General features: G+C 31.0%; 7 protein-coding genes and 1 pseudogene across 8 annotated transcripts in view; 3 read left to right on the forward strand and 5 right to left on the reverse strand.

Moving 5' to 3' along the window:
- The window catches only part of LOC109803473 (tubulin alpha-5 chain), a 5,525-nt gene extending 4,015 nt beyond the window's left edge, over positions 1–1,510 (forward strand). Inside the window, exon 5 of the mRNA XM_020365066.3 lies at positions 1,043–1,510. Coding sequence (XP_020220655.1) covers positions 1,043–1,346 — 304 coding nt within the window. The 3' untranslated portion in view covers positions 1,347–1,510. The remainder of the gene's footprint in view (positions 1–1,042) is intronic.
- An 11,956-nt stretch (positions 1,511–13,466) lies between these two features.
- Positions 13,467–15,936, reverse strand: LOC109803147 (ethylene-responsive transcription factor ERN1). Its single transcript, XM_029272594.2, has one exon. It carries the CDS (start codon positions 15,838–15,840, stop codon positions 14,854–14,856), a length of 987 nt encoding a protein of 328 aa, XP_029128427.1. The 5' UTR covers positions 15,841–15,936; the 3' UTR covers positions 13,467–14,853.
- A 4,860-nt stretch (positions 15,937–20,796) lies between these two features.
- Positions 20,797–28,881, reverse strand: LOC109803900 (syntaxin-132). The gene is made up of 13 exons (XM_020365572.3): positions 28,655–28,881; positions 26,523–26,630; positions 26,352–26,408; positions 25,177–25,225; positions 24,665–24,753; positions 24,508–24,581; positions 23,715–23,757; positions 23,574–23,634; positions 23,430–23,455; positions 23,268–23,345; positions 22,927–23,007; positions 22,135–22,200; positions 20,797–21,214 (listed from the first exon to the last, which is right to left on the reverse strand). The coding sequence occupies exons 1-13, from the start codon at positions 28,670–28,672 to the stop codon at positions 21,041–21,043; spliced, it is 924 nt and encodes a 307-aa protein (XP_020221161.1). The 5' UTR covers positions 28,673–28,881; the 3' UTR covers positions 20,797–21,040.
- Positions 28,882–30,242: 1,361 nt separating this feature from the next.
- LOC145954191 (serine/threonine-protein phosphatase 7 long form homolog) lies at positions 30,243–31,634 on the reverse strand. Its single transcript, XM_083067973.1, has 6 exons — positions 31,542–31,634; positions 31,215–31,464; positions 30,985–31,155; positions 30,750–30,930; positions 30,574–30,664; positions 30,243–30,494 (listed from the first exon to the last, which is right to left on the reverse strand). The coding sequence occupies exons 1-6, from the start codon at positions 31,632–31,634 to the stop codon at positions 30,243–30,245; spliced, it is 1,038 nt and encodes a 345-aa protein (XP_082924099.1).
- Positions 31,635–31,761: 127 nt separating this feature from the next.
- On the forward strand, positions 31,762–33,301 carry LOC145954192 (uncharacterized). Its single transcript, XM_083067977.1, has 3 exons — positions 31,762–32,150; positions 32,220–32,368; positions 32,460–33,301. The coding sequence occupies exons 1-3, from the start codon at positions 31,762–31,764 to the stop codon at positions 33,299–33,301; spliced, it is 1,380 nt and encodes a 459-aa protein (XP_082924103.1).
- Positions 33,302–38,089: 4,788 nt separating this feature from the next.
- SKL1 (shikimate kinase like 1) lies at positions 38,090–42,301 on the reverse strand. The gene is made up of 10 exons (XM_020365581.3): positions 42,095–42,301; positions 41,961–41,998; positions 41,829–41,883; positions 40,446–40,518; positions 40,272–40,359; positions 39,630–39,712; positions 39,205–39,331; positions 39,021–39,099; positions 38,849–38,913; positions 38,090–38,274 (listed from the first exon to the last, which is right to left on the reverse strand). Exons 1-10 carry the CDS (start codon positions 42,258–42,260, stop codon positions 38,206–38,208), a joined length of 843 nt encoding a protein of 280 aa, XP_020221170.1. The 5' UTR covers positions 42,261–42,301; the 3' UTR covers positions 38,090–38,205.
- An 18,851-nt stretch (positions 42,302–61,152) lies between these two features.
- On the forward strand, positions 61,153–68,705 carry STIPL1 (GC-rich sequence DNA-binding factor-like protein with Tuftelin interacting domain-containing protein). Of its 2 annotated transcripts, XR_003804543.2 has the most exons (4): positions 61,153–61,403; positions 62,175–64,845; positions 67,762–67,816; positions 68,413–68,705. XR_003804543.2 is itself a non-coding variant. In XM_029272386.2 (3 exons), exon 2 carries the CDS (start codon positions 62,193–62,195, stop codon positions 64,803–64,805), a length of 2,613 nt encoding a protein of 870 aa, XP_029128219.1. In that variant the 5' UTR covers positions 61,153–61,403; positions 62,175–62,192; the 3' UTR covers positions 64,806–64,845; positions 67,762–67,964. The 2 variants fall into 2 exon arrangements, 1 of the variants encoding a protein (XP_029128219.1); XM_029272386.2 differs by lacking the exon at positions 68,413–68,705 and having other exon boundaries at positions 67,762–67,964.
- A 2,381-nt stretch (positions 68,706–71,086) lies between these two features.
- LOC109803744 (alpha-(1,4)-fucosyltransferase pseudogene) overlaps positions 71,087–72,089 on the reverse strand; it is a 7,109-nt pseudogene continuing 6,106 nt past the window's right edge.

Consider the following 72,089-nt stretch of genomic DNA (forward strand, 5'->3'; position numbering starts at 1 on the left):
TAGATACAAAATGATTATAATTACCAGGAAAATAAGCCTTGAACTATCAAAATTATACTTATTTGCATGACAATCTTAAGTGGTAAAGATTGTTGTTTGATGATTTAGAACAGTTTATGCAATGTTAAATCTTGTAATTTCTCTACTTGGATTATTGACTGAAAACTTTGTAAAAAAAAAATAAAATAGGAAGATTAGTCCCAATTTTGGGGATCTTTTTTTTTTTTTTTTTTTTTTCTTGAATACCTTGTTCATTAAGTGAGGTGCATGTTGGTGTGGGGCTCAGTTTGGTCCATGGCCATGGGTTGAATTATTTGCTGTGAAAAGATTGGTAGTAGAAACACTGATAAATTACAAACTAGTGCAGTAAAATAAGTTATTCTTTAAGTTCTTGTCCAATATAATTATTAGGTGCTGCTCACTCATGAGATTGAAAGACCTGAACTTACCCCTTGTTAAATCCTATGAAATGTTTGGCCTAGCTTTATTAAACTTAATAACTGTTTTAAATTTGAAGTTAAAAATAAGAGTTTTAAATTTAGGATAAATTATGCTGGTAATCTCGTTGTTGAACGAAATTTCATTTTTGATATATCCTTATTTTCTTTTACCTTAGACAAACTTCCTTAATTAAGATAACGCAATTTATACCTTATTCCCTTCCCGTTAACATAAACTTCTTCTAATTCCTAATGATTGATTAAAAACTTTTATTCACTGACCATAAAAAAGTTGTTCTTTGTTAAAAGTTCATTTCTTTTTTTAAAAGTGTCTAGGATCATATTTTTTAACATGCTCTTCTTAATATACTTTTTTTTAGTGGTTAAAATTTATTGAAGATCACAAAATTAGGAAAGAAAATCATTAAATAGAGAGAACGTGTATTCTAATAAATTTTATACAACCAGAGAGTGTGTTTAAAAGAGGTTACTAGAGAGTGTTCCTAAAATTTCTTTTTCTTAAAATTCTCTTTGACTTATCCTTTTAAAGAGAAGAGAAACTAAAAATGAATCAGTGGTTTTGATAATTAATTTTATTTCAGGTGCCCTACTGGTTTCAAGTGTGGTATCAACTACCAGGCTCCAACAGTGGTACCTGCAGGAGATCTTGCCAAGGTGTCAAGAGCAGTATGCATGATAAGCAACAACACAGCCGTGGCAGAGGTTTTCTCTCGCATTGACCACAAATTTGACCTCATGTTTACCAAAAGGGCATTTGTGCACTGGTATGTGAGTGAAGGCATGGAAGAAGGTGAATTCTCAGAAGCCAGGGAGGATCTTGCTGCCCTTGAAAAGGACTATGAAGAAGTTGGGGATGAAGGAGTAGATGAAGCTGGAAATTACTGAAAACTATTCCTCCTTCACTAGCTTCCTACATCTCCCCCCTATGTTTTGTGTTTGCCATGTATTGTTTGTTGTCCTTGTTCAATGTTTTTGTGTATGTTTGTGTTGTTTGGTGTGATATTGATCTTGTGATTGTTTCACGTTTAAGTGTTGAGAAAATTGTTTAATTCATGTACAATGTAGTGTAGTTGTCATGTCATTTTGAATTACTTGCTTGCTTTTTATGCAAAATCAATGGCTGAGAATGAAGGTTGTAAAAAGTCATTCTAAATGAAATTTGATATATCTTTTAGGGTAAAATATTTTTTTTTCTTCTCTCATTATATCTGGTTGTTGTTGGTCTAAGAAAAAAGTTTGATGAGTCACTTCAAAAATAAATTTAATTTGATTTTTTAGTTTCTTCAATTAACTTGAATCGTTAAGTAATGATGTGACAAAAACATTTATAATTATGTCATTTGTTAAGTGGACAATTTAGTTAGTGTGACAATTACATGGTAAAAGAGTACATTTTAAAAGTGTATGTACATGAAATATCAATTATTAATATTTTCGCCAATAGTTTATATCACAACAACACTTGCAAGAATCAAATAGCAAGAATGATATGGGCTATTCTTATGTAGTATGCTTCCATGTGGGGTGAGATCTTTTTGTACAAGTTGTCATTTTAAAATCTGGGTAACAACTTCAAGATAGTTCTCTCTGTTTCGTTAGGTTGCTAGCACATCTTATGTTTCAATTCAATGTCATATTTTTCTATTTATGTCATTTTCTATTGTCAATTTTTTTCCCGCAGTTTACTAAGATTATTTACTTTATTGTCTAAAGTGAGATGTTCACTCTAAAAAGTTAAATCCAAGAAAAAATGCTGATATTCCTAGACCATTGCTGAATTTTATAGAAGTTCGTTAATCTAGTTTAGCATGAAACAAGGCATGTTTTAGTTGTTGAACATCTTTCAGTGTGGTCAAAATTTTCTATTCCTCCATTCTGATAGGTACCCTTTCCGCAAAAATATACTCATTTTATTCTTTTTTATTTAATCCAACAACATAACTAATTACCTCATAAGTCACGAGGAATATATATATATATATATATATATATATATATATATATATATATATATATATATATATATATATGAGTGATTCTTTTATTCTAAGAGTAAATTTACTTAGATTTATTTTATTCAATAATTTATATTCTACATCAAATTTTAACGATCCAACCATTGAATTAAAAATTATTAATGCATAAATTAGATTAACAAAATTTCACAAAATTTAAAAATTATTTAATACTCTATTTTATTAATTTAAATTAATGGATAATCTTAAAAATGCTTTATATTTATTTATTTAATTTTAAGATGTATAAATGACTCTAGTGAGTGGTAGGAGGTGTGCAAAATTAAAATGGTAAAACAAACCAGTTTGGTCTATTTGGACCTGGCCTACCATCAACCCAACAAAAATGGGTAGAGTTGGGCTGACCTACCAATTAAAAACTGGACACTTTGGCTCATCCTACCTAAGGGTGAGTTGGCAAGTCGACAAGTTAGCCTACCAAAAAATTAAAGAAGAAAAGAAAAAAAAGGAAGAAAAAAAAAGAAAAAAAGGACAATTATTTATTTTATAAAATTAATTTAAATAGACAAATTTACTTAGGATGTAAAATATATTAATAATTTAGTGTAAATTTCATTTGAATATTAGTTTTTTTTTATCTACATTATTCATAAAAGCAATATGTCTTTTTGGTGTACACATTCTATTGATTGGTTTTACCTAGGGATGACAATAGGTAAGGTTTGGATTGGGTCCTATAGTACCTGATCTCATATCCATGTTTAAAAATAATACCCATACCTAGTCACATACCCGCGCTGGTAGCAATTTTAATCCTTATCCTCGCGCCCATTGGGTACTTGTATACCCATACCCGCACATGCATTTCACTTATGTATAAAGTAAATAAATCAATAAAAAGATAACATTTCATACAAACAAACATAATATTAATTTGTCAAGTCTTTAACATTATAAAAATCTAACACAATAATTCTTATAAATAAATATTACAAAACATTAAATTCTTATAAATAAACTTTAAAAAAATTTAACATAATAAAAGTTGTAATTAAACTTCCAATATCATGCTCTTGTATTAATAATATTCTCCAAGACATATGAAATTTTTTTTTCCAAAAAGTGAGTTTTTTTTACTCAAATAATATATTTTTAAAATAAATTTACCTAAATAGCAACGGTGCAAATTTATTTCCCCAACTAGCACCATTTACTATTTACATATATATTTTTTTTCGTTTTAGATCCAGGTAAACTGGGAGTTTTGCAACTGGAACGACCCGTTCTACATGTATCCTCGTCGTGTTTTTTTTGCAAATGGAACGGCCCGTTCTTAAACCAGAACGGGACGGGTCGTTCTAGAGTTGAGTTTTTTCACATAACCTCAATGTTGGAACGACTCGTTCTAAACTAGGGATTTTAGCCCTTTTTAGTAGTTTGGAACGGGTCGTTCTGCTTTTGGAACGACCCGTTCTGCCCAATTTTATGCACTATACTTTTTTTTTATCAATGTAACATGAATTTTAATGTTTAGCTTATAAACTATTATAATTATACATTATTTGGACATGTTTTCGTAGTGTGATGTGCAGGTTATCCAGATTTTTCATTATTAGCCACAATTTGACTCGTACAAGTTTCGAATCTATTAAGACAAGGTCCCATTATTATCATCTCGTGTTTTTAAGTTTAAGACACTATAGTTTCATACTTCAAAGGTGTTTCCTTTAAATCTAGCTTCAAACTTAACATTGCAGCGAACACAATTTACCCTTTCAACACAAATACAACGTAGTCTCAAAGAGTAACATCAAGTAATTAAATTTATTGAATATTAACATTATAAATATAACTAAATAAATTTATTAAAACTCATTATAACAATAAAATCAATGGTGACGGGAACTAAATCCATGACCAATATTTGGACATGTCTTCCTAGTGTGACCAGAGGTGTGACAATAGAAACAATTTTTTACACGATTATGTTGTTCTCTAATATCCATCTCTGTTCTAATCTTGCTGGACTTTGACCGACCCTTGGAAGTCCTCTTGAGTTCTGGATTTGGCCACATAGTTGGACCAGTATAAGTAGGTCAATAATCTTCATGTCGGAGCTCTCCAAACTGTCCTTCGTATACCTTTGCAACTTGTTGTAAGGTATATATGGGAGATATGTAGGTTTGATAATTGTGACGTGCATGTAAGCATGAAGCAAGTACATGCGAGCAAGTGATATGAACTTTCTAGAACTTGCCACAATCACACCACATTTCATCTAGCCTTACTGTAAATCTCCCAGCGGGTCGAACTTCTCTCGGATGTTGTGTTTCTTCCACTAGAAATCTAGTGCTTGATCTGTCAAAGGTAATAACTCTATGAGTATTTGCCTTGGACTGTTCATCTTGAATAGTTTTACTTGCAATTTCCGAGTAGACATGTCCAACATTAATCATTGCATCCACTTCCCTGCCTTTTTGAATGAAAAACTTGTTATAACGAGTGTATGTGGCCATTACCATGGAACAAATTGGCAGATTTCGTGTTTTCTTCAATACAGAATTAATAGACTCAGTTAGGTTTGTTGTCATGTGTCCCCAACATCGTCCATTGTCCCATGCTAGTGTCCATTTTTCCCTAGGAATGTTGTCTAACCATTGGTCTGCTTCAACATTAATATCTCTTACTATGTTGCAATAGTAAAAGAATCTAGGTTCAGTCATCCCATAGGTTGAAAAAAATAATAATTAAAAACTGAAAACTAATTATTAAATGTTTAAAAAAAGTAATGATAAAATTACCCATGTTGACGACATCCTTCTTCAGTGCTGCATTTTTGAATCATCGCATGAAGTTTTGTGCAATGTGTCGAATACAATAAACATGGACAAAATTATTTTTTGTCCAACCACTTCCATTTCTTGAGTATGCACTTCGAATAGCCTCATAACGATTAGAAATTAGGCACAACCCGTCTTGTGGTGTTACATACCGCCTTAAGTTCTTAAGAAAGAAAAAAAACATGCATCGCTAGTTTCACCTTCAACAACAGCAAATGCAATAGGAATTATGTTGTTGCGACCATCTTGCGCAACTACGACTAATAACGTACCTTTGTATTTGCCATATAAAAAGGTTCCATCAACTTGAACAATTGGTTTGCAGAAGGCAAAACCATCAATGCATGGTTTAAAGGTCCAAAATAACCTTTTGAATATAATATTCCCCTCTTCCCCAAAACGGGTCGTTCCAAAACCAGAACGGCCCGTTCCAAAACCAGAATGACCCGTTCTAAACTTCTAAAAAGGCCTAAAAACGTAGTTTAGAACGGCCAGTTCTAGTTTTAGAACGGCCCGTTCTAGGTGTCAGAACGGTCCATTCTGACTTTGGAACGAACCGTTTCAGATGCAAAATTAACGCATGCTCAAGTAGAACAACCCGTTTTGATTGCAGAATGGGTCGTTCCAAAACGCGAAAAAAAAGTGAACAGTAAATGATGCTAGTTGGGGACATAAATTTGCAAAGTTACTATTTGGGTAATTGTTTTTAAAAAAATGTATTATTTGAGTAAAAAATTCCCAAAAAGTAGTTAGATTAAATTTATAAATTAAATTATATACACTAAATTTCAAAAAACAAATATGTAGATATTTGATCTCGTCGTCGAAATCAACTTCTCTATAATTTTGCAAATGCTTGTCTTCCAATTCTATATATTGTTTTGGTCTAGTGATACCAATAGAAACCACATGACAAGAAAATGAATGATTAGATAATGTAAATTAATTAAAACCAACAATAAAAAATAAAACAATTTTTATTAAATAAAAAAAGTTTAATTATTTATTACCTTGTTACTTGTGTTTCAACCAACTTTATGCACACATAAGTCCTTTTAGAGTAAATTCATGGAGTCTAGAATGATGAAGATTAAAAAATCTACCTCTTGTACCAAATGCAAATTCTAAAGCTATGATTGAAATTGGGATTACCAAAACATCCTGGGTAATTTTTTGTAAAATTGGATACTTGATCCCATTTTTTTTCCACCATTCAAGAATGTTAAAAGTAGCACTCCTAGGAAAATAAATTTCTTCCAAGTAAAGTTCTATTTCAAACTTTGTTCGTGTTTCAATTGTATCATTCACAAATGAGTCATAATTATTAAAAATATTGCTAATATTTAAATTATCCAAGTTTGACTCATTGACATTTGTTTGTGAAGTTGAACTTTTCACTATTCCCTTAGATTTAGTTTTACACTCTTTAAACAATGAGTAACATAATTTATTGATATTATTAATTCCAATTAAAGATGAGCTACCATAAAGCTTAGAAAAAAAAAAGTACTCTAACAACTTCAACTTGTATATTAGATCTAAAATAATAGTAATATTATTATATTAATATATATATATATATAAATAAATAAATTATTATAAGTAATTATATATATAATTGTGAGGTGGGGTAGGTTGGGTACCATTGTACCTGTACCTACACCTGCACCCACTAAATTTTACGAGTTTATACCCGTCCAATACTCATCCCCATATAAATAGGTATTTACTCGCCTCACATGAAGATATTTTTGCAGGTGTTAGTAGGGTTCAAGTTCATTTTACCATTCCTAGTTTTACCCCTTGACTTCAAAAACACTTTTTTATCTCGTACACGTTCTTTCATTTAGTTTGTTGGAGAAAAAGATACACACTAGAAGGAGGATTAAATAGTGTATATCAAAATCTCGCTTTGTTTTTTTAGTGAAGTAGTAATAGCTTTAATAGATGAAGTACTGGAATTGAATCAGACGAAAAGGCACATATATTTTATACTAGTTCGTCTCAAACACATAGACTACGTCCAATTTTCAATCCAACCAAATTGAGTTTCACTATCTTTTTTAGGATACAAGTATTCTTTTACAAGTCACTTCTGGCTTAGACCCAAGTATTGTTTCTACAAACCTCTCCAGGCTAAACACTAAGTATTCTTTCTACAAGTCTCTCCAGGCTAAACACTTAGTATTTTTTTCTATAAACCTCTCCAGGTTAAACACCAATTATTCTTTCAACAAGTTTCTCTAGGCTCAAACCTAAGTATTCTTTTAAACAAGTCTTTTCAGGCTCAACCCTTACAAATAAATTTGACAAGAGTTACAAGGATAGCTTCATCTCTTCTCAACGCGATGCTATTAAGATACAACACAATAGACTACAAAGAACTATGTACAAGATTCATAATGAAGAGCTTCTTTGTAGTTCTTTAGCTTTGTTTTCAAAATGTTTGATTAGAGTAAACTGCTCAATGAATGTTGATCTTTTTTATGTATAACGCTTTTCTTCGTATATGTATTCTTTGTTCCCCTTCACATTGCTCATCTTGGTGTTTGAAGGCTTGATCCTTATATAGTAGCTTCAAAGAAGATAATTGTTACAACAACACCGAGTTTGAACATTTAAATTTTTTCATAAGTTGTTTCGTTTGTCTTCTTTATTGATCCTAGAGATTACCGTTGATGCATTTAATGCAAGCATTAAATGTCATTCAGTGAGGCGTGTATCTCTCAATTACTTATCATAATTTCCTTCATAGCAGAAGTAGTGTTAGAGCATAGTAGTTTGAGGTTGGAATATAGCAGTCCTTTTTAGTGTCTTATCCGTGATATCCAGGATTTTTCTCTTTTTATCCTAACACAAGGATTTGACATTTCCTTTATGCAAGCTTTCATTGTTTCTGAGGAAGGTTCTTCATTTGATCTATTAAGGAATAAGGTATTGATGCTTCTTAAAGAATATTCTGACTTTTTAATGAGAAATAAATGTATCATTAATACAGATCGTATACTTTGTCTAGTGTACTTCGTCTTACAGATGAAATATAATAACTGCTTTGTCTGTTGTAGTCTCCGAAAAAGTTTTGATTGTTATTATAAAAACTCATAGTTTCTTGATCATAGAAACTCATAGCTTCTTGAGGGATTCAAGATTGTCTTTTGATTATGCAAACTCCCTTTTTGATTTTACAATCTCCCCCTTTTGATGATGACAAACACATTAAAAAAGCTTTCTCTTAGTTTTGTCTTACTGAACATTTAATCTCTTAAAAATGTTCTATTTGAGAAGGATTTTTTAAGACGAAAACATTTTGTATAGACTTTTCAGACAAAAGACATTACACATTTAAGATGTTTGGGTGACTAATAAGCGATCATGACTAACTAAACTGCATTTCTTTATCGAGAAAAATTTTGTGCTTAGTCTTTTTTTTTAAAATAAGCTTTGCGTATATTATTCAGACTAAGATTAGCCTATATGTAATGCATAGGGGACTCCCCCTAAAAACATGTACGCAAAGAGCTTAGGCGAATTGTACACTACTGAGAATCATATAAAACACTTAAAGTAATGAATGGTTAGAAATAATCAAAGTAATTCAACTAAGAATCAAAGAAAAATATTCAAAGCAAATAAAAATAAAGTTAGAGAAATAAAAATTGAAATTAAAATAAAATTGAGCTCCCCTTGTGTCTTGTAATTTTCTTCTTGTTGAATTCTCCCCCTATGTCCATGTCCTTCTAAAGTCCTCCTAGTCCTTCTATGAAATTCTCCCCCTTTTGGCATCATCAAAAGGCGAGGACTCATGCGTCTGGAGGGGTTCTTTACATTTGAAGGTGATCCAATAGCATGTTGAAATTTCGTTCATACTTCTCTTGTCGGTTCAGAGACCAGTGCAGGGTGTTGAGAAGTTCTTTCAGTAGATGATCTCGCTCGTTAGCTATGGCTTCTTGATGTGCGGTATTAAGTGAGGGTCTAGCTTCATTTGATGATCGTGGAGAAGGAGGTGGAGAAGTCACATAATATGCAGTCTGAGGAAGAGGATGCAGACGAAACTGCTTTTTGTACAAAAAAATGATTCCCTCGATAGAAAAACATGGGATGTGAAATCATAAAGGTAATAATATCTATACAATCTTCTTTTCATAGAAAAGTGTTCTGTTAGGAAGGTTCTGCATGGAAAGGAGGAGGATAAGCCATGAAGCTCCTACCTCTAGGAGGAATATAATGTGGTTTGGTGCCCCAAGGACAGGGAGAGCGAGAAGTGTGATACCTTGCATAGTTTTTGTATCACCAATCAGCATAGTACTGAGGTATCTACTCTTTCCCTTTACAGACTGAACTTAGTGCAGACTTGGAGATGATATCTACTGTGTAAAATTTGGTCCAAGGCTGCAACATCAATGGTTTGTAAGACTCTCCAAGCATGGAAGGAAGGTTCATAAAGGTGTCTTCCACACTTAGCTCTAGAGCAACTCATGAGGTGAATAGGTTATGTAATTGTTGAACTATCCTCATAGTTTGATCATCCAATCGAGGAGGGTTGTTCAGACTTATCTCCTTGCGAACCTTCCACAGTAATTGTGAGTAGCATCCAACAATTAAGATGTATTCTACCTTTGCTGTTCAAAGAGCTATGGAGTTCTACTTCTTGCTTGCTCAAGAGATGAAACAATTTCCCAAGAAGTGACACCCTCCACTTTTTCTCTTTCTTTCAACTCTATCTCTAGCATAGTCTGCATCACAGAATCCTACTAACCTAAAGTTTTTGTGTTTCTCATAAAACAAACTATAGTTAGTAAAACCTGCTAGATATCTAAAGATTCTTTTTACAGACTTTAGATGAAACTCTTTAGGATTAGATTGAAATCTAGCATAGAGACAAACACTGAACATAATATCTAGTTTGCTTACAATCAGGTAGAGTAGGAGCCCAATCATGCCTTTGTAGATCGTATAATCTATAGACGTTTCAGATTCATCTTTTGTGAACCCCATAGATGGATGCATAGGTGTGGGCATTGGCTTGCACTCAATCATCTTGAATCATTTGGGAAGTTCCTTGATGTATTTTGTTGATGAATGTAGATCCCTTCATCTGTCTACTTGATCTGTAGACCTAAGAAGAATCTTAGTTCTCCCATCATGCTCATCTCGAACTCAGTTTGCATTAGCTTCGAGAAATCCTTAAAGATAGATTCATTAGTGTGACACTCATTCTAGCCCCAACAGATAATGGAATTAAATAAGGGTGAAATTCGATTAATACTTGTTGGTAAAATGGGTTCACATATAAATTGCCTCCAAAAATCCAATCAAATGAATCAAAATTATAAAACAAAATTTGCAACTACATCTAAACAAAATGAAACGATAAAATCAAAAATGGATTATAAAAATCTAGTCTAGTCTCGCTGCCTTGATGTCACATTATCAGAGCAAATCCATTGCTTCAACTCTCAGTGCCTTGAGTGCTGACCTCATCACTTACTATTACCTAAAATAAAACCAAAATATATATACAAGTGAGAAAAATATGTATTCACCTGTGCGACACAAGAAAAGAATTTCACTCCACATACAATCAACCCATATACAATTCACAATAATAATCAATCACGATAATATTATTAAATCGCAAATCCATCAACTAATATCACCACAACCACATCATAATACAACTCATGCATCATGCTCCTGCTCACATCAATGCATATGCAATGCAATCTCCTAAGAAACATCAATTCAAAGTGCCATACAATGGGAAAACTTCATCAATCTCCTTAGGCACGCCACGCATGGCCACACCGTTTACATCACTTATGGTCAGTGTATAAATAATGCATGCCACACCATTTACATCACTTATAACCGATGTTACACTGTTAATCACCACTTATGGCCGATGTATAAAGATGCACCCCCTGTTAATCATCACTTATGGCTAGGGTAAATGTGTATGCAACATGCACCCATGCTCATGTCATGTCACCTCATCCATTCATCATTTCTATCAATGTCAATGCACAATTAATAATAAGTCACATCCAACCACATTTATACGTCCACTCATCCACACACACGACATTTATACTTAATCATACAAAAGTCATTACTAGACATCATACAATTCACAACCATCATCAAAATCCATCAGTATCATATCATATTTCACAATCCTGCATCAAACTCATTCAATCATATTATAAGTATTATAAGGCATCACTAAGAAATAATAAAGTATCACAAACATGCCAAAAAGGGGTCCCAAAATGTCAAAAATACAAACTGAAACAGAACACCCACGTTGGGTACCACAAATCTTGACAACTTAACTTCTACTCACTATTTTGACCACAACTTGAGTCATACACATCCTTTTTGAGTTATTTCAGCGCCATTAGAAAGATAACATCCAAGGCCACAATTTTTGTGAATAACACAAAGACTAAAAATGTCGTTAAGGTCACCTTGCATGACTGACAACACAAAACTAAATATTTCATGCATTGGAATTGAGACCGAACTTATAACTTGCATAAATCAATCAATTCTTAATATTTTACACGATTCTAGAGTCTAAATTATATCCCCAAGTGTCTACTTTCTAACACAACAAAAGAAAATTGATTTGGATAATTACACAAAAATATATTACAAAAATACTAAGGTATATCCATAAGTAAAATCTCACAATTACTCACTAATTCATATAATTAAGGGTGTTCATCAATCTACAATAACCCTAACTTACAAAGCACATCCCAATGAGATTAATTATCATCTTGATCATCAAATTTATCAAACAATATAACAACCACATTTATAAATCAAAGTAAAACCTAATTGAATCGTCAATTTTAGTGCCAAAAAAAAATGGAAAATCTTAGAAAATTTATCTCCAATGCAATCAATTATTATCCTGACATCAATATATATATCCTATTCGTATTTTTCGTCGGACTTCACCAAGCTAGGCCTGGCTTTAAGCCACAACAAAGAGCACACACAATCTCATGCCAACGAAATTACCAATTCGCCTGACGCCAAATGAAAATAGAGAGCATACAATAATCTCATGCCCAATGAAATTATAATTTCACTCGATGCTAGGCACAAATAGAGACTCCCCAAATTAATTACACCCATCATGATACATTCCACGCTCGACTTAACCCTTCCTATGCTTCACATTCATCAGTATGAATGCAAGCCCGGCGTCAAAGACTCACGCCCAACACCAACGTGTTTTCTAGAAAATGCAAGACGAGTATAACATCACCAAGACTCAAAATCAAACATACACACATCCTTTTATCAATCCAATCGGCCAGAAACACTTATTTTTATCCAAAAACACATTATACGTCATTAATTAATGAAATCACACATCAATTAACAATATCCCAAATTTTTAAGAACCCTAACCCACAAAGACATTCCAATGAATTCAATTATCTATCAAATCATCATTTTCACTAAATAATACAATAAACACAGTCACAATTCAATATAGAACCTAATTGGACTGTCAATTTCGACTTCAGAAAAGAATTAGAAAATCTTAAGAATTTAGGGATTTCTTCTACTACTTCTTTCTCTCTTGTAATTCCACACATGAATTACTTATTTCTCTCCCCCGTACCTTATTGTGACAAGAAGAGCGTTTGAGAAAATCTGAGTACTTCTCCTCAGAGTTCCTTTCTTTTCTCTCTTTTCACCTCAGTCCTTCTAGAACACAAAATGAGACAAATCCCCCTAACTCTGCCTAATCCCTCTTTTAAAAATTCACTGAACCAGGTCAACCCAACTCATTTCCTTTTTCCCATTAAATTAAATAAATTAATAAAATTCAATAAAATTGTCTTATTATTATTTAATAAAAAAATTCTCCATATTTAATTTCAAATAATAATTTTGAATATAATCTAATAATATTTAATTACAAAATTACTCATTATTTAATAATATTTATTTTTCAAAAAATCAGAATGATAGAAAAACAATTGATTCATTTGAATTTTCACTCTAATTAATTAATTGAGCTAGACCCTTAATTAAAAATAAATATATTCCGATATAATTTTTCAAACCCTTTTCTAGAAACTAATAAAAAAATATAAAAAGGGAGCATTTGGGCTGATAATGTAGGTGAAGTGATGTCTTTGAACAACATGTAATATGTAAGCATATCTTTGGATGTGATGAGTGATATAACTCTAGCCTATCACTTAGACATAATCTCCGCGTAAAGATTTTTGAGTGAGTCATTTCTGTGATGCTTCACACGCCAAGGTTTGTAGCTACAATTATTGATTGAAAATTTCATGATATTCATGGCCAATCCAAATTAGCATAGGGCATGATGTATACATGTAATGTAATTGGACCAAATTGTGTTTGGTAAAGTGGCGTGTTTGGTTTTCGTTTACAGGTAAAGTTTAATATTGAGTTTTGTAAAAAAAAAAAAAAAAAAAGAAGTAAAATCATTTTCAAGTAAAGTTTAATATAATAGTGCTAATTTTGTAAGTAAACAAATTAGAATAGGTGTTATAATGGTTTGTTATTTTAAAATACAAAAAGGTTTAAAGCTGAAATATTTAATAGGATGCAAAATATTTTCCAATTTGCATACCACCTGAGTCTAATTTTGCACTAGTGTCTCCCCAGACGTGAAAAATAGAGTACAAGTTTTACTTTAGATATATTATATATGAAGAAAATAAATTAAGGTCAAATAATTAAACACACTCATTTATATTATTTTACACTTATAAACTAGCTCGTTCAACAAGTAATTTTACTATTATTCTAAAATTCTAAATTGTGATTGTGATTGTTACGATGTAAATTTATAATAATAAAAATTAATTAAAACTTTTTTTTCTTTCTAATTTTTTACTCTAAACCCTTTTCTCCCTTTTCTAAACGTATCTTACATTTTCCAACACTTTATCTAATTATTATTAGTTATCTCATTTGTTCTTTTAACATCTTATATGATGAAATTTATTAGATTAAAAGATTAAAACTCGAATATGTGTATATTTGTTTTAAAGTGAAATAAAATAGTATTAAGAATCCATTACAGTTGTGTTGCAAAATTTCTAATAATTTAAAATCACACCCAATTTTAAGTCATTGCAATCATGGGGAGCACCGCAAAAGTAATATTGTGGTTGGAACATGTGTTGCAAACCACAATTTAGAACCCTGAATTCTACAAAACACTTTTAATTCAACTAACTAGTTAATTTTCAACTTTCCATTTCTAGTTGTTTGCTAGTTTTGACAAATACTTCCATGAATGAATGCTTAGACATTTTACATAATTAGGATCCCTCAAGCACCTAATGCAACTCATTGATATTCCTGCTAATGTTTGGAAAGCAGATAAACAGAATTCTATCTCACTAAAAAGTTTTCAGTTACTGTAAAATTTCACTCACTCTTAATATCCTTTTTCTTTCCAATTTTTAAACAAAAACAAACCAAAACAGAAAAATAAAAAAAACTGTAGACATATTGGAGGAGAGATTTGCAGGATCATATACTTATTATTAGACTTCATAAACATGTTCAACACAAAAATGAGCACAAGGGTGAAAGATCCCAGAGAGATTCACTATTAGAGTCTTGAACAGTGTCCATGTACTCTTGCACACCATTCATTGCATAAAGTGAAGCTGATATTTGTCTTTCAACTTTCATCCTTTCAAACTCTGGAAGCTCCAAGCCATCTAAATCAGGCAAATTTGCTATATCCATTACTTGTTTGAATGGAAAACGATCAAAAACAGCTTCAAAACCCCATGAAGGATTCTTCTCAGAACCTGACTCAGACTCCATGAAATCGCTCAAATCAGGTCTATAAGCATCATCAAATAGTTGTGTGTGTTGGGTTGTTGTCTCACTAGAAAGTGAGTATTCACATGTCTCACTATTGCTTGAATTAGCACTATTACTACTAGTACTAGAACTACTAGATGTGTTGTTGACCCTTCTTTTTTTCTGATTTCCCACATGATGTATCCTCTTTTGGAAGCAATCCTGTTCGAAATATGGTTGGACACTAAATGTTGACACTTCTCTTAACGAAGATTTGAACCTTAATTCACCATGTGGTGGAGGATTAGTATCTTCTGCTAGACTCAACCCTTGTTGATTGTTGTTGACTACCCTTGTGGCACATGTTTGAGCATCTTGTTCATGTTGTTTGGTTTTGGAACCTTTTCTGGTGTTGAGAAGATTCTGAATCCGTGAAGCAAGAGGGGAGTCCAAGGACACACGTGTGAGGAAGTTGGTGCGTGTGTTGGAACCACGAAGAAGGCATGCAGCTTCATCATAAGCTCTTGCTGCTTCTTCTGCTGTCTCATACGTGCCAAGCCACATTCTTATCTTTTGTGTTGTGTCTTTGATCTCAGCAACCCATTTCCCTGAGGCTCTTTGCCTCACACCAACATACTTGTTCTTGTTTCTGTTGTTCTTTCTCCCTTTGAGTTTGCCTCCTTTTGATGATTTGTTTGGCTTCAAGTGTTGCTTTGGATGCTGGAATTGAATTTCCATTAGAAATAGAAGAAACTTCCTTAGCCCTCACAACTCACTTAAGGTTTGGTTTGGTTTGATTTTCTTAATTTTCATGTTGTTTGCAAGTTTGTGAGATCATAATATATATATGGATGAAAATAGTTGGTAAGCCTTTTAGCAAGTGGGATTAGTATATTGCATGGACATTTCTTGGTTTATTTATTTATTTTTTTAATTGTTGTTGTTGTTGGTTAGTTTTTAAAATAATGCATGATGAAGACAAGTTACCATTCATATTATATTTCTCCTGACTTTATTCGGAAAGACCGCTATACTTGTCTCGTTAGTTGGCTTTGCATTACTGACAAAGTTTTTTGTTTTTTTTTTTCTTTAAAACCAAAATATTTTATAGTAAAAAACAAAAGATTAATTCTTTGAAGTATTGAATTTTTTTTATAAAAAAAATGAGTTAAGAACTTGACGTTTTTTAATAAATGTTTTTTTTTATACATAGATCACTGATTGAACTCCAGATCATGTATTTAATAAGAAATAAAGTTGTCTATTAGTCATATCAAATATATTAATTTTTAATTATAATTTTAATACATTTGTCAAAAGCTATTGTATGTTTTTTAAAAAGAAATATATAAAGGGTTATATTTTTTTTTTCGGTGTATGTAATTAAATAATCATCTTTAAGAAATTTATAACTTTTTTTATTGGATCAACCTTTATATAAATAAAACAATACTTTTTAAGCATGACTCTATGTCTAAGGATGGTTAAACCTTGGTCCTTAGTTAAGGATCAAAAGTGTCAAATTACTTGAATTGACATATTTTAATTATAAAATGACTAATTTCTTAAAATAATTTAATTTATTTTAATTCTTTTTATATATTTTTTTCAATAATTAGGTGTTAAATTACCACACAAAAGCATTTAAATTTGTATAAATTTCTAAATTAAAAAAAAACCTCAATTGATATATAGTAGTACATTTGGAATGATTTTGGATTATAATTTGCAAATTATAATATGATTTAATGAAAAACAAGTTTTCATTTTTATACTTTGTTTAAAATCTAAAATTATATTTAAAAATTATAATCACACATTCACTTTTTTTTTATTCTACTTTCATTGTATTTTCTCTATCTTTTTTTTTCATTCTTTATCATATTATTTATCATTTTTTTTATTTTTTTCCTCAACTTTTCTTCTATCCATTCTCAATTCAGCCAAAATAGAATACATGTTAATCTCCACCTATTATATTGAAACCCAATTATATGTTATTTTATATAAAATTCAACTTATACGTACTATCAAATCAAAACTAATTTTTGGAATGTCGAAATCTATTTCAAACACACATTTATATTTTAATTCTTGTAATATATAAAAACTCTTTAACTTAGTAATAATTATACCACAAACTGAATTAGTCATTAACTCAATAAATTAGAGAATATGCATGACAAAAAAAATGAACTTATATTATGCATATATTATACATGTGTACAACTATTATTATTTTTAATTTTAATGAAAAAATATGGACATTTGGTAGGGTAAAAGAATAAAATCAAATACTTCTACTTAATCACTTATTATATATGTGTGTGCGTGTATGTATGGTTAGAATACCAATAATATTCGTACACTTATATTAGATGACAAAATGAGTTCAATTGTCTTGATGAACTTGTTAAACAAAAAGGATTGTTTCGAACTCACTTTTAATAAAAGGTATATCTTAAATCGTTGAGTTTTTGAATGGTTCAAGAGCACTTTAAGTTAAATTTTTTGAATGGTTCAAGAGCACTATGAGTTGGATTCTACTAAAAAAAAATTCCTTGTATTTAATGTAATTCTTATTTGTTATTGATAGTTGTATTTGATGTTTTATTTATTTAAATATTTCGTTAATTTATATATCTTATATTTATTTAATAAGTCAACTTATAAATTATTCTTTCATCATTTTTTTTAAGTTTCAGCTAGCACTCAACCCAATATGCACAACTCACCAAAGATTAAGGGTTGCTTAGACAATTTTTTTTTATATAGAATTACTTCTTTAAGAGAATAATAAAAAAAAATGAAATAAATTTTTTTATAAACTAAAATTCGTTTATATATGTTAAGAATAAGTTTTGATTAAAAAAATTAATATAAGAGAACTTCTACAAATGAGTTTCTCTACAAACTTATTTTTAATTTTTACATAAGGATTGTTTGGATAAACTTTTCTGGAAACACTTATGAGAAAAGAAAATAGAAAAAAAATTGAAATATTTTTTTCTAAACTAAAACTAGTTTATGTACAAGTTAATTTGTAATTTTTTAGAGACATTATTTAAGAAAGTTTCTACAAATTAATTGAAAAATCTTATTTAATTTTTCCTTTCCATTTTTTTTTCTTAGAAGTGTTTTAGAAAAATTGTATGTAAACAGATACATAAACTTATTTTAACTTATAAATAAACTTGTTTTATTTATATATTTTTCTTTAATACTTATGGAAAAATTTATCTAAGTCTAACCTCTTTTTTTTCGGTGACCAAAAATGGATTGAGTTAAATTGGATTGAATTACTCATTTTGTTCATCCTATTATTTCTATCTTTTTTATCTTATTTTTTTTCCATTATTTCTTCTTCTTATCATATTATATTACTAATTACCAATTATATTCATAATATAATTTTCTCTCTCTCTTTTTCTCCCTTCGCTCCTGTTATCTCTATTTATAAACCATTTTTCCATCTATCAATGGTCAATAAATTAAAATGCCATTTTTGTCAATGCCAAATTTGACAACAAAACCAAGTGAGGAAAATATAAAACGATTGAGAAACTAGTTTTTGTCCCTTCTTTTGGCCCAAGTCAATGATCAGAAGCTAGTTTTTGTCCCCTCCTCCCATCATTTTGTGTAGGTCAAGCATTTGGAAAGATATTGGTAATGGCATGAATGGCCTCCACATGGAGCCTCCAAAATGATCCTTCATATGCATCCATAAACTAGGACTCAAATGCCCATGCTTGGCTCTAATTAAGGTGGACCATGTCAATGCATCCATAACACATGATTTATATTATATTATGTTATAATTTTTAAATATTTCTATAATGTTATTATTTTGATTAAATTACACACCAACACTCATCGTGTTTCATGAAATTACATTAACACACATTATTCTTTTAACATTTTTTAAATAAGTAAGGAGAGATAATAAGTTTGTTTGTTTAAACTTAAAAAAAATATTTCTAAAAAATGTTATTTTATAAATAATTCTTTAAGAGACAAATTATAAAAGCTACTTTTTAAGAAAAATAGAAAACTACTATTAAAAAAAAAGTAAAAAAAAAATGACCTATTTTTATTTAAAAATGTTGTTTTTAAAATTTAAACAAACAAATCCAATGTAATGTCTAAAGGGTGTAATATTTTTCAATTAATTAAAGGTATCATTGGTAAAAACAATGGAGTGTCTATGCAATTTCATAAAACCTCAATATTGAATATAGTATAAATTAATTTATTGTATTATTTTTTTTGTTATCTTTCTCTATCACGTTAATTTATCCTCACGTCACTAACAAAACCCATCTATTCCCCCATCCTTATATACACATATTTGCCATTTTCTACCTATTCAACAATATTGATGTTTGTGATACACTAGACATTGTCGTTGTCTTCTTTGTTAAATAAGAAAGACAATAAAGCCAACCTAAAAAATCCTTTTCACTTTGAGTTAATCAACAAAGGTTTTTGTTTTTCTTTTCAGTTTTTTTTAATATTTTTTTTTCTAATGAACTGAAATTTGATAAGTAATTGCGTGTGCCACCAAAGTGTTCACATTGAATCCCATTTAGACGCGAATGAAGATGTAGGGAAAAAGGACACAAACATTACTATATTAAACAAGTTGGTTATCTATGCTATCTTGTTCTATCCAAAATTCATAATTATGTAGATAGAGAGTGAATCGCAATAATCGTGCCACTACTTATATGAAACGACCATGATAATTAATTATTAATTAACATGCTAACGATAATTTCTAGATTAACATGGTTTGAAATTTTAATGTTGGATTTTTAAGCATAGTTGCATAGGTTATAGAGTAAGTTGTAGAATCTTAGCAGAAATATTTTAATTTTTATCACACAATAATTGATGATATATACATAAGATGTTCTTAACACAAAATTTCAATGAGGAACACCATGGGTCTTAATTATCTATCTATTTATCTCACTATATATTCACATGATTTTGCTTTGATTTTGATATTTCATGATAAGATTTAATGTGTCTCACGATTATTCACTCTCACATCGGAATGATCTCTATCTTTGTCTCTATATATAATTTTTTTAATTTATTTTATTTATTCATATAATATATATAGAACTACTAGTCTAATTATTATTTTTAATTTAAATTAAATAGTTGTTATTCTTAATAATAAAAAGTATTTAATTGTAACTATTCTAAAAGTAAGTAGTTTTTAAAATATTAAAGAAACTGGGGGAGGGTGATCATATGAACATTAATAAATTTGTAAATTAACTTATTTGAATCTCAGTCATATTTTAAAATTTAAAGATGTTACATCTTGTTACGTTTTCCCAATAATGTAATGAAAAGAATCAAAAGATGTTCCTCTTTTCATCTATTGCTTTGGTGGCAATATTATATTAATGGGAAAAGGTGGAATAAAATAAAATGAGGCCCATAATAAAATGAAATGGATTGAAAACAAGAAACTGCCTCAGTTTCTTTATATCTATAATAATTTAAGATTATAATAAGTTGATTAACAAAAATATTTTTCTGACGTCGTAATTTCTTAATATTCTCTTTATTTCTCTTATTTATTACTTTGACATTTCAAACATTATTCTTTCTTTCTCTTTTTCCACAAGGTTATAAATGAAAGAACAGTAATAAATGTCATCTTAAAACTTTAAAAAGGAAAATAAATAGAAACAATATTTTCTTCAAAAGTGATTGGAGACAGTAATCAATATCTTTTCTTTATACAACTCAATTCAATATTTTATACGTTGTTCCAATGTTTCTTTCAAGTGAGTATAACATGAAAGAAAGTTTTTAAAACATAAGAAAACAAAAGAATGGATCGGCAAAAAATATATATATATATAAATCATGAAGACATGAGCTATAAGTTATTTCATTATGCATTACCGATTGCAAACTATGCACCACTTTTGCTAACCCATGGTTTGATGACAGCAACAACGATGATTATAATAACGATGAGAAGTATCATGATTGCAATGCACATCCATTTTCTAGAGTTCTTTTGTAGTTTCTTGGCCTTCTGGAGAGCATTGTTGCCTTGCTGCACGTGATCTACTGCACTTGTAACCTGATGCATCATGACCCCAAACCAACTTTAGGCACAAACATAACTTTCAACCAATCAATTTTTCATAGGGATTCACATATGTATGCAGAAATGACTAGAGTTGGTCTAATAGTGAGAGATTAAAATAGTATTTCCATAATTATAAGTGAATTTTATTATCATTCTTATGGATAAAAAAAAATATGTATGTAGAGACATTTAGAAATGAGATTTGCTAATTTTGGCATTCATATCTTGACTACATGGATGATGGAGATTAACTATTTTCTTTTCTCATGATCTCACCATGAAAAGGAATTGATTTACACTGTTATAAATTAGAGTTTAATTTCTATAGATTATCAATGTAGAAATAAAAAGTTACAGTTATTATAATTTTTAAGATAATTATTGTAAAATTTAATAAATTTATTAAAAAAAATTATGTATTGACAGTATAAAACAATTTTACATAATTATCCAAACACTAAGCACTATGTATGATGAATTTGTTAACTTATAATAATTATCTTAAAAATAATGTTAACTATGTTAATTGACAACAGTGTAATCATTAAATCTTAAATTTATTACACATGACAATTTATAATCAAATGACGGAATAAAGCTTCTTAACACTATCAACATATAACTATTTACTCTAAATTATACTCACTCCAACATCATCAACCATTTTGTATGAAATTAAATTTTCATCGGTCCAACTGTTCAGTTATAATTATATTACCTACATTATTCATATCAAATTTTGTAAAAATTAAACAATAATATGAAGATAATTAACTAGCTGTTATTTTCATGTATTTCAAAAGTATATATTACTTTAACCTTGATGTACATCAACAAGGTAAGAGTGAGTGTCGGATCGATAGAAACTGATCCTTATATATAGTGTCTTAAATGCAAAGAGATCAAAATACCTGTGATTCAATGTTGTCAAGCATATCACCTTGTGCATCCACTAACACCGCAATATCAAGAAATATCTGCCAAGACATGAAGCAATTAAGGCCCAAACTAAGATATCTATCTCTACTACCTTCACATATATCTTCCAGCTGTGTGTATTATATGCATATTTGTAGCAGCATAACATCTAAAGCACACTTTTGAGTATAAATTACACTCTTTACTTATGAGACCTTGCAAAAGCAATTTTTAGCTTCCCACAGGTGTAGTGCTGTGATATATTTTATGGTTCCTATCTCCCGTATATGGATCAGTTGTGCAAAATACGCGTAAATTTATCAAAAAAAGATGACCAAGAGTGTGTGAACCGGGAAGATGAAGAGGTAATATAACTATCCTAAACTGTAATATAACTATACTAAACAGTAAAACTTTAACTGGAAATTCCTTCAGAAGTGAAGTGATGCCATCAGTTTTATAGTGTGATATGACTAAATCGATCATCATATGAATAAAGCAGAAAATATTTTCCTGTTAAAAATAATCTCAATTCATTACCATACCCCACCCTTTTGTTCTAGTGATGTGGTGGTTCTATAGCATAGGCCTTTACTATATAATACATAAACTTGTACTTATCAGGATCGAATGTAAAAGTAAAACGAAAAAGGTAAAGCTGCACAAGTAATTATTTTATGCACTATTTTATTCATGTCTATCATAAAATAATAAGAATATTAAATGTGGTAATTTGTGGAGCTACATTATCACAGTCAAATTAATTGAACAAACTGATTAAATACCTGTTGTAATTCAAGAAGCTTTCTCTCAACATCTCTAACTGCTTCATGTCGCTCTTGAATTTCTGCCAAGGTGTCCATTATCTACAATGATAACTCAAATGTATTAGGAGTGTACTGTGACAAGGTAAATTTCCTAATATCATGTAATTTTCCTAGTTCTTAAGGAAGATAAATGTTCCTCACCCTCCCTGGCCCCAAAAACACATTATGTAGGAAAATAATGAAAATGTAGGAATGGAGGGTTTAGATAAGTGGATGATATTCATGATGTTGGATAACGTAAAAAGTTGAATAGGCATTTGAGGAAGAATTGAACGAGAAAGTGAGAGGGAGATATGAACCTGGCCTCGTCCTTGTTCCTGAATTGCCTTCTGGAAAATTTGTTCACTATCTCCAGTTTCAATTAATCTGTCAATTGTCTGTACATTGTTAACAGATTAGAAGAAAAACTCCTATAAGACATATTTCCATCCATTAATGAAAATTGAGAAAAGAAAAAATACCTCCTCATCAGCTCTTGCACCCGTAACTGAAAATCATGAGAACCAGAGCATAAAACAAATTAACTCCATTTCAATGAAATTTAATGGTATAAAACTGCATAAAATTGAAGAGAAAAAAAACAGTAATGAGTAAACCACTCTAACCTGTAAAAACACGTCTCTCAACAACCTCGCGATACTCTTGATGGATGGTCTCTCTCAGAGTCTGCAAAGATTTTCAAAAATGGATTCAGTTGAATTGAAGGACAGGAGAATAAAGAAATCTAAAAAATGAGACAAACCCACCTGAAATTCGGCCATTTTATCTTTTAGTTTCTTTTTTAAAGAACTGCAAAATAATATAATACAAAGTTACAGATGAGATGGGTCCAATAAAACATTAAGCCAAATATCCTAGATGGAAAATCCTCAGGTATACTCATTATGATTCAGCATAGTTTACACGTTGATATAAGTTGAAAACCATGAAATATGTGGAAAAATTATCATGTAGTCACTAATTATATGTAAGATAAGCTAGACCCCACGGCAACATATTAACATAACTTTTATTTTAATAATATTTAAGGATTATGGATTAGAAGCTCTGGTACAAAAGTCTCCTATTACAAACTGGGTTCGTAATATAAAGATGTTACATTAACTTTCTGCATTTAGATTGAGATGACAGTGTCTTTCTTTACTCTTGGTTATCCCTTTTTAAGCATTCCTTAGTTTCCAGATATATATAATCATATTAAAAAAGATACATTCATATTATTGATTGAATGAATATCATCCGAGATGCCGAGGAAAGAGAATATTATTTACTCCAAAAGGACTATGCTCTTAGTTTCCTTAGAAGAGGAATGTTGATGTCAAAGACTCTTATGTCTTATGGACTTGTATTTATCAAGTAAAACTTTCAGTATCTAAATGGTTATATATTTTTGCTGCAAGAGAATTTGAGAAACGAATAGTTGAAAATTTATGAAAGCGAAGAGATAATTATATATACTACAACGAGAAACTCGATTTATAAAGCTTGTCTAAGTTATGAGACAATAATAACAAAATAAAAAGCTGGCTCAATACTGACATAGTTGTTGCTGTTCTTGACCGGTCAACACCTGATCCTTTTCCACATCCAGGCTTCTGCCTGTTTGCCAAATTCTACAACACAGAATGGAATGAGTAGATTTACATCAAGAATCTATGGACTGAATAAAACACTGAAAGGCATTCAGTAGAGACACCTCTTTGTCCAGTTCTTCAATTTTGGTCTTTAAGTAATGACCAGTTTTCTTAACTTCATCAACATCTTTCTCCATTTTCTCCTTTATAGCTGCAGACATCATAGGATCAGGCTGAATTAATTAGTTTAACACCCTTGAACTTTATTAGCATCCCCAGAACAACTACCTTCAAATCCGTCCCTTTATCCAAAGAGCAATTTAAAATCTATAAATAGCCCTACTTCAGCAAATTCTTCATCATATCACTATAATTCTAAACTACAAATAATACTTGCTTACAATAGAAATATTTCTCTAAAGGTTCAGTGAGTAACAAAAGTAGTAATAATTTCCACACGTGTGAGAGTCACTATAATAATTTTAAATATATATATATACACACACACACGAAAGGAGGGTTGCAAGACTCAATAATTTTACTCTTACTATTTTACTTAAATTAAAAAATTAAAATAAAAAGGGCAATGGAACATGCATAAAATTGTTCAATAAAACGATAAGATTATACTAACCCTTCATGGCAGGAGCCTTGGTCACAGCTCTGGATTCTTCATGGGCATCCTGCATACAAGGTTTGCATAAAAATGGTGACGACAAGTTACAAGTAATTTTTAGTTCATAGTATAAATCCACAAGGAAGTGCAAAGGCTTTTAATAATTTGACGGAACATGTAATATTTACCTAAGGCAGACTCTTACCGAATTCCAAAACAGAGCAAAAATAAAGTCTTTATTTTTTCCTGTTTCATTTTTCTTAATTCACTTGATATGGAAGCTGACTAAAATTCAACACAACTACCGTATAACAAATCACTACACAAACACAAACTACAAAATGACAGGCAGCATTAGTCACTCTAGTTTTACCTATTTTTACCCTTCATAAAATGATTTTCCTGACCCTGTCATCTAATCTCTCCTTTTGTCCCTTCTCTAAACTCTCCAATTTATGCAAGTTTTTCTGTCAACCAATCAAACTAGGGATGCCTTGTGGAGGGCATGGTAGAAGAAATGAGTTCAAGTTGTTTATATTCACACCATCAACAAAATGTACAATGGGTTTAAAACTAGTGCACGAACACACAATGGAGTCATAGAGGATTTCCCTTTAAGAAAGTATTGCAATTAGCAACAAAGGTCAACTGTGAGCCCTTGTCTCTCTACCTTGATTTTGGACATAATTACTAACCATATCCAGGAGCTAGTGCCTAAATGCATGCTTTTTGTAGATGATCTGGTCATAAAAGAAGAATCAAGAGAGGAAATAAATGGTATACTAGAGTTGTGGAGAGGAGATTTCAAATCATATATATGTAATTGCAGAGTATATGGAATGTTAGCTCATAAAGATGCAAGAAGGAACGTGTATCTGGATGAAGAAGATGCCAGGTGCAGGTGCATATGATGGTGGATGTAATTATAGGATATCAGAGCCAGAATTTTTAAAACAATAGGAACAGAAAAGACAATCGCTAAAAATTTGAGGGTGAGACGAAGTATATAAAACAAGAGTTCCAAATTATAGGAACTTGGCAGCAAAACAGTGACAAGATAGATCATAGAAGATGCGTACTACTCATACCATGTTGAAATTGAAGAGTTAAGGTAAAGGAGAAAAGCAAAGAATAGAGACTCAGTAATATTATGTTGCGTATAATTGGTAGTCAAGTTTGTAAAGACAGGTTACCTGGAGCTTTCTCAAAAGCTTATCCAGCTTAGCATATTGTTTATCAAGCTCTTGAACCTATTAAAAAAGCCACAAGATCATTCAATGAGATGAGCAACATGATTGAACACGAATGTTAAGGCTCCCTTAAGACTGATTAATGCTTTCATACAAATATATACAGATAAACACCTTTTTGAAGAAACTATCCAAGCCCAGGTCTCCTGAATTCCTTGCATATTCTCCTAACTCAAGGTCCCCACCTCCGTGACCTTGGCCACGTGGGATGTCAAATGATTCCTGAGAAAGAAAAATAGTTATCAAATTAATATACATTGTTCAACCCTAACACTGGTGTTGCTATCTGCACATCCTAGGTAAACTAGTCACCAAAGTTATTGCTATCCTAGCAATCAGTAATAGACAAAATAGCATAATATTCTACATACCACAACAAAAGCACATACTGATCTTAGATGCGTTAAAATTCTAAGCGTGACAAACAGAACAAGTAATCTACTTTAAAATTTTGATATGGCCTCCCTACAAGACGTTTTAGCTATTAAGTACTACACTACTATTAAGATCTATATATTATAGGGACAGGTAATTCAATTTCAAAATTCTCCTAAGTGTACAGGTATTCTGCTTTTATCCCCCAGTAACAGTCAATGGAACGAGTGAATTTATTGCACAAATCAAAGTTAAAGGTCTAACTGCATTCAATACATTTTGTGAATAAATAATTGCATATACAGCTTCTGGAAACATCCCATTAACTTCTGTAGATATCAAGATAGGAATTTCCTAAGCATTTGCTTCCCTTAGCTTTGGCATGAAACATCAGGGGATAACAACTAACAACTTGGTTAAGTGGTACTTCTAGTTACAACCCCATGCCTAAGACAGAGATTGATCTCCCAACTCTTGGTTAAGGAATACAAGTACTTAATTACTTATGCTAACAAGTAACAACTTTTAGTAATATTGTTGGATTATTAAATGATATTCATTACGGATAATGTAGCTTTTGTGAGCAGCATGTCAATCTTTTTTAAGTAGTATATCTATGGACTATGGGTGTGTGCCTCAGTAATCAACAGCACTTCAACTTATATAATAGCTAAAAGAAAGTGAAGTATACTGTCAGCTCATAGTATATTAGAATGACGAAAATCAATAATATTTTATACACATCATGGAGTATCTAAGAAGTTAAATGTTATATAATAATCTGGATTCTGGAAGGAATAATTTAAAAAATAAAAATCGCAATAACATATTCAAGATAAATAAATAAAATATGGGGATTGGAAAAGCATGAAATGTTTCACCAGAGGTGCTGATTTCGGATTTTACAAGTTTAGTTTTAATTTGACCACAACCCAGTTACCAAAAAGAACATCCACTATTAACCCATTTTCGGGATATGATTGATCACTAAGCTTTTTCATTGGCAACAAGAGGCTACTGAAGAATATATTAAATGATGCATCCATTATTAATTTATTCATTCATTTATTTTGAATAATTCCAAGATAGTTGACCAAGGAAAATTAAAACCAAGTAGATGCTTAAATCAAGATTAGTTTAATTGTCACTATCAATGGCAACCTCTTTTATTACTATAAATTTTTCCCTTTTTTTAAAAAATCGCAACACAGACGAATACAAATCTTGAAACCTGAAGAAAATCAAAACCAGTTCCTAGTCAAAATCTGAAAACCGCTTAAATTTTAGTTTTTTTTTTTTTTTTTAATATGTTATTAATACGAAATATCTACCTTTTATTGATAACTATTTTTTGTTGGGAAATTGACCAGCTACCTTTTAGCAAAGTCTCTCTTCCCTATAACCTTTTTTCCATTTACAAGACTTGAATCCAAAACCTTAGGTTGGAGATGAAGTACAATACCACTGGAAGTAATAATTTGTCAAAGGTAATTAAGTTACATTTCCATGAAATACCCACCAAAACCATTCATCAGTTATGCACAATTGCATTTCAGCATAACTCAAACAATGCAGAAGATTAAAACTCCAAATTTTCAAATGTCGCATAACCCACATTCCCCAAACCCCATAACTTTCTTTCATTTTCCCACCAAACAAACACAAAATGTCAAAACAAGGACGAAATTGAAATCTAGAGTGCCCATCATGCACAATGCTAGATCTGACAAAACCCACATCCAAAAACACCCCAAATGCATGAAAACAAAGAAAGAAAAACCAAATATACACGTTGAATCAACAATGCTGAAATAAAAAAATAAAAAAATAAAAAAATAAAAAATAATAAAAAGTGAAGAAACGAAAGTTACCGTTAGAAGATCGTTCATTTTGGAAGAAAGATGAGAAATTGAAAGGGAAACAAGGAATGTGAGGAAAAGGGGATTTAAGAGCTGAGAGGGACCTGGTTAACAAGAAACCAGGCCATAGAGTTTCAATCCCCACGGAGAGAAACAAAAAGAAAGACGAGTTTTTCAAAAACTTTTTGTTTTCAAAATTTTCCTTATTTTTATTTTTATTTATTTCTCTTTCTTTATTTGGTTGTGTTGTTGTTCTCTGTTACCAGAATGGAAAGTTTTTGTTTTTCGGGAAATGGAACCACCGACCTAGACAGGTACGCAACAGCTTTTTTCAGGCTAATTTATAAATTAAACAAAATTTGTATATGTGACAATCTAGTGACTTTTTTTTTTAATATATCAATTTTTTTTTTATTTTTCTGAATAACCCCACCCCATTTTATTTATCAAAATAATCCATTTAGTATTTAAGGTGAGAAATCGGTTGGGGGAACCGATTTCTCACCTTCAGTTTTGTTAAAATGTGTTGATGTGCAGTGAGAAATCGGTAACTGCCATATTTTGTTTTTTTATTTTTTTCGTTTTTTGTTTTTTTTTTTTGTGTTTTTGTTTGTTTTTTTTTTTCATTTTTCATTTTTTTTTGTTTTTGTATTTTGTTTTTTTTTTGTTTTTCGTTTTTGTTTGTTTTTTTTTTTTTTTTGTATTTTGTTTTTTATTTCATTTTTGTTTTTTTTGTTTTTTTTTTTCATTTTTGGTTCATGTTTTTTGGTTTTTTTTATTTTTTTTCTAGATTTTTAATTTTCTTATTTTCATATTTTAATTATAAATTTTTGAAATTTTTTAGTATTTTTAAATAAAATAGTTTAGTTAAGTATTTAGATTAAGAATAAATGACAACTTAAAATAAAAACAACATTAATTGAGATAAACAACTTGAAATAAAAACAAAATACAATAACAAAATAGGAGATCGAATAAAAAAGAACAACAACAGAATTACAATCCACGAAATTACAATTCAACTTTAATGATGTCTATGCCCACCCGTTCCACACCTTGGAGGTTGTCGGTTCCTTGTTGGGTTTCGACGACCAATGCGTGGTTGTTGTGGTTCAACCTGGTCCTCATCATGTTCTATATTAACAGTATCGGTAACTGGATTTGACGAACCACTTCCACCGACCTCAGAGTGATAAGACGAAAATGAAGGGAAATTCATGCTTTGCATGTAGTTATATGCACTTTGTGGCGTGTGTACGTCGACGCCAAAAAGATTGCTCATGAAGTCCCCTGTTGGAGTTGTTGTTGATGGTGGTGTGTACATGAATTGTTCATGGTGCGTATGAAATGATGGATAAGACTGAGGATGTTGTTCCACACTATAAGGTGGGTGATTATCTCCAGCCATTGGGAATGTTGTTGCAGTTGTTGTTGGGAGTTGTGTACTAGAAGTGGATGCATGAGATGAAGAATACTGGCTACAAAGAAATAATTTAGAATTAGCATGAAACCATTGTAAATACTCCGGAGTGTGTTGGAGAGGCCCTTGAAGTGGTTCCCCGAAAATAACATGTTTGCGTCTGTCTTTCCAAATCGAAATTCAGTCTGCATGTTGTTGAGCCCAGTTGGTGTCGTTATGTCCTCTCATGTCTATGTCGTGCATTTTATCAAGATTATGAGCTTCGTTGGGGATTGGTTGCCATAAGCCAAATTGCAATTGGACTCTATCAGTTTGATGCCAGACTACAACTGCAAATGAAGTTAAAGCAGTACAAGCAGTCCATATTCTAGAATCCTTATAAGCACGTGCTGGCAGTGAGGACTGAAATTCCCTATATGGCATCCATAGATACTGTAAAAGAAAAAGGTTAAATATTTGACTTGTTTGATGTAAAAGAGATTATGTTTGAGAGAAGTTTACATTGTATTACCTCGTTATGGTTCATGTTGTCATATCTTAATCTGTAGCCAAGTAAGTCTCCATGGGGCGTCCCTGAAAATCTTAGCCCTCTTCCTGACCACCTAAAACATTTGTACAATTATAAAATTTTAGGTTAAATATTTTACTTGTTCGATGTATTAAAGTGATATAAAAATTAGTCCATACCTTGATGCTAGCGGAAATGTAATATCCTGTTGGACTCTTGGTTGGATGGAAGGCATTCTATACCAAGCCCAAGACTGTAGAAGCAAAGAACATCCACCCATTTTCCTTGAGGATGGATAGATTGCCCTACACAATTCTCTATACAAATGTGCCAAACAAGCAGAACCCCAACTATATCGTCCTGCACGTTCCAAGTCAGCCAATAATGGTAAATACATTAAGTGAATTCTATTACCTGACTTGTCTGGCATAATGACACCACCGATCAACCCTAAGATATATGCTCGACAATGTTGAAGCAATTGTTGTTGAGTGGGTTCATCTGGTAGTGCAATTGTATGGTCTCTTAACCATTTGAGTTTTATGCTTGAGCCAACTAGAGCTTCCCCTTTTGGAGGTACGAAGCCTACAACTCGTAACATAATTCATCCCAGTCAAACAAAGTTGGTCCTGTTACTGGTTTGCCGTCAATCCTTAAACCCAATTGTAGTGCCACATCTTCCAAAGTCACCGTGCACTCACCAACTGGGAAGTGAAAAGTATGTGTCTCAGGTCTCCACCTCTCCACCAAAGACGTTATCAAACAATCATCGATTTTAAAATGTCTTATTTTTGCAACCTCGGCGAAGCCAGCAACCTCCAACAAATTCTCAATTCTTGGGTCAGGTGTAGGCATAGAATGATAGTAAGATTGAATGACTTGATCACTTGTTGTCTACGAAAATGGTAGAATTGAAATGTTAGTAAAAGATAATATTAGTTGTAAACATTCTGCAATGTATAATAACTTACCATAAGATGAGTTTCATTTGATCTATGGAGGTGTTGTTTCCACAACATAGTTGAAGATGAAGAAGACATTTCCTTTGGTGGAGAGTGATCCATTATTACACAAGATCATGTTAACCTTGGCTATGTATATATTAGCAAAAGTATTCTTCCTTTGGTGGAGAGTGATCCATCCATTTCTATTCCAACAATAATAACACACATCAAAAGTGCTAAAGGGTACATGATCTCATACCGCAAAGCTTGGATGGCAAAGCAAAAGGCAATTGAAGACTTACATGGTAACTGGGAACAATCTTACCATGATTTACCCAAGTTGCTTAGTGCCATGAGTGGATTTCTTAATGGATTTGTTGTTGAGAAGCAAACAAGGCCACTATACAACCAACAAGGTGAGATGGTTCATCATTATGTTCAATTCCATAGAGTATTTTGGACATTTAAACCTTGTATCGATGGGTTCAAATACTGCAAACCCATTGTTCAAGTTGATGGCACATTCTTGTATGGCAAATACAAAGGAACTCTCCTCGTGGCCGTGGCTCAAGACGGTAACAACAAAATCTTTCCAATTGCCTTTGCAATTGTTGAGGGTGAAACAGCAGAGGCATGGTTTTTCTTTCTATATTATCTCAAAAGACATGTTTGCCCTTAAGATGGCCTTTGCTTAATTTCAGACAGGCACGAGTCTATCAAAAATGCCTACGCTAGACAAGTCAGTGGTTGGACACCTGAGAATTCAGTGCATGTATTCTGTATTCGCCATATAGCTCAAAACTTCATGAGGCATTTCAAGAATACAGAACGGAAAAAATTAATCATCAATATGGGTATGTAGTTAGCATCATTAATTACTTTAATTTGTTTCATCATATTTCAACATTACTAAATTGTTCATTTTTTCCTAATCTGATTTCACAGCTTATGGGATGACTGAGCCAAGATTCAATTACTACTACAACACGCTAAGGAACGAACCAGAAACTGAAGGTGTAATTGAATGGCTCAACACCATACCAAAAGAACAATGGACTCTTGCATGGGACGGTGGCCGACGATGGGGACACATGACTACTAACTTGGCTGAGGCAATTAACTCCATTCTTAAAAAAACAAGAAATTTGCCAATTTCTGCAATCATCATGTCGACTTATAAGAGATGTAATGCCTTATTCATCCAAAGGGGGAAGGAAGTCGATGCTAAACTTAGGGCTGGCCAAGTTTATACGGAAATAATGAATAGGGCCATGAGAGATGCAGAATCAAAGGCTAATACTCATCATGTCCTCGAATTTGATTGTCACAGTACACGTTTTTTGGTGCAAGAGACCATTAACCCAAGGGAAACACGACCTACTGGAACTTTCACGGTTAGACTACATGACAACTGGTGTGACTGTGGAAAATTTCAAAAGCTACACATGCCATGCTCCCATGTTGTTGCTGCATGTAAGCATGTTCACCATGATTATAAATCTTACATAGATCCGGTATACACATTACAATATGTTTCAAATGTGTATAACGAATTATTTGGTGAACTGCCTAATGAATCTTATTGGCCGGATTGTGAAGAACCGCAAATCATACCAAATCCGGAAAAGATTAGAAATAAAAAAGGTCGTCCAAAGTCATCCAGAATACGCACTGAAATGGATATGGTTGAACCAGGACAACCAAAAAGATGTTCTCTCTGCAGAAATGTAGGTCACTCAAAGAAAAAATGTCCTTACCGTCAAGGAAGTTCAAATCATCAACCTTAAAATATCATCAAACCTTCCAAATATTGTATTTTATTTTCTAGTATTTTATATAAATATTTTATCTTTTGTTAAAATTTTTAATTAATATTTATTTTATTATTTATTTAATTAATAATTATTTCATTATTTATTTTTATTCTACAAACTTAACTAAATTATTTTATTTGAAAATACTAAAAATATAAAAATAACTGAATATTTAAAATTAATATACGAAAAAAAAATTAGATATCTTAATAAATAAAATATAAAAAAACAAACAAAAACTAAAAACGAAAATAAAAAACAAAATACAAAAACCAAAAAAAGAAAAACAAAAACAAAAAAAAAAAACAAAAAAAAAAAACAAAAAACGAAAAAAAAAAAAAAACAAAATATGGCAGTTGAGAAATCGGTTTTCGATTAACCGATTTCTCACTGCACATCAACACATTTTAACAAAACTGAAGGTGAGAAATCGGTTCTCCCAACCGATTTCTCACCTTAAATACTAAATGGGTCATTTTGATAAATAAAATGGGGTGGGGTTATTCAGAAAAAAAAAAAAAATTGGTATATTAAAAAAAAAAAGTCCAATCTAGTATTAATTATAGTTTTATCATTTGTAAAAGATTCTCTAAATTATCTAATATCTCATTTATTAAAATAAATTTATCTAAACCTATAAGATCTAGTACAGTTAATAAATGCTCTCAAAACAAAACAAAAAAAAAACAAATACAGTTAATAAATAAATTAAGTTAATTTCTCTTCTCCAGTACAGTTAGCTTCTTTTATCTTACTCATTTTTATTAGTTATAATTTATTAAAAATTATAAAATTAGAAAAAAAATTGTTAAATAAAATAAAAAAAATATCAAATTTTATGTTTTTTTTTAATAAATATTAATCAATTAGAAATGACGTATTTAAAAAAGTATATTAGAAAGTATATTATTAATATTTCTTTAATTAGTGTCGTGTGCATTATTAAAATGATTTTATTGGAAGATAAAGTTCATTTTGATTATTTTTACACATCAAAATAAGTTATTTTCTAGTTATTGTTTATGTAAATAAAATATAAATAAAACTATATGTGATATAATTTTTTAAATAATAAATTATTTTTAATTTATTTTTAGCTGTCAAAAAATAATTTATTTTTAAAAGACTAAAATATATTTTTTGTTTACAAAAACCAAAAAAATTATTTTTAACCCAAAAATTTAATTACTAATTTTGAATGGTTTTATTTTATCACATAAATTATTATTTTGTTATCATTTGTCATGTTGTTACATGTTAAAATTATAAATAAAAAAAACAAATATATAACAATAACTATTTACTATAGGACGTGCAGTTTCAGAATAAACATGCATGCTGCATGCAGGATATACGTGTATCATTGCATTTAATGGTTAAAAAGGTATTTTTCACATAAATTTCTTATTAATGAAAATTGAAATAGTATATATATATATATATATATATAATTTTAAGTTTAAATTTTATTATTTTTAATGTGATTTTTATTAATAAAAAATTATCTTCACTCTTACCGAAACCTTTTTCTTCTTCTTCTACTGTCCTACACTCTCCACTAAAAACAAATTAAGTCGACACTTGATTGAGGTGGAGGCATCAAAAGAAGAGTAGGAATATTAGAAAATATTCGGTAGAAATAAAAGAATATTAGGGGTTAAAAAAGTATTTTATTTATTTTCATTTTAAAAAATATTTTTCCTCGAAAATACATAGGTGGAGGGAAAATAAATTTGCCCTTCTGTTTTGCTTCCCTTTGAAACTTTCTTGAGAAATAAACTTCTCATGATTTACTTTTATATCGACATCTCAAAAGTTTTAATATTAATTATATTTATTAAATAATTAAATCAATTCTTATATATTAAATATAAATACCTTTTATTTAAAAGTTTTCTTCAATGAGAAGAATTTAACTTTTTATCTAATTTAATTTCATATATCATAATTAATGTAAATTAAATTTTAATACTTTTAAATAAACTACTTATAAATAAAAATAATCATGTATTATGTGTATCATAAATTTAAAATACAATTTTTTTTTAAATATTTATATGTAAATTTTAAGTACAATTTACATATTTAAATATAATATTTATATATAATTTATTATAAATTTAAGTTATATATAATTCATAATTAATGTATTGTACAAGTTAAAATATTAATAATTATATATTATTAATTTTTTATTGTTAATTTTATGATATTGCATAAATTATATCCATAAAAAATATTTTATTATAAAAATCAATTATAAATAATAGTTAGAACATATCAATACCAAATTACAAAATATAATTAAATAAAATAAAATAATAATTATAAAAAAAAAAAAAAGAGTGTGTGATAACAGCTGTCAAAGAAGATGGAGGAGAAATTTTCGACGGGGATTACGCCAGTTTCCTTGCATTCGTTTAAATAATTATAATTATGGTTAGCACCTATGATTTCTTTTTCCATCTTTTTCTCTTTCTGAATTTAGTATTTGAAATTTGACATTCAAGCTTCTATCTAACTTTTCCATCTTTTTCTCTTTCGCACCTAATTCTTAATCTCATTATTTGCTTCTAAGTTTGTTTCTACTTTATGTTTGCATGGTTACCTTCAAAGAGAAAAAAAAATTGCATGTGTTGTTTGTGTACATATATTTTTCTTGACAAGTACCTTGATCAATTTGTACGAATTTGTTTAATTTAACTAGTAGTTAGTGGTTTGAAGTTGAATATGTAGTTGTGTTAAATATTAGAATAGAAAGTTTTGTTATCTTTAATGATTTATCAAATACATGTGATCTATAAAAACATGTTTGTATTATCTTTATGAAAAATTATTTTTAACAATCAGTAAATAATGTTTGGTTTGTATTGTTAAATAAAATATGAATAGAATATATTTTGGTCTTTCCAAAATGCACAATCTAGAACATCTCATCCTAAAATAAAATATGTTTATCTAGAACACTCAATCTGGGACAATATTTTTCTGGAACACTCATTCTTCATCAACATCTTCTGAATTGGTTGTTCCAGATAAGAAATGATCTGGATGTTTATTTCAAAAAGAAAAACAATGACTCGGATTGGGTGCATATCAAACAGTCCCAAAAACTTATTCTAGAAACTAGAAAGGTAAAAACACATTCAAAATATGTGTTTCAGATAAATAAAAACACATCTGAAATATGTTTCAGAGACTACAAGTGAAAGGTAAAAGGTCTGGGAATAATAAGTAAACAGTGAAGAAAAAGGAAATGGTAGTTTAGAAATTTTTTAAACATGACAGGTGTATGGGCAATTAAGGGGGTAGGAAGCAAATGCCTCAAACGAAACCCAACTTGAAATAATTCTCTATGCAGAAATCTCTTAGGATAAGAATTTATTCGAAGTCAAAGTCCAATAAAACAAAACCAACACAACTCATGATACCCGTATATCATGAAGTAAAGAATGAGTTAATCTAATCATGTTACTCATGTCAAGAGTTTACAAAATGGTAGTTAAAGATCTATTTCTATATTGCATTAGAAGTGAGAAATTGTGTAACAAAAACAGGGTACAATTGTGATGTTTCAAACCTTTCTAATAGAAAAATTGATAGCTTTTGAGGTTTATCCCAAGTTAGGAAATAATCTCAAAACTCATTAAATTACTCACAGAATGATTAGTATGTTCAAGAAACTATGTTTTTGATCTTGATGTTTGAAGATGATATCATTATATATGGATTATGTAATGATCCTTCCTGATCTATTGTCAACCAGATGAATTTCAAATTATCTTAATAAAAATATGTTATGAATATTTAATAGTGATTATCCATTATTTGTAATCATTTTTGTCTATAAATACATTATTTCATTGGTAAAAGTGATACAATAAATTCTCTATTTTTCTTTTGTTATTCGCTATACATTCTCTTCTTTCTCTCTATTATTTTTATATTACTTATTATGACTTAATCATAATTTTCATATTAGATATTAACACTGTAACACTTAATAATCTATACTGATATGATACTAACATGTCAATATTTTAATTAAATTTTAGAAATCAAGTTTACAAATCAACCAAAATTATATGATTATAATAGTATAAAGATCAAATTTGCAAAATAAATAAAAAGACTAAATTCAAATTTTTATGATAATAAGAGGACAAAAGATATAATTCAACAAAAAAAAATAAGCATAAAATGTGCAAGCATAACATTACAAAGGAAAAAAAATAACAATGTTTAATTATAGAAAAGCTATGGCAAAAGAAAAAAAAATAGAAGAATGATAGGGTGAAAAAACTGTTTCAGGTAGAAAAATGAAAAAGACAATAAATTTGTGGGTCATTTTATTTTTTTAGTAATAGTTAATAATATGAGGAAGGTAAGGACTGAAATTCTCAGCCAATCTTTTTAAAAGTTTAAGTTACTCAAGTTAAAATCAATTAATCATTGAGAAAACAGCATCAAGCATCAAGATGTCAATAAACAGAACCAAGCATCAAGATGTGTATTGACGCTACATTAAAGAGTGTGTTTGATTTCCAATTTGAAAATGACACAAGTATATTCATTTGAAAACTTCTTCTCATACACGTCTCCATTTAGTTGCAGTAAGGAGTGTACTTTTTCTTTCTTCTTTTTTTCAGAAATAAACACTCTAGAGCAATCATTCAAATTTTTTTTAATAATAATAATAATAAATAATAAAAAAAATAAAAAGGAAACAAGGAGACAAAGAACCGGTTCGCACCATCAAAGGGAGACAACTAAGAAAACTGAAATTTGAGAAGCGAACCCAGGGGGTTGCCAATTGAAAAATGTTTTAGATTGTCCAATTTGATTACAGGCAAAGGAAAGAAGCATGTCCAGGTTGGTTAAAATGGTCTTGCAGCTTCTTCCATCATCTTCTTTACTCTTGTCAACTTCTCAATCTCCTTAAGAGCCTGAAATTAGTTAAAACAATAAGAATAAGAATAATGCTTCAACAATAACAACAACAATAGCCTTTTAAGAATAAGAATAATGCTACACATACCAAAAAAGACAAAAATCAGTCAAAACTTGTCAACATCCATTAGTAATAGTTGGTTCGGTCAAAATGGTAGGAGCAATTACTTTGGAATACATTTTTTGAAATAGCGTAGAAAAGGATCTCACTCATGAACCATTTTTACCCTGAGATTGCAAATTTCATGTTTGTCTATGGAGAATGGATCTGATTACATTAGTGTCTGTAATGAATTTTTTTTGTATAATACAAATAGATAGGGTCTCATTGGTAAGTGTTGTGCTACAAGATATCGTACATAACCCATTGTTATGGACTCACCAATTAGTATGGAATATTTTTGTTTTTCCAAGTGAAATCCCCTAATATATGAAAGAGCAAAAAAAGTGTTTTCGATGTTGTGGAATAAGAACTAGAAACCATTCATCCATCCATTGCTAATAACAATGGTAAACCACAAGAAACAGTTAGCATGGCATGCATGAAATTGCTTGCATAAAAATTATAACCTCTAAAGCCAAGTCTTCTCTTGTAATTTCATCTAAGTTGTCACAATCCAACCAAGATGCTACTTCTGTAAAAAGAAAGAATATATTAGGACTTGACAAACATTTGTAAACCACCCCTACCTCCCCTTGCTTAACCAAACTGTAAATAAAACAGCCAGGAAAGGTTATTTACTTTGAACTGAAATAGTAGCATCAGCTGTAGCATATCCATCTCTGTATTTATCGTATAGAGCACCTAGTTCATCCTTTACCTATTATCATTATCAGAGGCATTAACAAACAGGGAATTATTAGATTTACTGAAAGAAGAAGTTTGTACACTTGTGTCACTACAGTTTTCATAGTAGGGAGTAAACCTCTGGGTATGATCCTGAAATAGATATTTCAGATGGGGCAAATTGACTCTGGTCTTCAATTACATCCCTAGCCACAAAATCTAGAGGCACATCTATCCACAATGAAATCCCATATCTCAAAAGTGCCCTATGTCAATTTAAGACCAAGTCAAGATAATACTGAGGTTAACATGGAGTTTGGCAAAATTATGTCTGACATCATTGTCAATTTTTTTTCACACATTTATGCAATCAGTGAATTGGAACTGTTGGATAAAAATCAGACGGCTCAAATCTCAAATGCATGTTTTAGTCAAATTTATTGAGATAAAATGAGGCATTGGATCTTCATCCAACAGTTCCAATTCATTGAATGCGTGATTGCATGAAAAAAACTGCAGCACATCCAGATTGTGAGCTCAAATAGCTCACAGTTATAACCATACAGATTAGTTGAACTTGTAACAGCGCCATTTCCCACACAAACCACTAGGCGACCCATAGATGATAATTGCTTCAGTACTTCAGTCTGCAGAATTTCACATGTAAAACATAAGTATTTGATAATCTAATTCAACAGTTAAGTGATGGAAACAAACATCTTTATCCTAATATTTCAGTTAAAAAATTTAGAATACTAAGGTCACACCACTAGTTGTGAGACTCGTGCCCTTCTAGAGTCAACAATGTTCTAATGCACAGATGACCTACCAGTAGGAACTCATAGAGCAATTAAGCACACATCCAAAAAAACATTCAGCAAGTCTAATACAATCAAGGTTTAACATAGTCCTGCAAATATATCAAATTTTGGTTTTAGCTTCTATAATGTTTTTCTGTTCACTTTGATCTTGACAAATTTTAAAAGTTTTGAAAACAGTCCCTCTAATGGCATGTCATGTGTTTAAGTTACATGTCACCTTATACTAGTAGCTAATATAGCATGTCCTGTGTCATTAAATGAAGAGAAAGAACATTTTAAAAGAAATTGCATTTATGAGAACCAAAACCAATGAAAAACAAATTACAGTGATTAAAACCAAAATTCATCATATATTTTTACAGACACTAAAACTGCAATCAATCACCTCAGACTCATAGAAGCCTTTTCCATCACTCTCTCTAAAGGATTTTGCAGCATGTGCACCACCTACAGCTTCTTCCACCAAACTATCACTGTACAGAGCACATAACCATCAAGTATAGCTAATAATTGGAAGCTCCCATTTGTATCAGAGAAAAAATATCAGACCAATACGCACCTGTCGAAATAATAATATCGTAACACATCAGCCAGCAGCTTCCCCAAACTGGTTTTGAGAGAGCTTTTCAGACCTTGAACAAATATAATCAGATTGAGTCACATATTCAAAAAAAGGTATTTTGACCCAACTTTCTTAACTATAACTAGTATTTTGGTCATACTTTTCCAAAAGAAAAAGAAATCTTCAAAAATCAGACAGCATATTTTTTATAAAAGAAAAAAAAAAATAGTTTTCAAATCTCTCAGTTTTCTCTCACTCTACTCTTTCTTGTTCCTTGCTCTTTCCTCTCTCCCCAGCTCTTTTCTCTCCCTACTCTTTCTTGCTCCTCACTCCTCCCTTAGGAATGAATTCTTTCAATTGTATTCTCTCTTGAGAAAATCTCCACCATCAAAACCCTATGCCCCTTATATTATTATTTAAATTCTCTCTTATTTTTAATTGAGAACTGAGACTCCACTAGACAGAAATGTCAAGTGGGGATTTAAGTCCCTCTTATCCCTCCCTAGCTCTCTCTCTCCTCCACGTTGTTCTCATGTCATCTCTTTTAAAGTAAAAGAAACAAAAATATAAAATAATATCTTTGAAGAAGGCTAACAACACATTATCTCATACACTTTGTTTTCTTATTCACGAGAATGAAACTTGGTACCAAAAGGTTTACGACAATCACACACCTTGTTCAATTCAATCAGCAGCGGTAGACCTCATTGGTACATTATCTGGTACACTACTTCTAACATACTATTTGCTAGTAACTAAAATTTATTGAAAACTTCATAATATTGAGACACATTAAATAAGTAGGCCTATAAATTTTGTAATTTCCAATAAACTTCAGTTAAAAACATATTTAAAAGAACATTTTAAAAGAAAATACACATAAATTCATTTTTAGTCCCTATAGTTTCACGAATGTGCAATTTTCGTCCTCCAAGATTTTTTATTTCAAATTTGATCCCATAGTTTTCACAAGTAAGCAATGTTGGTCCACCTATTAACATGTCATCCAAAACTAAATAGAAAATGTTGACATGTTTGTAAATCATACTCTCAACATTTAGTTAGCCATGTTGAGAGTTAGTTAACCAAAATTGCACATTTCCGAAACTATAGCAACTAAAAAATAGACTTAAGCCTAAAAATTACTACATTGGTAGCATTTGTGGGTATTGGGTAACTTTTACTTCACTCTTAAAACTGTTATTAGCCAACCAGTGTTTTGGAAACCAGTTGAGTTAAACTCAACTGTAGTTGAAAACAAAAAACCTAGACTCACAAACTTTTACTTTTTTTCATCAAAACACGAATTTTTCCATTGAAATTGATTTTAAACCGATATCCAAACACACAAGAAATTGATAAGCTTTGTGCTATTCTTACCAACCAGAAATATGGAGGTCCCTTTGAGCTCAGGAGACACCTCTGCTGCTTTCTTCTGAACCAAAACAAAAGCAAACAGTTAAACACAACGTTCTACCTAACCACACCGCTTAATTCAACAACCTCTCTCACCTTCACCGCGAGAGAAGAGTCAGAGGCACCAACCCAAGCTGAACGAACAAACAAACGTAACAGCATTCATTAACTAACTAACTAACTAACTAACTAACTAACTAATAACTAACTAATTGCAACACGAGGCTTACACGGAACGGCGCCGTCTGATATGGAGCAATTGGGCCTGCGCAATCGAAGGGGCCTTGGGTTTGGGAAGGTGGGGAAGGAAGTGGGGTGTTTGAATTGAAGAAAAGCGCAGGTGCGATTAGGAAGTGGGAGACGAGTATTCATGTGGCTCAAGCTTGCCTTCTCCATTCTAATCGATTATCTATCTCTTCTCCATTCTTCTTTCTTCTTTCAACTATAAACTAAATATAATATTATTTTTTTCTCAACATTTTATTTCCATTATTGTCCTGTCTATAATATATAATAAAAAAAAACCCAAAAAAGAAAAAAAAAATGCCATTTTTAGATCATTAACATTTTAATTATTTTCTTTATTTTTTATTTATTACTGATTTTAGTTAAAATGATTAATCAAATAAAAATAAAATAATTAAATTTAAAATAATTAAAAATATTTTTATGTACATATTTTAATTAAGTAATGTATTTATTAGTTTATATGAATAAAATAATTATGTAATTCTTATTATTTATTTTAATTTTTAATATATTATGAAAAATAATTTTTTATTATTTTTAATATTATTCTTTTTCAATATATTAATTATTTTTAACATTAATTTCTATATATATATATATATATATATTAATAAAAAAAATTATATTTTACACTAAATATTTATGATTTATCGTACTATATTATCATCTCTTAAGAGACAAAATCATTGTTTGTGATATATTAAAAAAGTATATTTTAATCAAAATCATTAAATTGAAATGTAAAAATCTTTCAAATTTTCATGTTTAAATACAGTCTTTTTTTGTAATTTTATTTTTCTATAATTATATTGTAATTAGTGTATTATAATATTATTTTATTATATAAAGTTACACTAACAATCAAAAAAAATTTCAACAATCATCTCCGTTGTTGCTATCACATGGTAGTGACTGTATCGATGACTATGTTGGTGGCATGGTTCATTAACATGACGGTGGTGGTAACAACAACAAATGTAATGGTGAAGGTGATAAGATTGACAAATAATTGTTAATATTATTTTTAGGTTTAAATATATTTTTAGTCCCTATAAAATTAATAGATTTTCATTTTGGTACTTATTGCTCCGCATGTCATAATACATAATATAATATATACTAAATAATCTTGATATAATAAATAAACTCAAAACTCATGTTGGTAGAAAGAATCATATTTTAATATAAATTAAACTTAGCAAAAATAACAAATTACAAGGGAAATAAAATCAACTACTCAATTTAAATAACATAAACCAAATCTTAACTAGTCCTAACTAATCTTCGGTGTTACATGTTCTATCAAAGTAAAACCCAATGTTTAGGACTAAGTCTCATAACTGACATCGTCAACACCATGCTAATAATTACCTGCAAAAACCACAAGAAGACAACACAAAAGAAAAGGGAGTGAGAAACATTGTTAAGTTAGACGAAGCAATTTCCAGCAAGGTTTTGAATATGAAAAATATAATACATATTGTTATTACTAATCTGTGTAGTAGTGTTTCAAATATGTATAAGGACAAGAAAAACTAAAGCATGAAGAAGGGTCAAGCAAAACAAAGATCAGACAAATCAAGCCAAATAATAAAAAGATCATGGCTTGCGCATCAGACGACAACGAATACCAAACGAAGATATGCCAAGAACAATCCAGAGCGCAATATAAGAAATCAGAAACAAGAGTAAAACAAGACCAAAACAAAGTTGGTTCACCACCAAATAAACATCAGATAAAGCTCAATGGTCAACCACATAAGTCAACAAAATAATCATCAGTCGTTGGATAACACAAGATGAAGAAACATTTTAGACGGCATAAAAGTCGTTCACCCTCAAGACTAATCAACGAGATGAAAAAGTCAAAGTCTAACCCTTAGACGGAGACTCAAATTTTCATACACAAATGAAGCATGATGAAACGCGTCAAAAGTCCACTAGTCACAACGAAGAAGATTATATATCATCTCCACTCACAAGAAAAGCGCACGGAGTCATCAAAGAAATGAAAAAAATTGAAGAGCACGAATTCACAAGTCAAAGTTGTGTGTGTCAGGACAAGTACAACTACTTTTTAGAGAAAGGCAACACCTTTACAGCTACAATGAGAGAAAAAGGACAAACATAACTAGGTCATGATTGAAGTCAGAAATAAAAGGGAACAAATTATGCAAAGGACTTCACGTAACACAGGTTGAGCAAGCAAAGCATTTAATACAAAATCAAACGCATTAAATGAAAAAGATCTATGTAGCCATGAACAAACGTTTAACTGCACCAACGGAAAGCTCCGCCTCAACGAACACATTCAAATTCAAACAACGGGCAGATTTATCACAAGGCTATAAATAACAAGACCTGAGAAGAAAAGATAGAGAAAAGAAGAAACAAGCAACAAGCAAAATCAAGTGTCAAAACAATCTCACCTCTCTTCTTGTTCAAAGTTGAATATTCGTCTAAAACTAAGATAGTTTATCTTAGTGAGTGTAGAAAGTACCGTATCCTCTATGTGAGAGTTACATACACACTCTAAACACATACTTGTGAAAATTAAGGTTGAATACCTTAGTGAGTGTAGAAACCATTTTATCCTCTCTATGAGAGTCACATACACACTCAAAACATCTATCATCTGTAAAGCCTGAAGAGGCTAGCAAAAGAATACTTGTAGAACCAGAAGTAGTTTAAGAATACTAGCGTCAGCAAGTGAAGTTGATGAACCAGGAGTGGTTAAGAATACTCGGGCAACTAGAAGTGGTTTAAGAATACTAGCGTCAACAAGTGAAGTTGACGAATCAGAAATGGTTAAGAATACTTGTAATCAGTTGTGATTAGTGGAACCCTTCAGTTGAAGGAGACTAGACGTAGCTCAAAATGAGTGAACCAGTATAAAAACTCTGTGCATTGTTATTTGATTTAGAAACGTAGTTTTACTCATATTAACTTATCACTCTGAAAAACTTCGTCTACTACTACCTATTCTCTAAACAATATTTAGACGAATTTAATTTGTTTAACTTAGGAAACCATTTTCGAACAGACGATAGATCTTTGGACGCAAAGTTCCTTTTAACCAATCTTGCACTTTCCTTACACAGTTGAAACATTATTTTCTGACGGAAAGTAGCACCTTTGTGAAAACATTTTTAAAATCCTTCGTTCACACGCATTCAACCCCCCTTCTGTGTGTTTTTCACTAAACTTCAATTGGTATTAGAGCTTGAGCCCTAGGGTTGAGCATCTAACATTGCAGGGGAACAATCAATGGAAAACGAAGGGCAGACGGTAAACTGCCCACCTCTCTTTAAAGGAACCAACTATGACTACTAGAGACAAAGAATGATCACATTCTTTGATGCTTGTCATATAGACATATGGGAGGTTGTAGAACAAGGAGACTACATTCCACATGATGATGCTGGTAGGGAGATACCCAAGGGACGTTGGAATGAAAATCAAAAACAAATATTTATGCTAAACTCCAAAGCCAGAAATGCACTCATGTGTGCTCTAACCGAGGAAGAATACACCAAAGTACACAACTTCAGGAGCGCCAAACAAATGTGGGATACCCTAGCCATAACCTATGAGGGATCCTTGGAGGTAAAACGCAACAAGTTAAGCTTGTTGGTCCGTAAGTATGAACTCTTCGAGATGGAAGAGAACAAATCTATCCAAACTATGTTTGGAAAATTTCAAACTATTATTAATGAACTCTCTTTTCTAGGTAGAACTTATGATAATTTTGATCATATTGACAAATTACTTTGTAGTCTACCCAGGAAGTGGAGACCCCAAGTCACGGCACTAAGAGCATCCAAAGATCTTGAAAAGCTCTCACTAGAAGAACTAATTGGACTACTCAAAGTCCATGAGATGGAGCTACAACAAGATGAAGTAAGACGAAAACAAAAGTCCATTGCACTAAGTGTACAAAAGACGAAACCTACGTCATCATCCTCAAAAGCCTTAAAGGCAGAATAAGCATCTGACGAGAGCTGTGACGAAGAGACGTGTGATTTAGACGATGAGAAATCCCTCTTGTATAGAAAAATATATATCATGATGAAGAAAAAGGGAGGATCACGTTGGAGAAAATACAACAGAACTCCAAGAGAAAAGGCACAACCACTGTGCTATGAATGCAAGAAACCTAGACACTACAAAATAGAATGTCCAGAGTTAGAAAAAGAAAAGGAGAAAGAAAAGAAGTCAACTCTCCACAAAAAGAAGAAGGCCATGATGGACACCTGAGAAGATCTAGATACGACATCATCTAAAGATGATGAACAGGCGAACATATGTCTCATGGCAGACACAGACTCGTCATCTGAATCTGATGATGAAGAGGTTAGTAAATCTGATTTCAAAGATCTTCAGCATGCATATAATCAGCTTTTAATTGATTCTGCTAAGATCTATATTGCATATAAAGAACAAAAGAAAAGAATTTCTAAACTACTTGAAGAAAATATTTTGCTCAAGAATAAAAATGCAAAACTATCAAAAGAATTAGAAAAAAGGACTTAAAGAAATTGAAATATTAAAATCTGATTTATCAAAGTTTACTCTAGGAACTAAGAACCTTGAAAATCTTTTGAAATACTCTAAGAGTAAAAATGATAAGTCTGGATTAGGGTACGTTGATTCTGAATCAGAAAACAAAGCAAGTACATCTGCATATCCTACATATAATGGGGATTTCACGCCTAAGTGTAGTCACATGCACAAGAAGGGTATTCCAAAACCTCAAACACTAGCATTTATGGACCCAAATCCATTTGTGTACCAAAGACTAAAATAATATCTGTTGCAGATCTGTCCAACAAAAAGAAGAAGTGTCCAGTCATGGTGCCTGAACAGTGGCGGCTCGCGACACATGACGGGTGAAAGGTCTATGTTCCTAGACCTCAAGTCCAAGAAAAGAGGCCTAGTCACATTCAATGGAGGACAAAAAAGATAAATCATGGGGATAGGTAAAATAGGTATAAATTCCTCCATCACCATTGATAATGTCTTGTATGTTAAAGGATTAACATATAACTTGTTGAGCATAAGTCAATTATGTGATAGTGGTTACGAAGTTTCCTTCAACAAAAATAAATGTATTGTTAGTCAAACTGATTCATCCATATTATTTACAACTAACAGATGCAATAACTTGTACAAAATAATGCCTAATGAACTAGAAAATCAAAATGTTGATTGTCTAGGATCCTATGAAAACCAGTGGTTGTGGCACAAGAAACTTGGTCATGCAAGCCTGAGATTAATCTCAAGGCTGAAAAAGCATAACCTCGTAAGAGGTCTGCCGAGTCTTGTGTACCAGTCGAATAGCCTATGTGAAGCATGTCAAAAGGGAAAACAAGTTAAAAGTTCATTCGAAAGTAAAAATCATGTTTCCACCTCAAGACCTCTTGAACTACTCCACATGGATCTATTTGGTCCCACTAGGACTGCATCTGTCAGTGGTAAAAGATATGGACTAGTCATTATTGATGACTATACTAGATGGGCATGGGTGTTTTTTATAACCCATAAGGATGAGTCCTTAAAGGTATTCGATGTATTCTGTAAAAGGATTCAAAACGAAAAGGGAATATCAATTGCGTCTATAAGAAGTGATCATGGGGGAGAATTTGAAAATGAAAAGTTTCAAGATTTTTGTGAAGAAAATGGAATCAAACACAATTTTTCAACCCCTAGAACTCCACAGCAAAATGGAGTTGTAGAAAGAAAGAATCGCTATTTACAAGAAATGACAAAAACGATATTAAACGATTTTTCAACTCCTAAACACTTCTGGGCAGAATCAGTTAATACTTCTTGTTATATACAAAACAAAATATATCTTAGACCTATCTTGAAGAAAACTCCCTATGAATTATGGAAGGGACGAGCACCCAACATATCATACTTTCATCCATTCGGATGCAAATGCTTCATTTTAAATACTAAGGAAAACCTAGGCAAATTTGACTCAAAAATCGATGAGGGTATCCTACTTGGATACTCTGAAAGGTCAAGAGCCTATAGAGTCTTCAAAAACAAAACCAGAACTATTGAAGAAGCCATTCACGTTAAGTTTGACGAAAATAAGCCTGATAAAGAAATATCAGAGCTAGGAACCTTCTTTGAGAATATACAGGTAAATAAAAATCAGTCAAAAGAAGATGAGTCTGAAGGAACTAAAAGTCAACAGGAGGATAAAGAAGAAAGAGAGCCTATTAATCGAAACTGGTAGATGAAAGCTCATCATCCTCAAGAGCAGATCATTGGCAAAGCAAAAGATGCAGTAAGAACGAGAAACTCATTCAAAACCCAAGCACAAATTGCATTGTTGTCTCAAATAGAACCGAAAATCACGGACAAAGCCCTATCAAACGATAGCTGGGTCCAAGCCATGCAAGAAGAACTCACCCAATTTCAAAAGAATGACGTCTGGAAACTCGTGCAAGCTCTAGAGGATAGACAAATAATTGGCACAAAATGGGTGTACAGAAACAAGCTAGACGAATCTGAAAATATGGTAAGGAACAAAGCAAGGTTAGTCGCAAAAGGATACTCACAATAGAAAGGTATAGACTTTACTGAAACTTTTTCACCTATTACCAAAATAGAAGCTATTAGAATATTACTTGCTTTTGTTGCATGCACTGGTATGAAATTGTATCAAATGGATGTTAAAAGTGCATTTTTAAATGGAACAATTTTAGAAGAAGTTTACGTAAACCAACCCCCTGGTTTTGAAAGTGATTTGCTTCCATCTCATGTTTTCAAATTAAACAAAGCTTTGTATGGACTTAAACAAGTACCACGAGCGTGGTACGACAAATTAAGCTCCTTTCTAATATGCAACAATTTCATAAGAGGAAAAATTGACAGCACTCTATTTAGAAAAGAACTAAAAGATGATTTCATAATAGTTCAAATTTATGTAGATGACATAATATTTGGAGCTACTAATGACAATCTCTGTCAAGAGTTTTCTAAGCTTATGCAGGATGAATTTGAGATGAGCATGATGGGAGAACTGAAGTTCTCTCTAGGACTCCAAATCGTCCACTCAAACGAAGAAATCAAAATTCATCAGACGAAATATATAAAAGAGCTACTAAAGAAGTACAAGATGGATGATGCAAAACCAATGAAGACTCCAATGCATTCATCCATAACTCTAGGTCTGAACGAAGACTCACCAGACGTATATAGCACCATGTACCAAGGAATGGTAGGCTCACTCTTGTACCTAACAGCATCTAGACCTGACATTATGTTCAGCATCTACATTTGCGCTAGATTTCAAGTGAAACCTAAGGAGGTACATTTACAAGCTGTTAAACACATCTTGAGATATCTTAAAGGAACAACTAACTTAGGAATCAGCTTCTATAGAAGCCAGAATTTTTCCCTATTAGGATATTGTGATGCAAATTACGCAAGGGACAAATGGGAGAGAAAAAGCACTAGTGGAGGATGTCACTTTCTAGGATTCTGCTTGGTTTCATGGACTAGCAAAAGGCAAAGCACGATTGCCTTATCAACTTGTGAAGCTGAGTATGTTGTCACAAGATAGTGCCTTACACAACTGCTTTGGATCAAACATCAGCTGGAAGACTACGACATTTATGAAAGTAGTATTCCTGTACTCTGTGATAACACTGCTGCAATTAGTATTTCTAAAAAACCTGTTTTGCACTCTAGGACTAAACATATTGAGATTAAACATCATTTCATCATAGATCATGTGCAAAAAGGGACCTTCGATCTAGTATATGTCAAAACAGAGGAACAATTAGCTAATATCTTTACCAAGCCTCTTCAAAAGGATAAATATATCTGGCTAAGAGATAGGCTAGGAATGGAACTGGTAGGTGAACAATAAAATTGTTATTTGTCAACCCCTATTCCTTTTGATGATTACAAAAGGAGAGAAGTAGGAATGAATCTATTAAAATCTGTCTAAGGGAAAAATTGGAATAATCAAGTGAGGCAGAGAGCACATACTAAAGGGGAGAGCACATACTAAGGGGGAGAGCCTTAGTACCCGTGTCTTGAATATTTAGAAAACCTAGAAAACAAACTAATGTATGCATGAAATGCATAAACTGCATGAAACTGTATATCTACTATATTATTATGAAACAATTTGATAGATTATATTTGTCATCATCAAAAAGGGGGAGATTGTTAAGTCAAATGAAGCAATTCCTAGCAAGGTTTTGAATATGACAAATATAATACATATTATTATTACTAATCTGTGTAATAGTGTTTCAGATATGTATAAGGACAAGAAAAACTAAAGCATGAATCAGGGTCGAGCAAAACAAAGATCAGACAAATCAAGCCAAATAATAGAAGGATCATGGCTTGCACATCAGACGACAACGAATATCAAATGAAGATATGCCAAGAACAATCCAGAGCTCAATATAAGAAATCAGAAACAAGAGTAAAACAAGACCAAGACAAAGTTGGCTCAACACCAAATAAACATCTGATAAAGCTCAATGGTCAACCATATAAGTCAACAAAATAATCATCAGTCGTTGGATAACACAAGATGAAGAAACATTCCAGACGGAATAAAAGTCGTTCACCCTCAAGACTGATCAGACGAGATGAAAAAGTTAAAGTCTAACCCTCAGACAGAGACTCAAACGAAGCATGATGAAAAACGTCTAGAGTCCACTAGTCACAATGAAGAAGATCATATATCATCTCCACTCACAAGAAAAGCACACGGAGTTATCAAAGAAATGAAAAAAATTGAAGAGCGCGAATTCACAAGTCAAAGCTGCATGTGTCAGGACAAGTACAACTACATTTTAGAGAAAGACAACACCTCTGCAGCTACAATGATGGAAAAAGACAAACATACCTAGGTCATGATTGAAGTCAGAAATAAAAGGGAACAGATTATGCAAAGGACTTCACGTAACACAAGTTGAGCAAGCAAAGCATTTAATGCAAAATCAAATGCATTAAATGAAAAAGATCTGTGTAGCCATGAACGAACGTTTATCTGCACCAACAGAAAGCTTCGCCTCAATGGACATATTCAAATTCAAACAACGGGCAGATTTATCACAAGGCTATAAATAACAAGACCTGAGAAGAAAAGATAGAAAAGAGAAGAAACAAGCAATAAGCAAAAACAAGCGTCAAAACAATCTCACATCTCTTCTTGTTCAAAGTTGAATATCTGTGTAAAACTAAGATAATTTATCTTAGTGAGTGTAGAAACTACCTTATCCTCTCTGTGAGAGTTACATACACACTCTAAACATATGCTTGTAAAAACTAAGGTTGAATACCTTAGTGAGTGTAGAAACCATTTTATCCTCTCTGTGAGAGTCACATACACACTCAAAATATCTATCGTCTGTAAAGCTTAAAGAGGCTAGCAAAAGAATACTTGGAGAACCAGTAGTGGTTTAAGAATACTAGCATCAGCAAGTGAAGTTGATGAACCAGGAGTGGTTAAGAATACTCGGGCAACCAGAAGTTGTTTAAGAATACTAGAGTCAGCAAGTGAAGTTGACGAATCAGAAATGGTTAAGAATACTTGTAATCAGTTGTGATTAGTGGAACCCTTCAGTTGAAGGAGACTAGACGTAGCTTAGAATGAGTGAACCAGTATAAAAACTCTATGCATTGTTATCTGATTTAGAAACGTAGTTTTACTCATATTGACTTATCACTCTGAAAAACTTCATCTACTACTAGCTATTCTCTAACAATATTTAAACGAATTTATATTTGTTTAAATTAGGAAACCATTTTCGAACAGACGATAGATCTTCGGACGCAAAGTTCCTTTTAACCAATCTTGCACTTTCCTTACACAGTTGAAACATTATTTTTTGACGGAAAGTAGCACCTTTGCGAAAATATTTTTAAAATCCTTTGTTCACACACATTTAACCCCCCTTGTGTGTGTTTTTCATTAAACTTCAATTGATATTAGAGCTTGACCCCTAGGGTTGAGCATCTAACACTACAGGGGAACGATCAATGGAAAATGAAGGGCAGGCTGTAAACCGCCCACCTCTCTTCAGAGGAACCAACTACGACTACTAGAGATAAAGAATGATCGCATTCTTTGATGCTTGTCATATAGACATGTGGGAGGTTGTAGAACAAGGAGACTACATTCCACATGATGATGCTTGTCATATAGTCATGTGGGAGGTTGTTGAGCATCTTGCACTTTCCTTAATCAATTGAAACATTATTTTCTGATGGAAAGTAGCACCTTTGCGAAAACATTTTTAAAATCATTCATTCACACACATTTAACCCCCCTTTTGTGTGTTTTTTACTAAGGGAATGCATTGGTGATTGTATGAGGAGATTAATTGGGTATGTATAGTTATATGTATAAATTGTGTCTTTTAGAAGTATAACATAACCTATAGAGAGTTTTTATCAATTGGATTTAGAAAGAAAAAAGAACTTTAGGTGTGAGTTGTGTGAGATTTTGAAAATTCTGGTATGAACATACCTAGGTATTTATTTGATTTCTCTGTGTGTCATTAATGAAATTGAATTATTATTGTTGGGTTAGAAATTAGACATTTTGAACTATAGTTTAGACTCAAGAATCACATAAAAATATTAAGGAATGACCAAGTTATATGAGTTAAAAGATGAACCTCATATTCTGTACGCAAAATATAACATGTGTACATTGTAAGCTTTTCGAGTAGACTTAAATGCAAGAATCAGGTTTTGTGATCTTCATGAAAGTTGTAGCTTTAGATGTTATCTTCAAATGCTGGCAGAATCACCTAAAAAGGAGGTCTATAACTCAAGTTATAATCAAATTAGTGAGCAAAGGTCAGGCTATTAGATTTAGGTTGAAACGTTGCAGTTTTGTATTTATTTAAAATAGTAGATGACATATTTAGCTCTTGAGTGTTGGAACCCAAAAAATTCTGATTGTGCCCGCATATGGTTTGAACTTCCTTTTGAAAATGTCATCAATCAAGGAATGCTCGAATACCAGACCGATCCTTAATTAATGGTTTAGAAAAATGATTCGTGGGAGTCGCCACCGATATTTTACTCAAAACATCAAAAAAAGAAAAAGATTTTCGAAAAATGCCAACTTGGACTTTATAACCAAAATTGGGCTCGAGAGTTGATTATGCGTAGGGAATGTATTAGGCACCCTACAACGTCCTAAATGAATACCCTTATGATGAAATTAGCATAATATATAATAACAATTCAAATATTTACTCCCTTTTTATTAATAAGCTATTTACATTTGAATTTAAAATTGCATGATCTCACCTAAGGTGTCTACATGGTTGTTTTTATTGATTAATAATGTTGTATGACAAGAATAATAGATTAAAGGAAGGATTTTTATGAAATACCTCTTGACCGAGCTTTATTGGATCTTCAAAGGTGGAATCTAGGCACTTTTTGGTAGTCTCTCGCACTACAATTATCTCACCAAAACTCTAGGAATACACGAGGGAGAAGAAGAGAAACTTATAGACTCTATAGAGACTCTCAGAGACTAAATTTCGGGCTCTAATCAGCTAAAACTCCTACCTTAACACTATTCACAAATTTCATATTTATAGCCTCAAGTCATGTCGGAATGGCCCGTTCCGGTGATCGGAACATCCCGTTTTGGATGAGTTTGTTATGAGCAATTTTTGAATCTGGAATGGCCTGTTGTGAGATCAGAATGACTTGTTCTAAATTTGAAATTAACCCATAACAAATTGGGTTAAAATGGCTCGTTCTAGATTAGGAATGACCCATTCTGACCTAGGGTTTCAAGGCTATTTTGGAAGCCTGAAATGACCCGTTTCTAACTAAGAATGACCCATTCCGAGCTCCTAACTCATTTTTTTTGGGCTTTGGGTCTTTTGAAGTCATGTTTTTCTTATTTGATGTCATTTTCGGGCCTTTTGTGAACTCTTTTTTCTTATACTAAAAGTCCATTTTCCTATATGCATGTCTCAGATGAAATTAGGCGTCTATGGATGCCCCTCTTTACTTGTCCTTTTGGATAACTATGTGTTGCTTTTCCAAAGGCAAGTAAAGATGTATACATTTTGTTCGAGTCTTCCCTTGGTCACTTTGTGCAATCGCTTCCATGTTGTTTCCTTCAAGTAGATGGGTTTACGTGTATCCTTGCCCTTTGGAAAACCTGAGTGTTGAGTTGCGTGCTCATTTGGGTGACAAGGATGGTAGACTGTACCATCTAGGCTTCCGATTCAGCATAGATGCTCCGTGCTGCTTCTGCTTGTCTTGTTATGATGTGATTTCTTATAGTAGTCTCATATTCCTTCTACATGCACAATAAGTGACCATTGAAGAAGACATTTTGATGTTACTCAAAACCTTAAACCGTAAATCGCTGCCTTAATGTATTTAGTCTCATTCTCCTTCTACATGCATAATAAGTGACCATTGAAGAAGACATTCTAATGTTACTCATTGAACTTCCTTCCTTTTCTATTGAAGAAAAATGACTAGTACTCGTGTTAATGATAACCCAAGCTTTTTATAGACTAAGTTATTAACACTCATAACTCTAACAATGTCACTTGTCACATGAAAGGAACATCCAAAGCTTAATAATGAGATTTTTGTGGTCCTAAACTTAAAATCAAGCACAAAGTTGTCATAGTTAGACGATAAAACCTAATATAAGGTAACCTCATCATATATTAAAAATTAATGTCAAAAGTCCAACTTTGAAATAGTCTTTGTCACATCATCATAACACAAATGATATTAATGAAAAATAAATGATGGAGATTAAACCAAATAAAACTACTTATGAACTAGAAGGAAAAGTAAACAAAATATACAGACTAAAAATGTAATTAAGCAAAACAATATCACATCAAAGTAGTATTAGTTACGTCATCCCATTATAGATGACGTTAATAAAAAAAACAAATGGTAGAGACTAAAAAAGAAAAAAAAATACATGTATATATAAAAACAAAAAAAAAATCATACCATATAGACTAAAAATAAACAATTGTAACTATAAGGATTTAAAAGATATTTAAATCAAATAAAAAGTTATTATCACTCCTCAAATTGTCAATTAAAATATGTAAATTATATTAAAAAATACTTTCATCTAATAATGATGATGATGACGACGATGACGATGATGATGATGATGATGTTAATGATGATGATGATATGATGATGATGATGACAATATGATGATGATGATGATGATAAAATAAGTTAAAATAATGACAATAGATAAAGGTGAATAACAACGAGTTTGGACGAGAAAAGTTTAACCCATTATAAAACCCACTTTTGAAAAATACAACCCATTTGTCACTATTTGGACTTTAGATTTGAGACGATTCAAATTGATTGAATCGAGACTTTTGAGTGTGTTGCTTGCCAACATGATAGAAACCAACTCTAACACTACATTGCTTGTCAAGAGAAAAAAGTTCACATAAAAAAGAACGAAGATGAAGGTTATTAGTGGAAAAAAAATCAACAAAAATAACAAAATTCACAATAAACTAGTTTGACTTCAAGAGATAGAGACAACAAATCGAAAACATCATTATTTGCAAATGAGATAGAAGAGGCAAAACAAATTTAAGAAAGAAGAGACAAAGCAAACAACAAAGAAGAGGCATAGTGTGACACCCTCTACCCCAGCATAAACATATAATAATTAAAAGAAATATCTTATTGGGTTAAAAAAAAATCTTTAGAATTAAAACAACAATTCCAATGAGAGTAGAGAATTCACATTCATCAACTTAAAACATGATCAAATGCGGAAAAATGAAACATGATTTCTTCCAAAACAAAATACAATAATGAAATCCTAATTACGCCTAGCTATGCCCCGATGTCACATATCCTATCAGAGCATGCCCAACTGAAGCCTAAGCCTCATCACCAACATCCTCATAATGATGATCACCTGCAACACAATTTTAAACACATACAAAGGATAATAAGGGAGTGAGAAACATCTCACTCGGTTCTAAGTGTAGAAATAACAGTTAGGAAACTCACACACAATCATATAAGCATAGTCATAACTACACATTATTTAAGTACAAATTCCATTTATACATACAATAGTAACACATGCACAATCATTCATCATGCAATGATCTCATGGACTCGACTCATAAATGCATGTGGCGCCAGTCACGTGTCTCATAATCTCAGTTCTCACCATTTCATCACTAGTGACCCAAGGTACACCTTGTTAGTTTGTTACATCACTTGGTGACACAAGGTACACCTGTTACATCTTTTGGTGGCACAAGGTACACCTGATTAGCTTGTTACATCACTTGGTGACCAAAAGGTACACCTGATTAGCTGGTTACATCACTTGGTGACCAAAAGGTACACCTGGTTAGCTCATAAATGCAAATGATGCATGTTACACATTCACGATTTCATTGACTCAACATTTCACATTTCACATCTCATCATATCTCATGTCACATTATTTCACAATGTCATATCACAGATCATATGTTCACCTTTCACATTCTCACATCATATTCACATAGTCTCATATAAGAAACTTCTCGTAATCATATACATCAAAATAGTATATAAATCATACCAAGAACTTATTCAAAACATGAAGACACCATCAACTTTACATATAATGCCTCAAATTATCCATAAATCATATTCCTAATTTTACTTCACAGGGTTTCCCAAAAGAACCCACAGAACACTCTAATTAATATCAAAACTTATCTATTTTCAAAATTAATCTCATATTCATACATCTCATTCAAACAATAGAGCAATCAGAAAGCAAAACAGAAAATATTCATATTTTGCTTGTTTCTCATAGGGTTTCCCGTAAGACCCCATAGAGCACTCTAATTCATATCAAAGCATATTCATTTTCAAAATCAATCACATATCTACACATCACATCTAACAAGAAACCCAACAAAACAATCAGATGGCAAAACAAAAAATGTTCATATTTTACCTGTTCCTAAAAGCATGCATCAGGCAAGGGATTGGGGGCTAATCCAACTACCCAACAATTATTCTCACACTCCCGAGCGAGGTTTCTCACTCCCCCTTACCTGGATAAGCAGAAGACGAAGCTAGAGCGGAATCTGGTTGATCTCCTTCTCTTGGTTCTCCTTGGTCTCCAAATAGTGTGTCTAGAAACAGTGTCAAAGTGTTCTATTTATAGATTTCAGGAGTGGCCAGAACAGCCCGTTTCAGATCTATAACGGTCCGTTCTGGATCCTTTCATCATGTGGAAAATTCACATCTGGAACGACCCGTTCTCAAACCAGAACGGCCCATTCTGGAGATGAGTTTTAACTCACAACGTCCATATTTGGAACGACCCATTCCCAACTAGGGTTATAGACGATTTTGGTGGTTTGGAACGGCCCATTGTGGGCTACCAAAATTAGGTCTTTTTAGTAGTTTGGAACGACCCGTTCTAGACTATTAAATCACCTCAATAAATCTTATGAAAATTACTAAATTACCCTCCATAAAAAGTATGAAAATTGGGATGTTACACATAGTGACGCAACTAGGTTTTTAATGGGCTTGAGTCGCAACTATTTGATTTAACATAGTAATATGATAAAAACATCTCATTCAAATAACTCCAATATATTAAATATAAATTTTTATTTTGTCAAAATAATTTGAGAATTTTTTTAATGAAAATTTTTAAAGATTTTAAACTTTTTTATTTATCATAATTATTTATCAATTAGAGTTTAATATTTTTTTATTAATCAATCCCTATATGTTAAAAACAAACTTCTATCTTGTGCGAAAGTGTCTCTAGGATTTTTTTTTATAAAAAAGTTTTTATAATTTTTTTTAACTTCTTACCTAATTCAATTTTTATTTATTATAATTATTTATAAATTAAATTTTAATATTTTAAAATAAAATATTAATAAATAAAAATAAGGTTATTCTAAAATATAAATAAATTATCAATTTTTATATATTGAATACGAACTTCTATGATTTTTTTGAAGAGAGAATTTTTAGAATTTTTTTTAACTTCTTGTCTAATTTAGTTTTTATTTATCATAATCGTTTATGAATTAAATTTTAGTATTTTAAAATAAGTTATTGATAAAGAAAAAATATTTTACTACAATATAAATTATTTATCAAAATCTAAAAAATATATATATATATATATATATATATATATATATTTCAAAATATCCATTTATTCTAATTTTAAACATGACTTATATATCAAATATAATATTTATTTGTATATATAATTATTTATAAATTTTAATTATATATAATAAATATTTAACTTGTGTATTGCACAAACTAAAATACTAATTAACTCTTATATATAAAACACAAACGATATGATAATGCTTTTAGAAATTTTTTTCAATAAAAGTGATCTTAGAAATTCTTTCAACTTTAAATCTAATTTGATTTTTATTTATCATAATTATTTATGATTTAAAATTTAATAATTTTTAAATAAATTATCAATACATAAAGATAATTTTGTGCTACAATATAAATAATTTATATATTTAAAAATATCTACTTATTTAAAATTTAAATATAACTTATACATTAAGCATATTATTTATTTATCTATAACAATATATAACATATATGTGGAATTTTGATTTTTCATTTTTCAATAGCCAATTTTACCTTTTGATATCATAGTTATCTTTTCTAATTAATATGTTTATTTAATTCAAAATAATCTTAATTTAAATTTAAATTTTCTTTGTCGATATTCTATCATTGTAAACCAATCACAATTATTACTATCTAATTATAAATGATTATTTTTTTAATCTTAACATTCTATTTTGATTATTTATCATTTATTTTCTACTTTATTTTTAGTTATTTATCATTTATATTCTATTTTGATTATTTTATATTTTATTTTTTATTTAAATAAAATATACAAATGTACGAAATACTTTGACTTAACTGATATATATAGTTTATTTAGTTATATATAATAAATATTCAACATATGCATCATAAATTAAAATACTAGTTATCAATAAATAAAAATAATATTATGTTATGATAAAAATTATTATCATACATTTAAAATATAATTTATATATTGTTCTTAGAAATATATAATTTATATGTTTAAAAAACTAGTTATATATATTTCAAAAGTATATTTTTTTTTATTTGAAAAATACTTTTCAAAAAAGATATTTAAAAAAATAAAACTTTATTTTTAATTAATAAATGGGTAAAAAGAAAATCCTTTATTGAGTTTTTTGTTGGTACCTCAGCTTCTTGTCTAGGCCTAAATATAAATTTGAAGTTTGCTGATGACTTTTTCATAATGTTTTTTTTAAAATATGTTTTTTAGTTTTTATAAAATATAATGTTTTTGTTTTTATTTCTTTTATTTTTATTTTCATTTTTGTCTTTCATAATTATTTTTTTTATTTTCATCCTTCACATTAGATTGACTGTTAAATATAAAAAGAGTAAAAAAAAAAATGAAACCAAAATAAAAAATAAAAAATAGGATATTTTTTCTTTTAGTCTTTTTAATATATATTTTTTTTTATTTTCATCTCATAATTTTTTTCTATTTCATTTTTGTCCTTCCCATCAAATTGATTGTTAAATCTATAAGCAAAAAGTAAAAAAAAATTATAGCAACCAAAATAGAAAAAAAAGAAAATGCTTGGAACCAAAATATAAAAAAATCAAAAGAAAAACAATTAAATTTGAGAGAAGCAAAACTTAAACAACAAATCTTTAAGAGGACTAAAATAAAATAGCTAAAATTAATAGATTAAAATGAAATCAATCTTATTTTCTGGGACTATATATTTATTTGTGTAAAATTTATCACATTTAAACTTTTATATAAATAAATACACTAATATTGAATAAAAGAAATAACTATGACTAATACATTTGGGGAATAAAAAAGGAGCTATTAAAATTAAACATATAATTATATAAAAATCATATAATGACACAATCGCTTTTACAAATGTATAAAAAGTAAATATAACAAATAAGTAGTAAAATAAACAACTAAACATAAAATAAAGTGGAGATAAAAAAGTGCATCATAACATTTAAGCATGAAATAATAAAAAAATTAAGACAATATAAACAAAATAGCATTAATATCTTTTTTACATAACACAATATCTCTTATAGATTATATTAAGAAAAACATATTTTATTATTTTATGCCAATATAACATATGTTACTAATTATTATGACACTTTATCATATGATTTACATATATTTTTAGTTCATTAAATTTAAAATAAATTTATTTTTGATAGTTTAAATTAAAACTATTATTTTTAATTTTATGATGTTCAAAGATTTTGTTTTATTCCTCAAACCACCAATAATATAGGCAAAAATGATAAATTAGAACAATTATGTAGTATCAACTAATTTTAATATAATATTTTTACTAATAAAACACTAATACGTAGATTTTATGTGATAATATTTGATAGTTTTTCTAATAAAATCTAAATATAAGAACTAAAATAAAATTATTAGAAATTATAAAGATTAAAAAAATAAAATTTAAATTTAAAGGACTAAAAATAAATTTATCATAAATTTAAATAACTATAAATATATTTAAACCTTAATTTAAAATACAAGTTTAATCTCTTTAAAATAAAATTATTTTTATTTTAACCTTCTTAATTTTAATTTTCATAATTTTAGTTATTTTCATTTCAATTCTGTCAAATTTTAATTATTTTCTATTTTATTTCTTATAAATTTTTTATTTTTTTATTTTAGTCACTACAATTTTTGATTTTCTTATCATTTAATTTAACGATCAATCTAATGATAAAATTAAAATGAAGATTTATTAAAAAAAATGAATTTTTTTAAAAATTAAAATCAAAATATTTTATTTTATAGGTAGTAAGTAAAGTGTTGTTTAAGCTAATTTTTTTTTTCTTTCAATATTATATTATATTATATTTTTTATTTTTATACCATGGCCTCATTTGTGAGCATTGAAGAATAGCTCTAATTCTTTTGTTAAAAAAAAAAGCAAAAGAACTCTAATTCTTTTCTCCACAAAAACTCAAACTTCGCTCTCTATTTGATTCAACCAAAACCTAACTCATTTTGAGAATCTTGGGACAAACCCTAATTCCTTTTGCGAAGAACTTGTTCGTTCAATCGGTTGTTAAAAATCTCATTATTGCTCTTTGAACTCAGTCTGGGGTTTCTGCTTCTGCGTCAATTTCTATCTTCTTCTGCCATTTCTCAAGGTAAGCCCTAAACCCAATCTAGTTCATGTTGATAGGAGACGTATGAAATTTTTATTAGTGTGACTTAGAAGTAATTTTTTCTGTGCGTATATTGTGTGTATAATATTTTTTTTCTCTTACACTACGGATATTAACATTGTCCATGGTTTGTGTGAATTGCTGAACCTTCATGTGGAATTCAACATGCTGTGAATTGAACTCAATGTGATTTACATGAAAACTCAAAACAGTTTGATTCCCATCTATCTCTGGTTCTTCTTATCTTTGCTTATTTGTGTTTTGTTGATTATTATGTGCGAATGATTTAGCTTGTTGTAAGAATGAAGTTTTGTTCTATTCTAAACCATTAATTAAAAAGTTGATGACTGATATAAGTGACTTCGATCTTGTTAGATAACTTTGGGAGTCACAGTCTCAAATGTAACGAATTGAAAGTTGCTTTTGAGCAAAACTTGTTTGTTGTATTTACACAAGGCTAGATACAATTTCATGTTCGATTGAGCTTCACGATCATTGGTTATCAGACATCTCATCTTCTCCGTCTGTGTCCCCACTCTGCTTAGATTTCATTACACTTCCTTTTCAATTTTTCATTAATCGTGTTGTCCAGTTTTTAACTGAGGCTCCTCTTTAATTTTTTCCCCATACTTTTTAGATTTTGTGTGCAACAAGTTCAGGGTTCTTTTGCAAAAGAAAATCTGGAACAGGGAAATGTACTGTGTAATTTGTTTAGGTTGTAAATTTACACTTTTCTTTTTTGTTTAATTATAGGTTTATCTGTCCTAAAAAATGGACGAGGATCAAGAGATGGAGAGATTTGGAATGGACAATGATTATGAGGGTGGTCAATGGATCGGTGGCGAGTTTTACTATAAGAAACGTAAAGAAAAGCGCACGCAGACCAAAGATGATGTTCTTTATGGAGTTTTTGCAGATTCTGACGACAACGAAGATGATGATTATTCGAGTAGAAAACGGAGAAGGGATCGCGATTTTTCGAAGAAGCCTGACCTCACCAAGCCTGTGAATTTTGTGTCTACAGGCATTTTTATGCCTAATCAGGAAATTGATAATAAGTCCAAAGAGCTGGATGAGAAAGATGGTTATGTTAGTGAGGATAGGCCGGGATTAGGTTTAGGCTTTGGTATGGGGTCTGCTACCACTTCTGGGTCTGGTTTAGGCTTTAATTCTAGTAATTCTGCAAAAGGTTCTGTAAGAAATGATGATTCTGATGAGAATGATGATAATACTTTCTTGCCTACAGCGTTTGGGAAGAAGATTAAGGAGGGGGCAATGAGAAGGGAAAAGGAAAGGGAGAGGGAGAGGTTGGAGAAGAAGAGGGGGAAGCATCAGAGTTTAGGTCAAGATGGGTCTGGTGATGTTGGGAAATTTGAGAAGCATACAAAAGGGATAGGGATGAAGCTGTTGGAGAAGATGGGTTATAAAGGAGGTGGGCTCGGGAAGAATGAGCAAGGTATTCTGGCTCCTATTGAGGCGAAATTGAGGGCCAAGAATTCTGGTATTGGGTTTAATGAGTCTAAGGAGACTATGCCGTTGCCTGCTTTGCAGCAAGAGAAGAAGAGTGTGCCTGAAGTCACCCAACCCGCGGTTGGCAGAACAAAAGAGAGGTCTTGGTCAAAACAAGCAAGATTGAAAAAGAAAAAAGATGAAGAGTATATAACTGCTGAGGAGTTGTTGGCGAGCAAGCAAGAACAAGAGTTGGAGGTTGTTCAGAAGGTTTATGATATGAGGGGGCCACAAGTTCGAGTTTTAACAAATTTGTCTGATTTGAATGCTGAGGAGAAAGCAAAAGAAAATGATGTCCCCATGCCGGAACTTCAGCATAACATAGCATTAATAGTTCGGTTGGCAGAGACTGACATCCAAGAGATTGATAGAGATTTGAGGAGAGAGAGGGAGACAGCACTTAGCTTGAAAAAGGAAAAAGAGAAGTTAGAAACTGAGGCAGCATTTCAAAAGCAGCAGCTGGATAATTTGGAGGAAATAATGAGTTTGTTAGACCATGTTGGAGAAGAGAACACTTTGGGAACGTTAACATTGGATTCCCTTGCTCGGTGCTTCGGTGACTTACGCAAAAGATATGCTGATAACTACAAGTTGTGTAACTTGTCATGCATTGCTTGCTCATATGCTCTGCCTCTGTTTATCAGAGTTTTCCAAGGATGGGATCCTCTTCGAAATCCATCTCATGGGTTGGAGTTGGTATCGCAGTGGAAGGAACTACTTCAAGGAGAAGATTCTTTTGATATATGGGATGTATCATCACCTTATACTCTGTTGGTTTCAGAGGTTGTATTGCCAGCTGTTAGAATATCTGGCATCAATACCTGGCAGGCACGGGATCCTGAGCCAATGTTATGGTTTCTGGAATCCTGGGAAAAGTTGCTTCCTTCTTCAGTCCTTGCTACCGTATTAGACAATATAATCATGCCAAAATTATCAAGTGCTGTAGATACTTGGGAGCCACATCGTGAGACTATTCCTATTCACACTTGGGTGCATCCATGGTTACCACTGCTGGGACACAAGTTGGAGGGTATTTACCAGGTGATTCGATTTAAATTGAGCACTGTTCTTGGTGCCTGGCACCCAAGTGATGGTTCTGCTTATGCTATATTGTCTCCATGGAAGACTGTATTTGATTCTGCAAGTTGGGAACAGCTTATGCTTCGTTTTATTGTACCAAAGTTGCAGCTTGTCTTGCAAGAGTTCCAAGTGAACCCAGCAAATCAGAATCTTGATCAGTTTTATTGGGTAATGAACTGGGCTTCTGCTATTCCTATTCATCTTATGGTTGATATGATGGAGAAATTCTTCTTTGCCAAATGGCTTCAGGTTTTGTATCATTGGTTGTGCTCAAGTCCTAACTTTGAAGAAGTTACAAAATGGTATTTGGGGTGGAAAGAACTCATTCCAAAGGAACTTTTGGCAAATGAAAGTATCAGATACCAGCTTAATCGTGGTCTTGATATGATGAACCAGGCTGTTGAAGGTATGGAGGTTGTCCAACCTGGTTTAAAGGAGAATATAAGTTATCTTAGGGTACTTGAGCAAAGACAATTTGAGGCTCAACAAAAAGCAGCAGCATATGCCCAACAGCAAGCTGCTGCAAGCTTGGGCGGTACGGCCAATGTTGATGGTGTGCACGAATTGAGCTTGAAAGAAGTCATTGAAGCCCATGCTCAGCAACATGGTTTGCTATTCAAGCTTAAACCTGGGAGAATGCACAATGGTCATCAAATATATGGGTTTGGTAATGTCAGCATAATAATAGACTCTCTAAATCAAAAAGTATATGCCCAAAATGAAGACACATGGTCTTTGGAATCTCTTCAAGGCTTGCTAGAGTTGCATAATAAATCCCTTACCAAAAGACGCTGAATTCTGCATTGCCAATGTGAAGTAACATCTCAATTCTCAGGTACTCTATAGATTTCATGTACGAGTTGTATTCTCTCAATTACTATTATAGGCTTGGGATGTTGTGGTTTTCCTGTGTTTTATTTTGTGCAACTTTATGTTTGATCATTAGCAGAATAGATAGACCTAGATTGATAGACAAAGATGTGGACTTGTGCCGTACTTTGTTTTTGTTTGTATATTCTTGCTTTTAATTTGTTAATCAGGCAATGATTTCCATCTTATTCGGTTCCCCTTTTTATGGTTTCTATAATTAATCTCTTGGCATATATAGTTAATTTCCACATCTTATTCGGTTCCCCTTTTTACAGTTTCTATAATTGTGGCATATATAGTTAGTTTCCAGAAAATTCCTAGAATTTTAGAATGGCATGTGGACATATAACCTAGTTAGATCTATGGGTGTCTTTAAATATTTTATTTTCTAAAAAGTACAGCTCAACTGGGTGACAGGAGTGGGGCTCAAAGGGGCTAACATGTTAGACCCTATACTGACCCATCTTCCTTGACCAGTATGTTTAGTGGCTAACATTTGTGAAGACCCAAATTTTATTTAAGAAAACTAAATTTATAATAAAGTAATTTTGTGTTTAAGGTTATCATATTAGTTATAACACGAGTGGCAAATATGAATACTAGGGAAAATGTGAACTCGCAGCTTTAAAATAGTAACTTGATTTATTTTCAAAATTGGTGTTGTGGTTACTTTCTTTAAACAAAAGTTTCCAAACTGTTCTTCATCTTTTTCCTTTCACTTTATAATTTAGTTGTCTAAAGATTTTACAACTATGTTCAAGGAATGACTGTCTTTTTGAGAATGACGCCACAGCTTTAGGAGAAACCAATCTAGAGGATGAAAAACAGCCGGTACCATGTTTCTTTGTTAGATGTTTCACTTTTTCTTCAGTGAATTGTATGAAAATGAAACCTTACCTAATGAAAATGAAATTGAGTATGATTAAGACCGATTATACCCTTCTGTCAGAGTGAAAATGAAACAATATATTCATGGAATAGAAATGAATATTGACTAAGTTCCAATTTACACTTCTATCTCTATGTATTAATTTATGGCTTGGTTCATATAGAGGTTAATCTTTTATCAGCTTCTGGTGTTCTTTTTTCCATTCAATACCTTATACAGTAGAAACTCTTTAAATTAATAATGTCAGGACCGGAGAAATTTATTAATTTAGAGAGTTATTAATTTATCGATAAATTAATAATTATTAATTTAAAGAGTTTTTAAGTAATTATACTGTACATACCAAACAAAAAGGCAAATTAGTCTATGCTTCTTAGAATTACGTTGCAGCGAACCTTGGGACTCAACGTAAATTAGTAACTTTTGAAGTACATATGCATTGAAAATCAATACGTAATGACTTTTGAAGTACATATGCATTGGAAATCAATAATGACTTTTGAAGTACTGTACAGTAAATGTAAACAAGAGGAACAAATGTGTTCAATGTATTCTTAAGCAAGTTTGGCATATAAGAAAAGTTAGAGATGAGCTCCAAATAGACTTGAATTTTAAAGGAAAACAGACAACTATTGAATCATATTTCAATAGAGTGTAATATATTTTCAGTTTCTATGAATTATTAATTTATGATTTTCTTGGGACCGAAAATTATAAAGGGATCTCCCGAAAAATTATTATCTTATTATTTTATCGAGTTTTTCAATTTTTTACATTGGCCCAAGTCGGGACCGGACAAATTTATTATTTTAGAGAGTTTATTAATTTACCGAGTATTAATTTAAAGAGTTTCTACTGTATATAATGTTATTATTTACAAATTCAAATACTTAGACTACCAATCATGTTCAAGCTATTCATCATCCACTTCATTTAATATGTTGAGATAAATATTTCCTAACCCCTCCAACCCCCCATGCAAGGAGAAAAAAAGCTTGAGTGTATTATTTGTATAGTATGTCGACTATAATATAGAATTGATAGAGTTTGTTAGTACAATTAGCCTCTTCAAGGGATAACAGTGTGAGTTGTACATGTTCCCTACCTTTTTAAACTTTTGGCATTTCTGTGTTTCGAATGATATTATGATGATTTTAAGCACTAAAAAAAGCTTGAGTGTAGCATTTGTAGAGTATGTCGACTATAATCTAGAATTGATAGAGTTTGTTAGTACAATTAGCCTCTTCAAGGGATAACAGTGGTTTTCACATGAGTTGTACAAGTTCCCTACCTTTTTAAACTTTTGACATTTCTGTGTTTCGAATGATATTATGATGATTTTAAGCACTAAACTGAATTTATATAAATTGTTCCTCTTAAACATTTATCAGTAAAACTTTTTTTTTCCCGGATATTCAAGACCACCACAATGTTTCTATCAATTTTCAGCTAACTAGAATCATTATTTTAAAGAAGACATGATATGTCTCAATCATTTATTATTAGTGTGTTCCTATCATAGCTCAGGTATTCTCATGGCAACATGGAATGCTTGAGGCTTTTCAGACCTCTGGCTTCCTCAGAATTGCTGCTAAGTGGTACCAGTTGTGTTTTTACTGAGACAAGTGTAGAGAGAAGGACACATAATCATATTTGACGTAGAAAATATAATTGAGTTTTTATTGTCAATTGCTTCGAGCCTTCAACTGAAAATCAAATGGCTACAATGTTCAGTTTGGCATGTGGTTTAATTATTTCAATTTTCAGGTACTAGGTTCTGCACAGCATTTTTAGAAGTGCTCCATTCTATGTATTTTTATATGGAAACATGTTAAATTTTTCTGTGCTTTATAAGTTGATTCTAATTTTTGGGCATCAGGTTCTTGAGAATAAGAAATGCACTACCCAATTACTTTGTAGCAGTTGCATTACTGTCACTCTTTTAAACGCATTTCAAATTATAATCTCATTTTTATGTATAATTGTTCTCAGGCTCGATGAAGTTTTGCAATGAAACATGTACTGAAGAGGATGTCATTGATAAAAGGTATTGAGAGGAGGTCTATCCTATTTTGTACTTCTTATTTTTACCTTTCCATTTGAAGTACGCAAGCCCTGAAATACTCCGGAATCATGTATGGCTTTGCCTGCACTGCTTTGTTAAAATCCCAATGAATAATTTGCATCAGCTCATACACGAACTAGGACTGATCTTTTACTCTAAAATTATCTCATTTGTGTTAATTAACGGAGAAATTTTTTAACCCTTAACAAGAAGACCTGATGCATACATGAAATGCCCTTAATTTTTGTCTTCTCTCTATACAAGAAGTTATCATGCTTCCGGTAGGAAGTTCTTTTTGTTTTGTTTTGTTTTTTTTTTTTTTTTTCGTGGGATGTAATTTTGATGACCAAACATTATTTTAACATTGCGAGATCCTAGAAGCATCAGGTTGACTTCTCATATTTCAGGATTGACCTGACAATCACTGGGTCAAACAAATTGGTTGACAGTTGTTTTTTGTTTATTATTACTATAGCATTTATTTTTTTACAAAATCCCTTTTGAGCTATTTTAATTTTAAATCACGTTTGTGTTTATCAGTCCGAGGTTTTGATATGGGATTTATGCACAATGTGCAGGTTGTTGTTGGGGATGTTTTATACGTTGAGACTATGAAGAGGATGGGCCAAAATGATTGTTTTGCCACAGAGTTTTTGCAATTCATGCAATGATTCCGATTCTAGATGGATCAATTCAATAGCAGATTAGCATTGTTGCTTTATCGTTAGGATGAATAACTTTTTGTCAATCAATTATTACCTGTTTTATTGGTTGACTTATAGGGTAGAATGTACAGTGCTGCCAATTTGCTATTTACATGATACAAATCGGTACTTGCAGAGGTTATTAGCAGACTTTTTCTATTGAAAAACCTTGCCTCCGTTTTCTTGACCAAGGCCCTACACACTACAAATTTAGATAAACTATTTCCGAAGTACTTATTACAGAAAAACTTGGTTTCGATTTCTTAAACAAGGTTTTACATATTTGTTTTAGAGAGGTGATTTAGTAAGGAATAGAGAAAAAAGAGAATGATTACCAACGAATTAAAAATAATGTGTTTGAAGGAGAGAATTTAAGTGGATTTGAGAGGATATTGCAGTGAGGTCTATATGGATTTAATTCAACTCTTTTATAAGTGGATTTGTATAGAATTTTTTAACAAAAAAATGTTTGGGCAAAGATTATTTTACACTACTGTCTAAACAAGCATTTTAAAAAAGTTAGTAAAGAGTAAAAATGCAATTGTCTAAATAATTTATTAATTTTAATTATATAATATAATTTTAAAATATCAATTTTGTTTTATTTTTCACTTAATTCTATTTTATCAAATAATTATAAATTTCATTTTATTTCACTGATTTTTATTCATTTCTTGTCAAAATAATTCTTATCTATTTACTTTCATTTCTTTCAATTTCTCTCCTTTTCCGAAACAAAGTATAAAGTAAATAGTGGTGTTGGATTCTAAAGATTTTGTTGTCTGGAGTCTACTAACTATTTTTATTTTACGGGTACAAATTAATAATATATATATATATATATATATATATATATATATATATATATATATATATATATATATATATATATCGAATGGGTCTGTGCTTTTCACGTCATTCCATTTTATGTAGGTTGTATTCAACTCATTCTCGACTGCTTTTAAACTTATGTTTATTTCGGGGGATTTCTGAAAATTTCTTTTAAAATCCGAAACATTATTGCCTATTTGTGGTTATATAGCAATATTTTTTTTTTCAATCAAAAGAATATTTGCAGTTATATATAATTTGCAAATAGTTTCTAACATCTTTAAAATAAGTACTTAGTTTCAATTATTCTTCTTAGAATATCAAATTATTAGAATAAAGGTAATGTGATACTCTTTACTTTTTATTATTAAGTTATTCTATAAAATTATATTTACATTATTTAATATTCCTGTAATAATAATAATAAATTAAATGATGAAAATATCATAAAATCACATCAACTATAAACTACACTCTCTCCCAGCACATGGAGACAAACTTCTGATTCTTAAGTGTAACATTGTAGCATCTATTTCTATGATCAGACTTCTACTAACAAGATAACTCTGGAGTCTCCTAAGTGGACAAAACTAAAAATCAAGACATACTCAATTTATAGTATAACTAGAGAAATGAATCATGTTGAATCATCAACTCTAACGTTAACGTTTCCCTTTATTATGTAACTTACTAGTTTTAACCTTTTTTTTTCTTCTTCTTATTACATGAACTATTTGGTATCTTTTTCGTTTTTACCAACCAATAATATTACTTGGCTCTTAGCCATATTGTAAGGGACATCATAAAAATCCATATCCTAAGTATATGACATTACTCACTTTACAAAGAAGACAAGATTAAGGTGTAGGATAATAACAAAAGTAAGAGAAAAGAGAAAATGAGTAGAAAATTGGTAAAATTTTAAGGTGTTTGAATTGAAAGAAGAGAGAAGTACAAGAAAAGAGTTTTTTCTCCATTAATTTGGTTGGATAGAAAAAACAAAGAGAAAAAAAAAAGAATTTTCTTACATATATAATAATAATTTTTTTGGAAAGTAGATAAAAAATAACGAGATTAAAATTATAATTTTAATTGGATTCACATTTTTATATCTCAATTATCTATATTCTTTTCACTTAAGAGATTTTATTTCGAGGTGAGATTCAAACCTTTCTTCCATCTCTCTTCTCTACTTTAATAAATCAAAGGTAAAGTTATCTTTTCTTTGCAATTTCTTCTCAACTTTTACTTAAGCAAGGGGTAAAATAAGTTTGCAGAACAAATATTAGCATCGATGATTTAGGAAGGCTTAAAGTCTAGTTTGTAGATGGTAGAAAATCTCATGCTAAATTGTCATTAACTAAATTTAGTCTATTATTACTATTGCAACGCGCCTATCACTAAACATTCTACACGCATCAAGGCACTTTTGCTGAATAATACCAGAGACGATTATAATACATTTTATTTTATCATCTTTTATTGTCGTGTACTCAAATAAGATATATTAACTTTTTCTTTTTCGTCTAATCATATTTTATTTTTTCATCCAAATTTGGTGCTTTAAATGATCATGACTCTAGCGCAGTTGCCAAATGACGTTTTTAATTTGAACCACGAGGAGAGTTATATGTAAAGCATAAAGTGCATATCATATGAAAAGATTATTGTGATCGACAACAAAAGAGTTATTTATTTTACCCTCTTATAAGTTTTACCAAAAAATATAAATTATGAAAAATAGAAAAAAAGTTTACACGAAGGAAAATCAAACATATCCAAACATATTGATATATTTTTTTATTAACTAATCAACATATATCTCTTATCATGTATATAGTTCTTCTTCCTAGCTCCTACCACTACATAAAATAAAAAGCAACCTAGGCAACACCATTTCTTCCCCTTTTTTGCTAATAGCATGACATAACCTACAAGGTAAAGGTGTCGAGGCTCGGTGCTCTAGCTTGTGCATAGTTACTCAACACACCACATCTTCTCCATGCATGGAATTGTTCATAGGCTACTTGGGGCTTTCACATATATATGAAGCCAATTCCTCCATTGACTTGAATTTCACCCCTTCTATGATTGAATTAGGAGGGACAAAGTCCATGATATTTGGAGCACCAAAATAGATTGGAATTGTGCCAAGGTCCAATGCATAAAACAACTTTTCTGTAACATGACTCTCAGTCCAAGTGCTCTCAATTACAAGAACAAATTTGTAGTGAGACATCACACAATGTTAATGATCCCACCATTTGGTAGGTTTTGCAACATTATCTATGCATTGAGGATATAATTGTAGTGCCTTGTTTCTTCCTCCAACATTGTTTAGACATTAGCCAAGTGAATGTGAGGCAATAAGCTAAGGAGTTGGTAGGCAAGTTTGTTCCTTTGAGTTGTGCAAGGAGATGAAGACCGATACACAAGTGGGACCTTGAAATGATGAATGAAATTAATGTATCACAAACTTAAATGTTAATTCATACATAATGATCACACAAATACATAAACAAGTAAGTAACCAGAATCTTGTTAATTCATTTTTATAAAATTATTAGTATTCCATTTTAATCTCAAATTCAAGTCGGTAAATACTAACAATTATCCCCGTGACATTTATTATATAAGAAAATATTTAACAAAAGGGAAGTATCATGACATTCAAATTATGAAGTCATTCTATACACACCTTTTACATGTAATAAAAATAT

This window comes from Cajanus cajan, chromosome 1, assembly GCF_000230855.2.
Source record: "Cajanus cajan strain Asha chromosome 1, NIPB_CcT2T_4, whole genome shotgun sequence".
In the NCBI taxonomy this organism is placed as follows: domain Eukaryota; kingdom Viridiplantae; phylum Streptophyta; class Magnoliopsida; order Fabales; family Fabaceae; genus Cajanus; species Cajanus cajan.

What these genes read in the sequence shown, in the direction of transcription:
- LOC109803147 (XM_029272594.2), bottom strand. Translation starts at nt 15,840, where the DNA reads ATGGAAATTCAATTCCAGCATCCAAAGCAACACTTGAAGCCAAACAAA.
- LOC109803900 (XM_020365572.3), bottom strand. An exon ending in TGGATAGTTTCTTCAAAAAG is followed by an intron (nt 26,409 to 26,522) that starts GTGTTTATCTGT and finishes CTTTTTTAATAG; the next exon opens with GTTCAAGAGCTTGATAAACA. An exon ending in AGGAACAAGGACGAGGCCAG is followed by an intron (nt 23,008 to 23,267) that starts GTTCATATCTCC and finishes TTATCATTGTAG; the next exon opens with ATAATGGACACCTTGGCAGA.
- LOC145954191 (XM_083067973.1), bottom strand. Translation starts at nt 31,634, where the DNA reads ATGGATCACTCTCCACCAAAGGAAATGTCTTCTTCATCTTCAACTATG. An exon ending in CAAATGAAACTCATCTTATG is followed by an intron (nt 31,465 to 31,541) that starts GTAAGTTATTAT and finishes CCATTTTCGTAG; the next exon opens with ACAACAAGTGATCAAGTCAT. An exon ending in ATTGGGTTTAAGGATTGACG is followed by an intron (nt 31,156 to 31,214) that starts GCAAACCAGTAA and finishes TACGAGTTGTAG; the next exon opens with GCTTCGTACCTCCAAAAGGG.
- LOC145954192 (XM_083067977.1), top strand. Translation starts at nt 31,762, where the DNA reads ATGATCTCATACCGCAAAGCTTGGATGGCAAAGCAAAAGGCAATTGAA. An exon ending in GGTGAAACAGCAGAGGCATG is followed by an intron (nt 32,151 to 32,219) that starts GTTTTTCTTTCT and finishes AATTTCAGACAG; the next exon opens with GCACGAGTCTATCAAAAATG. An exon ending in AAAATTAATCATCAATATGG is followed by an intron (nt 32,369 to 32,459) that starts GTATGTAGTTAG and finishes CTGATTTCACAG; the next exon opens with CTTATGGGATGACTGAGCCA.
- SKL1 (XM_020365581.3), bottom strand. Translation starts at nt 42,260, where the DNA reads ATGGAGAAGGCAAGCTTGAGCCACATGAATACTCGTCTCCCACTTCCT. An exon ending in CGATATTATTATTTCGACAG is followed by an intron (nt 40,360 to 40,445) that starts GTGCGTATTGGT and finishes TGCTCTGTACAG; the next exon opens with TGATAGTTTGGTGGAAGAAG. An exon ending in TGCTACTATTTCAGTTCAAA is followed by an intron (nt 38,914 to 39,020) that starts GTAAATAACCTT and finishes TTCTTTTTACAG; the next exon opens with AAGTAGCATCTTGGTTGGAT.
- STIPL1 (XM_029272386.2), top strand. Translation starts at nt 62,193, where the DNA reads ATGGACGAGGATCAAGAGATGGAGAGATTTGGAATGGACAATGATTAT.